A 72089-nucleotide genomic window follows, 5' to 3' on the forward strand; every position below is an offset into this window, starting at 1 on the left:
AGTTTTTGCACAACGCCGGTAAAACACTCCGGTAAAAATAACGTTCGGTTAAATTATACGGTAATATAGTAACGTTATAGTTGCAAATTTAGTTTTTGTATTACCGGATAAATAATATTCCGTTAAAATATTTTATCACATTGTAAATTGTAACCATTGACATATAAACAGGTTTATGACTTAACCTTTTTGATATCAACATTTTAGATTCGAAAAAGCGGGATACCAAAAACCGGTGACTGATAAAGAAAACAGCTGTAATCACCAGCGTAAACTTTGACCAAAATCACAGACTAGATACACAGACATCAGCTATATAGTAGTTATAGTACCATGATATAAACAACATAGTATGATCGAAAAAGTCCAGATTTGGTCCAAGTCCACGTCAATACGTCACTTGCTTACCCGTATTATCATACTGTCATTAAATTATTATTACTATACACTACTCTACGTCACGTGCTTACCGAAGTATCTGACCGTCAAAAAGTTACGATCATACCTTTTTTTTATATCATGTATAGTACTATCTAGCGAACTCCCACCGTGAATTGAAGCATCAAGGTCAGGGGTAATTCATATGACAAATAAGATTAATTACGATTTATTTTGTATTGTGTTTTATTATTTCTAAACCTGTAGTTATAAAAACAAAAAATATATTCAGTAAGTCATTTTACATTTCTTATTTTATCATTAAAAACGATGTTGTTCCTAATACATTTTGTATACCTAATTAATGAAATGTTTTGTCCCCCGAGAAAATGGCGGCCATCGACAGCTGAGCTTCACTTGATAACAATGTAAATTATATATTGTTCTATGATTATATAGGAGTACCTTATCTAGTTAGTATATAGATATCTGTGAATAGATATAACCGATTGATGAGATATAACCGATCATAACCAGCAATACGATGCCTGTCAAAATAATTAAAATAACCGATTACGAAAATCAAATAACCGTACCGATATTTGGTGCGCATGCGTGAAGGCTTGTTTTGATGTATGTTCAACATCGAACCGAACCCGTACCAAACATTTTGTTTAATATCGATCTGAATTCGAACCTAGTTCCTGAATTCAAAATAAAATAAAATCAAGATTCAATTTTTTTAGTTTTATGTCAAATTAAAATATAAAATATAAAACATATTTTGTTGGAAATGATGTTATAACCCATGTTTCATTTTTTTTCTGGAGATTAATTATTGAACCTCGAACTTTTGGTTGGAGTTCGGATTGGTTCTGTTTTTTAAAAACTTGGTTTGGCGGTCGAACTCAAACCGAACACCCAAAGTTATGTTTAATCTTTCGAATTTAGTTCGATCCACTGGCCACTTCAACAATACACCTTTTACAATCATTAATTAATTACATTATATAAGTTACATTAATAAGTTACATTATAATTACAGAGATAACTAAGTAGCTGCTATTCCTGCTAACTACGACGTACGTAATTGCGTTGGATTTTTGACTATTTTATCGTTTTAAGTGAAGTATTATTATTTTGATTTAAAAATGCGTGTTGCACAATACATGATATTACGTAAAATAGAACATATTATTATCTACATACTGTATTTAAATTTGTCACATTTATACTTTATTTTGATAGTTAAAGATATTGTAAACTGTAAAGTGTAAATGAATAATACCCAATTACTATTTTAGTAATATTAACGGTTTTACGCAATAATTATACTAATAGGTAGATATAAGCAAATTGACGATTGTTGACTGTAGGCAATGATGTAACTACCTATATATCCCGTTCGATTATTAAAAATAATAAATTACTATATAATATTATTTTTAACCGTCTATTTAAGCCGTCTACCCTTAGTAATAATTATTACGTACCATCGGGAAAACATATTACGAATAACACGATAATTAATGTTGAAATACGAGATTGCTTCTATTTGTTATTAACATTTTTGCACAGCATTTAATGATGTGAGACGATTATGTGTGGATGTATTACATGTGGACAGGTACGATTTGTTTTTGTTCTCAGATATAATTGAAAACTTGTAAAAAATATTCCGAACACCGTAGATACATTATCATAACCTAATAATTATCAATTAGTATTTAAAAATTAGAATTTAACCCAAAAGTTGACATGATAATTTCTAACACAAAAAAAATATTTTTAAAAGCACCTTCTCGTGTTAATACTTTTAAAGAAATGTGCCCAAATTTAAGTTTACCACCACAGCCCGTTATTACTCGTTGGTGTACGTGGCTTAATGCAGCTTTTTATTATGGTAAGAACTTTGATAAGGTCAAAGAAGTTATCAATAAATTTAATGAAAACGATGCAATATCTATTCAAAAAGTTCAAGATTTATTTAAAGACAATTCAATAAAAAATGAACTTGCAGTAATATTAGCCAATTTTCAATGCATCACAGAAACAATCTTACAAATAGAAAAATCTGGCACCAACCTACGAGAAACCATCTCGTTGGTTAAAAATGTTGAAATTAGGTTAAGTGAAGGAGGAATATGCATAGAATTTGCTAAGCTTAAACTAATGCAAGTATTATCGAAGAATCCAGGGTATTCTCAAATTATAAAAATTTGTGGAATATTAAGCGGAGAAATAAGCAATGACAATGAAGATTGAAGGCATTGAAGAGTTGACACCTGAAGACATTTCTTGTTTTAAGTATGCACCTATCGTGTCTTGCGACGTAGAAAGAAGTTTTTCAAAATACAAATCTATGCTACGTGACAATCGTAGAAATTTCGAATTTGAAAATATAAAATCACATTTCGTAACTTCATGTTGGTACTCGTTCCAAAATTAATATTACATTTTTTATTATTATTTTATTAATTTTGCATTTATTTAGTTAAGCAATAGATATAAATGTATAGTTTGTACACATTTGTGAGCAGAATGCCAGAATTATATTGATATTAAAATTGTATTTTTTTCTCATACCTAATATATTTTGTAATTGTTTTAAGATGTTCATTTTTGTTTTTAATACACAATAAAAAATTTTTTTTTGCATATTTTTTTGCATATTTTAGAATTTTTGAGTGCATAAATATGTGCATATTTAGCAATAATTTTTGCATAAAAATCTGGGCCCTAATCATATACCATAATACCTTATATTTAAGTAGCTAACTATGGTTGAAAATTTAAATACATTTTACTAAAATATTTTACACGATTGGAACAAATTTACTTTAGAATAACTATTTTATGGAACACAGAGCATTGATCCATTTTTATCTGTGATTATATTATCTTATTATATTATCACTTCGAATCCCTCCTTTTTTTGTTCGCCTCGTGCGCTTTTTGATCGGAAATTCCTACTCGGAATTACCCTAAAGCACCGTCTTATTTAAAGTATTATTATGCTCTAAAGAAACATATTCTAAGCACGTGCTGAAATACACATACTTAATTTTAAATTGTTGGCAAGATAAGTGATAACTGAAGAATCATATTGCACCAATACAAAATTGAAAATGCCCGTGTATTTTTTTCTTGGTTCTTTCACATTGCTTGATGATAGATGTTTATTATAACTTTTTACAATTATTTTTAATTTCTTTTCATCTGTTCTGTCTTTTTTCTCACCATTGGATTTGAAATGTCGGGCCAGATTAACTTTCGTAAATTCACCGAGTAAGTGCAATATTATAAGACTGTAATAGTTTAACTACTAACGTGGATGAAAAAATCAAGGAAAAATAACAAAATCTTTCGTTTTTTCTAGTTCCAATAATCTACACAGATATGTAAATAATCGAAATTAAGATATTTTTTTCTTAATGTGTATAATGTATCTAGCCAATTATTGATAGTTATCGTGTATCAATGTTAATCGTTGCTCATTAGTCATTACTCATTAGTCACTTTGTTAATATTTCTCATACGTTATAAGTTATAATTTAGATAAAAATGAGTAGATACCTACCTATATAAAATATAATTATTTGTAACAATAAACGATAAGACATTCGACATACGTCGGCCAACAATTTATTTTGTAGATAATATCAAAATAGAATTATAAAATATGTAGGTACCTACTTGTAATCATATATTATAATTAAAAATTAAAGAAGTATGCATATGAAAAAAAAAAACATCAATGATTAATTAAGAACTTTTATTTTATTCAGAACTAAAAAATATTTTCCAAAAGAACAAATTTTTTTTTTTAATGAGCGGAACAAGACGTATTTCTTTTTAAAAGGAACTTGCTAAACACCAGATATATTAACAACCAACAACGTATATATATAGATAGGGTTGTCATTGGTTACAGCAGCTCTTGAAGTAGAGGCTCTGATCCGGTTAGTTTTCTGGTGTATGTTTTGCTATTCAGATGTTTCACCAGATCTCCTGAATCCTGTCTGACAGTTGCAGCGCATATCTTGTTGATCTTCAAATTTGATTGTTTAGGTATCATTTCAAATAATTTCTAGTATTTAAAGTTTGTTGACAGATGAGGCATCTAAAGATGGTTTGGTTGTGTGTAACATTCATTTTATAATGATTGAATGAAAAGAACTATAATGATACATTTTTTTATTGTCTGGAGCCAATGGCAACCCGGCATTAGTACCAAAGATTTATTTATTTTTTTTCAAAATATATTTGTAACCAATGGCAACTATAAAAAATGAATAATAATATGTAGTATATCTGCTAATTATAATAGTAATACCTATAATATGAAACCAATTTCAACCCTATAAATAATTAAATACAAATATTTGATTTGCGTGAGCTACCCTACAGCTACCTATAAGTGTTGAAAATATACTCTATAAACACCCTCCAAGACACTAGGAAACTATTTATATAACTTGTATTGAAATCGGTAAAGTAGTAATTAAGCCATTAGCTAACAGACAAATATTCGTTTTTTATATAGATATACGAGATATTATTAATTTTAAATATTAAAATAATTAAATACCTAACATTATTCAAACTGTAATTGAGCAGATTCAATTTAAAACTATATTATAATACTTGTATAATTATTATAGTCTGCTATATAATGATAATGATGGATCAAAAAATAATGCGAGTTCAACACCAATATATGGACCTTTTGAAAAACTACACATCAGTGATTGGGGTCAATCCAATATACATCATGAGATCGTGCAGGTAGTTAATACATTTATCTTTTTTCCTAAGCTAAATTATAGCCTTACTTTATTTTTATTTCTAATATATATTTAATGTAAATAATTTTCAATTGTTTATGTTTTTAATCAAGTTAAAAGGTTATTTATTTTAAATACTATAATGTGGCTTATTTTTTTTGTAAATAATTTTTTTTTTGATTAGTTAAACATACATCTATAGTCATCTTATATCTACTTCATTTTGAATACTTATTAGGTATATTGTGTATAGCAGCATCTATAATATCAAATACTTTGCATATTAACTAATATACCAATATTTAATTTGTTTATTTTAAGGCTTTTGATAAAATGAATATAAAACAAATGAAACCAATACAACAGAATTCATTTTTATATTTAATGAATCATTATAATACGGCAATGATTGGCTTTTCAAAAGGAAAATCTATTTCTTACTTAGCAAGTATTTGTTCTTCAATTATGAGCAATAGTAATGATAAAATGGTATGTTATAACAAATTATGAGTTGATTTATGTTAAGAAAAGATAATATGTTAAACTACTTGTACTTTTTTATTATTATTAAACATAGTTTTTTTTCTAAACTTAGTACTAAACTAATTTTAAAAATCTTACCTGTTTACAGAAAAGTTTTGTCATTGGACCCAAAGCTATTATACTAAGTAGTTCTTTAGCATCATGCTCTACATTAGAATATTTATCAAATAAACTCTTCTCTTCAACAATAAAAAAGAACAATATTGCTGTAGCTTATGAATCTAGTCCAGTGCAACACACAATAGTAAGTGAAACACTTGAGAGAATGCCATACTCCTGCTAAACGCTAAAGTAGTATTATACAGGCAATTTTAATAAAATGTTGACAAAATACCATTGTCATTACCATGGTTGGTTGTTTTTTGATTAAAAAATTATATAAAAAAACAGTTTTGAGCAAAAATAACTAATTAACGATAAAACTAAATCTATAAACAGTATAGATGATGTTTTTTTTTTTGTGAGATAATGTTTTATTTTATTGACATCATTAATTCAAAAATGTTGCTTAAGTTTTTAAAGGCTAAAAATATTGAATTTTAGACCATAATAAGTTGTAGAAAATGTCAACTACACTGCAATTATTTTCTTCTGTATCAAATATAAATTAGATTTTTAAACTACGATTGTAACTTGAGTGATTTGTTTTTGCGCAAAAATGCTTTTTATCTAGTTTTTACAAACAATTTATAAGTGTGGTGTGCTATTATGACGTTTAAAATTATTAAAAAAAATTAATTACTTACCAAATTTCAGAGTTGTTAATTTTATCTATTTTTGTTTTTATATTTGTAGGCAGCTTTGTGTAATGGATGTGATATTTTAATTGCTACTCCAACAAGTCTCCAAAATGTACTTACCCAATCAAAAATATTTAATTATTCGAATCTAAGATATTTTGTTTTTGATAATGTAGATCTACTACTGGATAACTATAAAAATCAAGTAATTACATTGTAATCTGTATACAATTTTGAATAAAAAAAATTTAATTAAAAAAAAATTTCAGATGTCTAATTTTCTTCAAATTTTAACAAAACTTAAAGAAAAAGAAGGATGCAATATACAATTTATATCGGCATCAGTCAAATGGAATAAAGATGTAGATACATTTTTAAACCGGTTGTTTATAAAATGGCAGTATATTTTTGGATCTCCCCTAGAAGCTGCTCGTTATATGAAAATAAATTTTTATGTTGTACAAGTCAAGGATGATAAACTAGAAAAAATATTACGTAAAAAAAAAAATTCTTATTAATATTACAATGTGTTAATTATTATTTTATTCTAAAATTTCAGAATTTTTAAAAAATAACATTAAGAACTGTCAGAGTGTTTTGATTACATCTAATGCTGATGAACTAGGCATAATTTCTAGTTATATTCAGCAACATGATTCTAGTATAGAGGTATTGGTTCCAAGTCAAATGAGAATTTCTGATGGTAAATTGATTAATATTAATTAAAGGTTAATTGTAATAGGTTGGGTACTTCAAATTATTTTTACTTTTACATAATATGGGGTTTTATTTATGTTTAGTTTATACATTGCAACAATGGAATGAGCCATTAGAAAAAAAACAACGTGTATTAATTTGTAGTGACAATATGATGATTGATTTTTATGTTGTGGATGCCGATTGTTTAATACATTATGATATTCCTGCCAATAAACAACAATTTTCAATAAGATTCAGTGTCTTACAAAATTCTAGCAATGTTATGATAGTGAGTCCCTTAAATTAATTTTTTTTTAATTTTAATTTTAAAAAAATCATTATTTTTGTATTTCATAAATTAAATATATATTGGGAATCTTAATGGTTTATAGACTCAAAAGCTTATATAGATGGACATTAATCAATCCAATCTTAAATTGATATGTACCATTCACTTGAAATTCTTTACCAAAACTACATTTTTATTTTTTTGTTTATAGAATAAAGAGCGTAGTACTTATATATTTTTAAGTGACAATACTAAAGACATGTTGCAGTTGCCAAAAGTAGTTGAAATCATGAAAAGTTTTGGTAATGGTGAAGTGGATCCAATTTTGCTGAAACATGCCAAGGTTTTAAAAATATAAAATGCATCTGAATTATACTTAATACAATAGTATTGATGTAAACAATAAAGAGTACATCACATAAAAGTGTGTTATCGAATGTGGGACATAGAAATAACTAGCTATCAAATATTTGTCATAAATGATTGGAAAATAGATTATTTTTTTTAACTTAAACATTTTAAAAATATTAATAAAAATACATTTTTAAAGTCATCTAATAGAATTTTCTGTAATTTTTATAACACATGTTAACTTTAAAGTAATTGATGACAGGTATTTGTAAATTTGTTTTCAGTATGTTCCAATTGTAAGAAACGGACAAATCTTGCTTTGATGTGCTTTTGATATGAATAGTCCATCAAAATTAATTAAATTTTAAATATTTTTTAGAATATAAATGACTCTCTAGAAAAAGAAAAGAGAAATTGTTTATTCTGCAGCGAAATACAACAATTTGGTTATTGTTCTACACCCATGGCATGCCAGAGTCGTCACATTTTATTCAAGCAACTTGATGAACCTGGTGTTAATATTCCTAGGTTCGTATTTTTCTAAATACGCTAGTAATAATTAATTTATACTCCCTGCAAAATAAGAACGCACCCGGGCGGCAGACCAAAACAGGTTCGCTGCGCGCAGGTCGGGCTCATGACTATATGTTTATAACTTTGACAAGGTTGCGGGTGGGAAACCGGTCACCGCTTGTGCAACTAGGTACATTCTTATTTTGCACGGAGTATACATTTATCATTTATTAATATTAGTTAAATTAAATAATGTACTATAACAATGGTATTTAATACCATATGATTACATTTTTATTTTAGATCTGGATTAGCTATTGTAAAAATTTTAAATGTCTATGATGCATCTCACATGTCTGCAAAACTTTTGAAACTGAATTGTACAAATATTCTTAATGATGATCAACATTGGTCAAATGTAGTGGACTATACTGATACCATTAATCATAAGCTCAGTTCATACTTTTCAAAAAGGGATTCTGAGTACATTTTAATGAGCTTATATGACGTAAACAAAATAAAACGTTAATATATTTTTAAATATTTTTAGAGTTCTTCATGAAAAACCTAAACCTGGAGATATGGTTGCTGTACAAGTGGAATCTAATTCTAGAAAAATAATTGACACTGGATATTTCAGAGCTCTTGTTATTAATGTAGTTGACAAAAATACAACAAACCCTAAAGTGATGGTTAAATTAATTGATGAAGGATATATTGAAACAATATCGGTATAATATATAACATTTATTAATAATTAATCATTCCTGATGTTAAAATTGTTGATATGCGTTTAGAAATGGAAAGTGTTTGTGTTACCTGATATGTTAAAAAGTGTACATACTACTACTGTGGATATGTTTGTGGCATCCATAAAACCAATTGGATTTGATAAAATATGGCCTATCCAAGCTAACCATCGCATTATAAAACATTTAAAAGATGTTAATGTTTGCAATAATACAATTATTGTAAAGGTATGATATTTAGTATTTATTTATCATGCGATTTTATGTGTTCAAATTTTATGTTTTCCAGGTTAAAATGGCACTAGGAACTACTATATGGATAAAAAAAATGTATGAAAAATATTGGGATTCAGATTTAAAGAAATATGGCTTTGAGGAAATTTTACCTGAGATTTTGTTGAATACTGGCTATGCAGACATGAATTTTGAACACATTGACAATTTAACTGAACTCAGTATTTCAGCTGGTATTGCCAAGCCATTACAATTAAAAAAGAGTTTTGAGGATAGTAGTAAGTTATTAATGATATTGTTCGTAATTTTTTTTAACCAATTTCTGTTATTTTTTAGAAGAACTAAGCATAGAAGAATATATGTCACTTTATAAACTGCCTCAACCCCAATGGGCTCATCTGGATCAAAGTATCCATTTAGTTTCTGTAGAGTATCTTATTAGTCCTAAACTGTTTTTTGTCGAAAATACCAAGTACTATGATAGGTAAATTATTATTATTTATTTATATACATAAACCTATAGAAATATTATATTTCTAAATTGTGGGTGTTTGATAAAAGCTTGATTGTTATAAAATGATTTGGTTTTTTTTTATAAAATTTATTGTTATAAAAAACTTTACTTATCTATAAATATTAATATGCAATATTTAAATATAATATATGTTTTAGACTTAACAATCTTCAACTATTGATTGATAAATATATTGAAGAAAAACAATTAATAAAATTAAAACATGTTATTAATGGAGCAATTTGTTTAGCTAAACATCCATTTACTAATAAGTAAGAATTTTTTAATGGCTTATATATTATATTGTTATTTAAACAATTTCATGGTATAGGTATAACCGCGTTAAAATTATTGAAAAATCTGGCAGTGGAGATGTTGAAGTTTTGTTTGTGGACAAAGCTGAATTTTTTTATATTAAATTACACTTATTACTTACAATACATCCAGACCTAATCACTTACTTACCATTCCAAGTAAATATAAATATTTTGGTTAAATACCGGGTGATTTCATTTAACTTAAATAACTTATTATTCAAAAAGTATTCATGTTTTTAAAAATATTTTTTTACGTGGCTTCAAGTTGTTACAAAACAATATTTTATTTTAAAATTATATTTTTATATATATTTTTCTGTATAATTTATTTTTACTTTTTACTTTTTTGAATTACAACATACAGCTTTCGTATTTCATCTTTGCAAGCAGAATATTTTTTGAGTATTTCGTTACATAAAAATCTAATTAAGGAATAAGGGGATTGCATATCACATATTTTTCATACGTTTTAGACCAATAATCGGTGGTAAATTACACATACTTCTGAATGTCTGATTTTAATTTTTAATATATGTATGAATTCTTTGGCAAAATAACTGGGCTTTCTAGGAAGTCGATTTTCAATTTTAAAGAACCATAACATTTGGATATTTTTTTAAAAAATTTCATGAAATAATTGCATTACATTTGTATTTATTTTGGGCTTTTTGGATTTTATATCAAAGCATAGTCTAGGAGCTTACAAATTCAACCCTTTTTTTCGAAATTACAATCAAACTTCAGGAAGTGTGTTTAATTTACTACCACTTTTGGTAGTATTATAAGTGTTGCATAGAAGAATATATTTTGTTGTTCTCGATTTATTGACATGTGCGTGTGCGTCCGAGAGTGGCACACGACTGATTCTGGATGTATCTACTCACACAAATGATCATTTACTTTGCACTCAACCATACTGCGTTACGAGTATAAGACATCAAATTGCCTATACACGACCCCTTATTAAATCACCGTCTTCAATCCTCTTAAGGATGAGTAGTTTATGAGGTATAACTCATAAGTATTTGTAGTTTAGGTGAACGGAGTAGTGTCAACCAACATTTTGGGGGGTAAAAATTTACCATTCTATTCCTCTTATCTAAACTTTCAATACTTATAACTCATAAACTATTTGTCCTAAATTCAATTTGTATGTATCTTAATACTTAGAAAAATATTCTGCTTTGGAATATGAAATAAAAACTATGTTGTCATTCAAAAAAGTGAAAAACAAAACATTTTGAGGATAATAAATATTAAAAATTATTTATATATATTTAAAATTTTGTTTTTTAACTACTAGAAACCATGTAAAAAGTTATTTCAAAAACATTTATACTTATTGAAATAATGTATGTTCAATGATAAAGGAATCACCTGGAGTATACATAATAATTGCATATTTATATTTGTTATTATTTTATTTAATTGTTAGGCGATTGAATGCGGTTTAAGCGGCGTTAAAGATACATTACCTACAGGCAATGAGCTGAATGAACTAATTGACTATTTATTTGATATGACTCAAAATCCATTATATTTAAAAGTTAGTAAACAATATTTCTAAACATTTATTTTCAAAACTAATTCTTTACATTTCAGGTTATTAACACTATTTCATCAACAACGTTTACTGGTGGTAGTCACTATGAAGTGGTTTTATATGATGCAGAAATTACTGTTAATTTAGAGTTTCAGACAAAATTCAGTCAATACTGTGATGATCTTCAAATGTCTAAATTGTTAAATTTAATAAATACTGAATATAATGAAGATATTTGCGAAGAAGATGATGTCAATATTCCATATGTTTTTGATGAAAAAAATTTTGAAATTGAAGATATGAATTCTGTTGAATTTCAAATAGAACAAAATTTTGTTTCTGAATTTGTAACTGCTGTTTTAGGAAAAGTAATCAATAATTTATAGAATTTAAAATAATTAATTTTTCTTACAAGTGTGTAGCGTAAAAAATGTATGCTTGAATTTCTGATAGTTTGTTAGTTTTAATATTAGAGTGAATTGACCTTTTATCATCCTATTTACAACATTGTGGTTTGTTGTATGTGTATTCCTTTCATATATTTTAAATTTTGAAATGAGGTAAACATTTTAAAACATTAATATTTTACAAAATATACAACTTGTTTTAAAAGTTCAACCCTAAATATCAACAAAAAAAAACTTCAATAAACCCATGTAAAATGTAGTTACTTATAGATTTGATACTAAATTCATTCTTATATTGAGTCTAAAAAACTAAACTTAGACTGCTAAGTATAACTTTGCCGTATTCACTTGTAAGACAGAGACAACAAATGTGGGTGAGACGTCCTCTTAAAATAAGATAACATATAATAATTAAAACATGCAAAAATATTCTATGTACACTTTTTTGGTATAATTACCAATTTGAAAGTTTTTCAATGCTGAAATTGTTATAACTTTACCTAATTGTACCTTTGTAAACATAATTTACAAATCGGGAAAAACATTAAATAAATTATATTAATAGTTAGTCATTTCACTGTCAATATTTAAAATTAATGAGCACACACTTTTGGATTAGGATTTTGCTAATAATTTGAAATGCACGGACCAAAATATTGAGGATGTTAAAAAAGAAGAGTCTTTATCAATCACAGATTTAAAACCAATAACCGAAAGTGGACCCCTTAAAGATTGCATTACCGTCGAACCAATTAAAACTCAAGAAATAATATCTATTAATAATGCAGCGATGCTTAAAGATATGTCTGTGCAAAATAAATACAAACAACAACTTAGGGAAAAACGACGAAACATTTGCTTAACGTGCAATACTAATTTACAGTCAATTATTCCTATATGTACTTGGCATCAAGATAGAAATAATATTTATTTAAAACTCAATATCCTTGAAATAGATGATTTCAGTGTTGACAGTACATTAGAGAGTATTAAGTTTAAGTAAGATTATTTTGTTATGTGTAGTAAAATTATACATTTTTATATTATACTAAATGTTTTATTTGCAGATCTCAATTTAAACATTTTTCATACGAGTTTTACGTTAGACTGTACGGTTTTATCGTTGATAAAAGTATAACACATAGACATAATTATGAAGGATTCCATATCAAAGCCGAAAAATTGTACAAAACAGGTATATATTTTATAATCTATAGATTAGTAGTGAGTTGAACTCGGCCCCTATTTTTCAAAACAATTTGTAGTATATATTTTTTTATCTATGTTATTATATAGTTTCCATAACTTGCACATCATTATAATATACATATTTTAGTAATAATTCTTTTTTTTTATTCAAATTACATATTATTGTTTGGTAATTACTAATTACCAATCTAATTTTATTTTACTAACTTAAGAAAATATACTCATGAAATATAAATTCAAAAACAAATGACACTATTAACATTTAACAAATACTTTATTTTATGTATAACATGTCATTTAAAATTTAATTGATATGTTTGATTCCTCATAAGCTGTCATCTTATTGTAAGGCAAGTGGATGAACTTAATTATGCTTTTTATTGTGAGCAAGCTATTATATAATAGCTGAATGAGGATCAAAGTTAGAAATATATCACATATTTATATTTAATATTAAGTACATTTTTTAATAGTCTCGGCGTTAATAACGACAACCTCCCGCTAGTTTTCAAAATATTATTGTACTAATCTTTCACTGAATGCAGTTTAGGAGCAATGATACGTGCATAAAAGTTAAACACAAAAAAAAAATTAAATTAACAGCTTTAAAATTGATAATATAGGTATCATGCAGTAAAATATAGAGCATAACTTTTTATAAATTTAAGTGTAAAATCACACCACAGAAATAATTAAAGGTTTTGAACCTTCATAATAACCGGCATGTTCACTATTTAATTCACAATTAAAGGTAGAAAAGTAAAGATCAATTTGGTAAAATCTAATTAAAAATTCAAGCATTTTTAATTGTTATGTATAATGTATGTATGTGCTGGGTATACCAGAGATTCCCAAAGGTGTTCCGCGGGACAATCTCAAGGGTTCCACAAACCCTAATAAGAGCTTCTTAACATGACACAATAAACTCTAAACGCTACTGTAGTGGGCACGGTGTCTGACCGTCTCAAAACGTAAACTTGGTCGCCACCCGGGACTGATCTCATTTTAAGAGTGCACCGCTTTCACGCATGTAGACTAAGCCACCGAACAGTGCCTGACACCCCATGTGATTGCTATGCATTCTGTGATTGGCAGACAGTCATCGGTTGTTGGGCGCCTGTGCTAACGCTCTCACCGATGTCTGGAAAAACATGTTTTGGTCAGCCGAATGGTTCACTCTTAGATGAAACAGAGTATAGAACTCTATATTATATGAGTATCAAACCATGCTGTAAAAACAAATTTTATGACAAGCCAAACCTTGACAAAATTACTTTATATAGAGTTGAATTAAACTACTTGGTATTGTATTCAACTTAATTGAACATATCCACCCAAATTTTTAGAATTATTAATAGGCTTTAAAATAATCTCTTTACTAAATATTCAGTATTATGTATTTATTGTTATTATAATTATTTTTATAAATAACTATTTTGACGGTTTGAATAATACCGTTAGAACTTTAATTTGACTCATTTGTTAACTACTCGAGTTTGACAAAATAATTGAGTATATATCATTGCTCATGATTAACTCAAGTCTAAAACTGCATTGTTGACATTTTTACAGATTACAAATGGCCACAGTTATTTTCATGTAGTAAGCATCATACATATGTGAAATATGATACAGACCACATTGAAATCAAAGACTTTTCTATCTGGGAAAAAGGTATTATAATTATTAATTATTTGTATTATTATAAATTTGATAATTACATTAGAACAATTATACAACTTATAGGGTGATTCACTATGCATGCTCATCACTATTTCCCTAATACCTAATGCATAATATTATGTTCACATTCTCAATTTTAGAATTTTAAGTACCTGTAAATTACCTTATTATTTTTATATACTTAAATCGTCGTTGTCACAAAAAAACCTCCAATGTGCCAAATTTGCGATTTTGAGATATTGGTATCCATGGATTTGGAACAAATAGGCGGTCATTTTGATAAAAACTCCAATGTGCTATCTCCATCGTAGAAATTAATGAAATACCTCATATGTGATTAAAAATTTGGTCAAAATTACATTGGAAATTTCGGCATGCAGAGTAGATGTAGTTTCGTGTAAGAAATATGCACATGGGAGATTTTTCCATGTTTATAAATGACATTAGAGTTATTTAGTTTTATTATGCCAAGTATTTTATACAATTTTAATTTTTTAATAAATATTAATTTCTTTGATAATACAACTAAGTTTTTTTATAAAATCGTTCAAAATACATATTTGTCTGGCACCAACTATTATTCAAAGAACCTCTTATGTACTGTTTGGCAAAAAAGATTAATTAACATAATCTCCTATGTTATGAAATATTGACAATTTTTTCAGTTTAAAATTATATATTTTTTTACATTTTTTAATGTATTTTCATTAATTATTGATGATTTGGGATTTTTTAAAACGTTTTTTGTCCATCTGATAAATTAGGTTTAAGCACATTGGAGTTTTTTTGTGTCAACGACGATATTTTGTTCAACATTTAAATAGTTTCCTGTGGTATTTCCAACTTTTTTTTTACAAATATGTTTTTGGGCTGGATAGGATTTTTTCTGAACAATTTCTCGTTATAGTTGCAACCAAACAACAACAACGATGAAATAATGTTTCAACCTTAAGATTTTGTGTTACAGTACCTAGATTGCCTCTGGCAGCTGATGATTAATAATATAAATACATTACCATAGAAACCTCATCATTAATAAGATCATTAATATTAAAGATATATATCGTCATTGTCATGCACTTATATATTTTGTAAAAATTGTCTCGAGTATAATAACTAATAAGTACTAGATTAAAATAATATTACATCTATTTTATAGTTTTATAAAACCATTTTTAAGGACTACTATCCTTAGTATAATATTACACATTTTCATAACTTAGATAATACTCATAAGAATTTTGATATATACATCAACATTTTCAAAAACATAATCTGCATCATAATTTATAATAAAAAGGATGGTTCATATTTAAAAAAAAAGTTTGTACCACCACAGGGCACTCCTTAGTGGCTTAAAATATCTAAATATTCAAAAATAATATGGTTCTTAAGTATACAATAAATTTTCAAAAATCGGAATTTAGACAAATGTATTATTAATAGAAAAAATGGACTAAATCACCTTTGATAGTTTTTATCAATTTTGTTAAATTTTTTCCTTACAGCCATGAACAGGTTTAAATTGTCAGCCAAAGGTACTCCTCTGAACTCAATAAATAATGAATGTTCCAGTAGTGACAGCGGAAATGAAAAACACTTTGATTTTGATGATTCTATTGATGATTACTAATACATAATTGTATATGTATTTATATATTAAGTTTTAATATTTTATTCTTTCTTATTTGAAAATTGACCAATTTTCAAGTTATTTATTTTAATAATGTACCTCGCAGGTAACCAGTACAATATCTACCTTATTATTTAAATTTCTTTTTTAAATAAATTCATTAAATATTATTTATCATTTTTTGTTTTTGTATATTTATAAGTTATAGCTATAAAACAATAGCCTTGTTTCCCAAAAATAGTTTGTTTTCTGAGTTGCAATAATTACTAAGATAAGCTATTTGTTACTTAAGGGAAAAAATTGCAAGTGACCCTTTCATATGGGTGTGAACCCCCTTAATCCATAAATGTAATTCTATTTAGTTGATTCCTTAAAAAATAATTTATATAATTGTCCACCTCTACATTCTTTACCTAACCATGCCAAAACGTTCCAATTCATAAATTGATAGATTAAAATATTTTATTATCATACTGTATAAAATTACATAATATATGAACAATTAACATTAACATTGGTTATAAAAAGTAGGTATGTGGTAATCAGAACTAAAACTGATTATTTAACTTAGATGAACATAGTGTCGCTATCTGAAATAGAATTCTTAATTGAAGCCATTTTAAGTGTATCGGTTAGTGTAACTGATGATTCAGTATCAATGGATCCAACAGAATCTATATTAGCCACAAAATTTTGATTATCCAGATTTCCTTCCAAAATATTTCTAAGTGCAAATAAGCTCCATTCTCGCATCACTGAAACAAAATTTGAATGATTCACTAATAGTAATGAATAACTTGTATTTGCTAATAGTAATGTATTATTGGTTTTATAAATTATTGTAATACAAAATTGACTGTATATTACTTATATTTTAACCTATACAATTTGTTTTGTTGTTCAATTTATCATAGACCAAAAAAAGTATAAAATAAAACCACCGTCAATTTCCTAACATTGAGCTTAAGGGTGCCAGTGCCGGTCATTTATTAAGGAGTAAAAATTAGGCAATTAATTCACAATATGTTCACGGAACGTGCATGTGTGAGAGTATGTAAATCGATATTAGTGTGAGTGAGCTATAATTACATAATTTTTATTTTACTTTAAATAGTAGTAGAAAAATAGGTTTGAAAAAGAACAAATATTGTACATTATTCAAATGTATATTCCAGCTTCTATAACTATAATTTTCAAAAATAGGCTTTGATCCAACCTACAAAATGTTCTCTACTTTTAAATAAAAAAAGAAATTCGACTATTCTACAGGACGTGAAAGTTTTTCCTGTAAGACATGTTTTTATACCAAAAAACGCACCGTCTCCGACCCTTTTCATAATATAATATGAGACTTACATGGATTTTTAGCATCAAATGAACAACACTCTAACAGTATGGGAATAATATTGTCAGTACGCATCTGTAAAAGTAAGTATTAAAATTATGTACCTTTGTATTTACATGTTAAGGTTATTGTGACTCAAGCTACAAAATGATGTACTTACTAGGTTTTGATGTTCTTGGTGGTTATAACACATATTTGCTATCAATCTTATAAGATCTGATTTGAACCAAAATCAATTATGTGTTTGTATTTCTGAATCAAACAGAGCAGATAGATCCTTCACACGACTAAATTCATTTTCTGAACCATCATTATCCTTGGCAAGCTTATGTATGAATACCAACAAATCTAAAATACGATGTTTATTATTTATCAATCATACAATCTATGTTTCATCACAATGAAACTAATCTTATACCCATAATTTTTTTTAGTAGAGTAGTGTGTTTTTTGATTTCAGAATTGAATTTTTCTATATTTGAAGCCTTAGCGAGAACATTCACTACATGACTTGTTATTTTTTCTACATCACAATTGATAAAAAAATTGTTTTTTATTACAACAATGACTTCTAAAGACACTTCCTCATGATAATGGTCAAGCCAAATGGAGATAATGTTCATTAATTGATTTTTAGAAGTATCAGGAAGATTTTTATGGACTAATAAAAAATCTTTTGAATTTGAGAAGATTGAATCTAAAAATATTTTACTAAAAAAAAAAATGTTTTAATTTATTAACTATTATAATCAATCTATCTATATTATACAAATATAATAATTTTAGAATAATGTTATCACTAATTATCAAAATACTATTATAATATAATTATAAACTTATGTCTGGGTCAATAGGAAATAAGTCTCATTTTGAAAAATTGAAAATCATTAGATGTTTTTCGTACAATGAAATTAATGGTATTATCTCACCTATATTCTATTTCATTTTGAGTCCAATGAGTCATAATTTGTTGAACTATATTAACATCTTTTAAGATATTCTCTCTGAAGTTGACATCACACAAACACAGGTTATACAGTAGCATCATTGAATTGTTCAACAGTTTGGAATCCCCAGAAGATACAATAAAATGTCTAAAAAACAATAATTATGTATTCAATGTGAATGATATATGAATAAATAATGTATTGCCTGATGTGTTTGAGGAATTTTGAAGAGATGAGAGTGCATATCACATATATTGACTATGCGGTTGTAAATAGAACAATATACCTTAACATGCCGCAGAAACCTCCAAATATCTGGCGTTGAGCGCTCTCGTGGCCCACAGAGAAGTTGGCCAAAAACTGTAGCAATACACTGCGGCTCAACGGCTCATTGGCAAAAAAAGTGTCACAGTACCATAAACAGGTTTCAATCAGTTCTGAATCCAATAGTTGGCATTTGCCGGCATCATCAAGCCGGGGTGAGTTGTTCCGAAGCCAACGGAAAGCGTCTGTTGCGTTTTTCATGCCATCAGCGTCCGACCGTCCAGACAGTTTTCTAGTTTTTAGGTCCATTATGCAGCACTCAAACTCTTGTACATTGTTATTCTGTTGGCCTGCAGTTGACGTCATATTTTTTGCCTTTGAAGTCACAAACGGAAAGAATTATAAATTATAATTAGGTACCTACTTTTGAAGTGAAGTTATTAAGCCACACCATCATTTGTTTTCCCTGTCTATCTCGAGCAAATATAGGAACGTAAATATTCTGTATTTCCACGATTACGGCTCTCTGGTTCAGTTTAGGGCAAATTCACGTATTATATATTTTATAAAGGAGAATATTTTCTGTGCTTTGGCCTGATAGTTTTTTTATATTTTCATTATTGAATAAGTTATTAATGGTTCAAAAAAATCAAAATTAAGTTAAATTAAAACACGCTTATATTTATAAATAATGAAAATATTAAAAAACAATACGGCCAAAGCACAGAAAATATTCTTCTTTATAAAATATATAATAGGTGCATTTTCCCTAAACTGAACCAGAAAGCCGTAATCGTGGATACACAGAATATCTATGTTCCTATATTATGCGACAGAAAACAAATGTTGGTGTAGCAGCCCCTTAAACCCGGAAAGTAATGACGATTAAGAGGATTGCAAATGGTCAGTTAGTTCAATCAAAATGTACCAATATTTTGTCAATCATACCGATGTACATCATAAAGTAATTTTCTGAAAACTGATTTGAATTCGTTAATATGTCTACTTGTGATTGATCAGACCATTTTTTTTAAATTTTGTTCCTAAACTCCTATACATTTTGTTTGATAATTTAAAATTTTCTGAAATTTTAAATTAAAACTAAATACCCATCTTAAAATGTGGCCTGATTGATCTCAAGTAGTTATATTAACAAATTTAAATTAGTTTTCAGAAGTCGAATCACGTTATCTGGTCCATTGGTAGAATTGACAAAAAGTACATACAATGTACAAATTAACATAAATTGTTTAATGTTCATGCGCAAATTGTACAGACTACAGCCACACACACTATTGATCACTTACAAAGCACACATTTATAATTCCCGCATGCATGCAATTTGAAAATTGTGTACTTTCAACTTAAATACTCAATACTTTGAACTCCTTAAAAACCGTTCATTTTCAATCCCCTTAATATAACATTGTTCGACAATAACACGACGCCGGATGGACACCAAAACCTAAGATACCTAATATAATATTAAATTTATTACTTAAATCACAATACTGATTATTGACTGCTGAGTGGAAAATACAAAACAATTTTATACTCTATTCACATATTATATAATATAGATATCTGTGACTCTATTCAAATTTAAATGATTGCAAGCGTGCAATGTGCATGCGCATTTACCTGCCGTAAGATCAAATCAATTTAAAATTTAAATATATTAGAGTGGTTGCCTTGTTGTTTTGAGTAACGAGAGAGTAAAATATAATAAACATTAAATTACTTTGATTCCGTGTGAGTATGCAACGGTAAGTCGGTTGTCACTTGTGTCAGTTGTCAGCAATACAATTTTGAAATTTTTTAATGTTTATTTGTGTTAGGTATTCACGTATTCCAGATTTTTTTATGGACAACGATAATTAAAAATAGTAAAAAATAATTAATAAATATATTTTATTATTTTCTGTACAACACTTTGTCAATGATAACTATATTAAAAAAAACGATTTACGAATCGTAAATTACGATGATATAATCAACACAGAATATTCCGCGTTATCAAACTACCATGCTACCAGCATCCAACACGTCTGAACTAGTCGCGACAAGTTAGGACTTAGGTTAGCTGGTTTTTACCACGAATTAAGATCGTACCCCAGTATCAAAGAATAATATGGATAAAATAAAATACATTATTAATACGCCTATTAATATTAAACGATAAATATTGTACGATATATTAATATTAAATATTTTGTATTGTTATTCGTGTCTAACACCTAAGATAATATTATAATGTATTATCACAGAATAAGACAATGTATAGTGTATAATATAGTGTAATATGGTATTATAGTGTCTGCTACTCATAGATAAATAGACAATACATTTATAAAATATGTTAGCTGTGGTTGTGCCGATGCCCTAGCTTGAATATTATTTATTTTAAATACGCTCTCGTCCTATTGTCTATATAAATAGCGTTTCCTATACTCCCATCACAGGATTGAGGATATTGACATATTATTGTTCTGTGCACCTCCGTCCTTATTTTTATGCAAATTGTATTCATTTTTTTAATGATATTATTGTTTGTGATTGTACTGATTATCAATGTTTCGGTATTCGTTACTCATTATTTACTCGGACGCTCACTGCTCAGTCATTCGCTCGATGGTGTCTCACCTTCACTGTTCACTAATCACTGGCCAATGATTATCACACATAAATATTACCACACGTCGTTTAAATTTTACCATAGTTTAATAACTTTTATATTCAATAACTAATTAGTAATTAATATTTACTTGTTTACGTACTGGATGACACGAATGTCGAATAGTCAGATTTGAGAGAAGTCTCAAGTGGACACACGAACTTACTTGCCCGAGCAAGAGTAACCGCCGTTCGTTTTGTCCTAAAAATGTCACGACGCATCTTGGTTACACCAGAAACCCCAATAGATATCGTGGATCCTTATTATTGCCACTCGTTCCCATCCTACTCTAATGAATTGGGCACTGACAAAGATTACCTGCACGTTCGCTTCACCGAAACTATTAATATAATCGAAATGGATGGGATCGTCGACACAGATTTTTTAATCAATAGGGTAAGGTTTCGATTCCTGTGAAACAGATTTCAGTTGGTAGGTACCTATATCCGTTTAATAACGTTTCATGTTTTGCTCCATTTAGACTTACGCCAGCCCCTTTGATCAGCAATTTACGCTGCTAATGGAGGCTAGCCTGAATGGCCAAATCAAAATTGTGAAGGCATTGTTTGACAGATTTAATGTTGCAGTGGACAACATAGGAGATGTAGTACATTTTGGTTCACTCGTCAAAGGGGCTACAGCACTTTGGTGTGCGGCTGGTCAGTATATTATTTTATCCATAAACATTTATATTCTTTCATAAAATAGATAAAACGATAATTATTAAAATGGTAATCAAAACCTCAATTTCTTCCTTACCAGTTTTAACATACTATGTAAATTTTGTTCCTTACTCTTAGCGCTTAGAACTTTTTATCATATTCACTGTACTTTTAATTATTGTATGTACAATATTTGTTTTTATTAAAAATTATTCATGTAAAGTTTTTGATGAGTCTAAGAGCCGTTCTTACAATGTCTGGTATAGTGTATGTTAACGCTAAACGACTGATAACAAATTATATTACCGGCAGAATTCGGCCAGTTAAGTATCGGTAAACTTTAACCGGACATTGTAAGAACGGCCCAAAGTAGAATAGTTAATAAAATAGGTTATATGATCCTCGATCATCTAACTTATTACTAAGGCCAACAATTATATGCCCTAAAAATCTATAAAATATGTATGCAGTTATACCCTAAAAATTACCAAAATTTGCTATAAAAAAAAAAAAATTTTATTGTTAAAAATGATAAAATGATTTATTTTTTTTATGTATTGTACAATTTATACTATAATACAATTATTGCCAATGAATAATAATTTACAGAAATGTGGTATTAAAAAATATTAAAAAATAAAAATTAAAGTAATAATAAATAATAAGTTAAACAAAAACATGAGAGATGTAACTTTGATACGACTAGTGTTAGAAGTTTTCACTTTTCCCTCTTTTCATAAATGAGTGAAATAAATTAATATTTTGTAATTCCTGAGTTTTTAATATCTTAAATATGCTCCAAAAATATACTAAATGTTAAAATATGCCCTAAAAATGCAAAAATACCTTAATATGCAAAAATAAAATTTTGTATACAGCATCGTTAGGTTATAAAACAAATTTTGGTATAAACTAGCTATTTTTTTGACCAACCAATAAAAATATGCAAATGCATACAAGTGTTGGCCCAATTTATTACTTATTCTTATTTATTATGACCTACCTAATTGATAATTTTAAATTTCTAGGAACTGGGTCCATGGAAGTAGTCAAAATTCTTGTTGAGAATGGTGCAAATGTTAACTTTCTTACTGAAACTAAGTCATCTCCATTACGAGCAGCTTGTTATTTAGGACATCTAAATATTGTTGAATATTTGGTTGAACATGGAGCAAATGTTAATTTAACCAATATATATAATAGTACATGTCTTATGATTGCTTCTCATAATAGTAAGTACCTACATATAATTTTATTGTTACATTTCAGCACTCAAATATATGAAATATATTTTAATATTTAATTTAAATTATGTGTTTTCTAAAAAACCAATTTTTAGAAAACTCAGAGAGCAAAATAAAATCTCCTTGTGTCTAATAATTATAACTATAACATTATAATTTATTTAATTGGCCTGTGTGAGATCTATAGTCGATTTTGCAATGTTTGTGTGGAACTAAAAGATTAATTTTAATTTTATATTACAGTTGCTTATAAATTATTTTACTCTACTTATCAATATGAACCATTATTTATTTATTTAATTGGTAAAATATTATTTTTATCCTAGATCACAAAGAAGTTGTTGAATATTTGTTGAGAAAGGGAGCTGATATTAATATACAAACTAATTGTGGATCTACTGCCATGCACTTTGCTGCACAAGCCAATAATTTGGAAATTGCTAAACTACTCATAGAATTTAATGCTCAACAACTAAAAAATCGGCAATGTGTGTATATATTTTGAATTAAAGATTTAAATTAATTGTCATTTTTTTTCTAGCTTTGACTCCAATTTTGGTGGCAGCCGAAAGAACACATCATGATTTTGTATATTGTCTCATTGATGAGATGAACCAATTAAATTTAACCCGGGAAGAGATGATAGAGGCTGAAGAGTTACTAGGTGCTTCGTTTTTGAATGACAAAGATCATTATGACTTACGTCGGGGATATAATATTTTGATTCGAGCGATGAAAAGGCGGTATGAAATTTAGTTTGTATATCATAATATAATTTTATGATTCTAACAATGTTCTATGTATGGCTTAAGAGGACGTAACACTGGCATTTATTGTTTCCATCTTACAAGTACGTAACATAGCAAATTTACGCTCAGCAGATCACGTTTAGCTTTGTACGTTTCAAAATTAGAGTGAATCGACCTATTATGAAACTTGATAGTAATAACATTGTCTGTGTTTGATCTTGGGGTTTTTATGATAATTCAGTTTTTAAGTGAGTTATAAGTATTTTTAATTTACGCTGTATTATATCCGCGAAACTTGCTAACAAAATTAACTATCATAAAAACACACACTTTCAAACAGATAAGGTTCTTTCCACCAAGTTTCATAATAGGTCGATTTGTTAAATTTTTAGCTAACGATGTAAAACTTAATCTGCTGGGCGTAAATATGGTATGTACGCACTTGTAAGACAGAGACAACAAATGCCTGTGCTACGTCATCTTAATAGTTCAGCGGAGATTTATCTAACTAGTAACTACTCTTGATGGTGTGATTTTAAGTAATACCCGGTTATTAAGACAAACGCAAAAAGTTTTACATCAAAAAGTATGAGTCAAATCTCAAAAACAAAAAATATTTGATAACTGTTTAGTTTTATTTTTGATTGTAGTACTCATTTAATAAAATCTAAAAAAAATACAAATTGTTTATAGTTACATTGGTTAAGGTAACATAAACACTAATCTTAATTTTTGTAAAATATGTATAATTGGTAAAATTTTCCTAGTTTTTGAATATTATTTAAAAAAAAAATTATAATGTATATTATTGTAAACAATAAACAAAATAATTAAAATTGTATATAATTTTAGGTACGAGAAGCATCCAATTATAAATAAAAAAGTTAACAAAACCGTCGAATGTTACAATAACAAAGTAGAATGTCAAACCGTACAAGAATTATTAGATATAAAAGACAATGCTGAAGCTATACATTTTGAATCACTGATGATTAGGTATGTTTAATTTATCGACAACAATTTGGTATTTATTATTCACATACGATATTTTTTTTATCTTCAAAACGAGCCATAGAAGAAACAAGTGCTGAGGTATATCAACAAGTTGACAGTAGAATTTGGCAACACCAATATAAGGCATACGAAGATTAGAAATAACTGTGTGATTGACATTGCTATTGTGGTTATGGCCAACATCCCATGCAGGATTGTGACCATTGAGATCGACCCCTGAACTGAATTTGTTATCATCTAAGAACTGTATAATTGTAAGATATTATCTAGAAGTTTGAGTGTGAGTTTAATGAAAGAGGAATGTTTTGGACCAAAGTTTGAGCCGTTTAATATTCATTTTTGATGAGTGTCTTGCTGCCATTCAAGTTGATTGAGTGTCATTGTTTTTATAAGGGGATCAATAGAAATGTTTTTATTAAATAGTAAATATATTTAGCTACAGACTATATTAAAGAAAACAGCAGTATAACAAACAAATGTAAATAAATAAATGATTATATATTTTTTGCTTATGTTTATGTTTATTATTGTAGAGAACGGATTTTAGGAGAAAACAATCCAGATTTATTACAATCAATCATATACCGTGGTGCTGTATATGCAGATGCACACAATTTTACACCATGTATACTTCTCTGGAATCATGCCTTAAAAATAGCTAATCACAATAAACATAGTGTCCAAAAAGATCTTTTACGATTCACACAGGTAACATTTTATATTTATTTATTCAGCATAAATTACAATTAAATAATTACAATAAATTTATTATACTAATAATAGTTGATACGAATACCAACTGAGCTATAAGATTGAATCTGGTATACAGAGTTCATCGATATTACAATTCGTTTTATAGTAAAATACTTATACAAATAAAAATAAAAATACGGTTTAATTATTTAAACATAGCATAGTAAATAGATACTTAAGAAACAAAATCAACATCAGTAGTGTTACATATAAGATATTAATGATATTATGTTTATACATATTGACTTTTTATAATTTTACTAATGTAACACACATTATCATCAAGATCACTAATTATTTTATTTATTTAATTTTTTATTAACTATATCATTGGTATTATTGGATTGACATTCAGATCAACTTTTTATTAGAATCTTTACTTTGTTATTTAAATTGTTGAGTATAGTTTTCCTCATGTAGATTATATATTTGTTTTATTAAATAGTATAGTAGGATGTTATTCTATATTGTAAGTAGTGAGTAATAGGTAGTTATACTCTATTCAGAATAAGAAAGGTACTGGGCGATCAACTTGTGCACATTGGCGTGTCTTCGTTCTGAAAGCTGAACCAGGTGGATGACTTGGCGGGAGAAGAATCTGACACAGTTATAACGAGTGTTATACTTTTTATATATAATATAATAATAATACAATCATCCATTTTGAATATACACTCCTTTAATATAACATTTATTAAGAAATACATTTTCAAAACTAAAATAATATTTCTTTGACCTTCTGTTTCCATTAGTAATTTAGTGATAACGTTAAATATTTTTACACGTGACCATGTTTAACATATATAATATTTTCTCAGGTGTTTTGTCAAATGATTAAAAATAATATTAAAATCAAATTATCAGATTTAAAGAATATTTTGCAATCTGCATGTGATGAATTAATTATTATTAAAAAAAAATTATCTGAAGTCGAATGTTCATCTGAAAAGGAATTATCAAAGGTATGATATTAATAAATTACAAATATTAACTACATTTACATTTGTAGTTTATGTATTATCCAGGCTGTCTAGGTAGATCGAGAATTTACCGGACTACCGTACACCGTAGAATTTACTAATACAATAGGTAATATAAAATATTAAGGTTGATTATTACTGTGTATTTTACATTACGTATTTACGTCATTCAACATAAACTTATCTAAAAAAAAAAAACAATTCCAATCAATAACAATTTTATTACATAATATTTAAAATTTAAATATACAGTACAGAAATGGCAAACAAAAATTATGCATACTCTGTATTAGAACTTAGAAGTACTTTTGTCAACATCAATGAATAAAATCTATTATATTATGCCATTAGACATTTGTGTGTAAGATAATTCATGATAAATTATTATAATATCCTATAATCTAAACTACTCATATTGTTATCGAGACCTTATATATTATTAAATGTTACCTTATTTCGAATTGGGTAAACATGTGCATCTTAATATTTTCTATTATTTTATTAGTAAAATTAATATATAAAAAATAGTAATAGTCCAAATATTATGTATGAATGTTTATACCTAAAATGGTAGTCCGGTAAGTTATTGATCAATGCAGGTAGTCCGGATAATACGGGAGTACACATTTATATTTCTAATTAAAAATAATGGCGAATACTTATAGCCACTATATTGAATTACGTATCCTTAAATAATAGACAAAAAAAATTGAAATTAATATATAAAATTATCTTTTTCTACAGAATGAATACTATTCAAACATGAAGTCGACACTTGGTTTGATTATTATAACAAGTATCGCATTATTACAAAATAGTAATAATGAAGATCCCTTAGTAGGCGATTTGATGAAAGTTATAGTGGAAATAAATAAACTTGAACTTAAAACAAATAAAGGCCAAACATTACTTCATTTGTGTCTTAATTATGATACAAATGTTGACAATATCTTCACAACAGGAATTTGCTGGTAATATTATTTTATATAAGTAAATACTAAATAAAATAACTGAAAAAAATCAATTTGAATTTACCTATTCATTTACACTTACTCCTGCAATCCAGATTTTACTTAAATTCTGTAATCAAAAGACCTATATTTTGTATGTGCATTAATATTTTCTATGTTGAGTCTTACACTAGAAAAGCAACTAATATTTTGTATTTTGTATTGCAGCTTTCCAAACTTTCTTGCAATGAAATTATTAGTTCATTGTGGAGCAAACGTAGATGCAGTTGACAATGATAAAAATACACCCCTCCATTACATTGGTAAATTCATAACAGATTTGTAAGTGTTTGTATCATTATTTTATTAACATTTATTTTAAGATTAATAATTGTGTTATTTATTTTACAATATTTATATTTTCAGTCCTCACATACCACACGACAGTGATTACTTAGACACAAGAAAAATGGTCATGGAGTTGTTGAATGCTGGTGCTCATACAGATTTTGTAAACAAATTAGGGGTTTGTCCTCATACAGGATATCTGTCGAGTAATTATTTTATTCTATTTAACTTTATTTTATTCTGAATATTTACTTTTTGTTTTAGAATTATTTCATTTAACAAACAGTATGCCAAGGAGTTTGAAATGTTTATCTGCCAGTGTGCTTAAGTACCGGTGTCCAAAAAAATACTACCGCGATCAATTGCCAAAAATATTAGTACAATTTACTAATTTACATTAAGTGATTGATAGTTAGTAAAATATCCAGACAATAAAAATAGTACCTTCTTTATGACATAAAAGTAAATAATAAAGTCGTCATTTTATGCAGGTGAGCTGTAGGCAGATCAATGAATGCTTACAGTAGTATATTGAAGAGACTTCAACATAATTCATTTTTATTATGATTTATCTATCCTACATGTATATATTTTTATTTTTTATAAACTTTTTATTTCTTAATATTTTTATGAATACAAATATGTACAATGTTGATTTCTTATGAATATTAAAAACTGCATAACATAATTTACTGATTTCTATAAGAAAAAAAAACATGTGTAATGTATAGGTATAGTTATATTTTAACCTTGTAACTATATATACATAGTATGTTCAATTAATAGAAAGCTTGGAAAAACATTGTCAACCTAAATTCGTTAAATAGTCTAAATTTATATTCTTTAATCGTTTGCATATTTTTATAAAGGGAGATGGTCCTAACATCTCCATTTACCTAATATTGCCAACAACAAGAATACAATTTCATTCATATTTATCTACCTTATGGTTTTATTTATTTGAAGTGAATTCTTATAATATGGAAAAATTATTGATTAGTGTCTAGTGATTATTTAAATATCTTAATGTATAATTTAAAATTTATGCAATAAATTCATTGCATTTGTTAATATGCCTATATGGGTTGATATATATAATTCTATGATCATAATATATTTTAGAATTAATACAATTAAAACTAAGAAGAAAAAAGCTATCCAGTTGGTATCGCTCTGTTGTACAGAAGGTTACAAATAGGTCATTGTAATGGATGGCGTTAAATTTTAATTCAATGATAATATCATTGTATACGAAAAAACGATTCTGAGCGAAGACGGTCAGTCAGCTTATAATACTACTAAGTATATTTGATGATATCATTGTGAATAAAGTAATTTATATATAATCTATTTACGTGGAACCTTGTTTTAAATTGTCAATACTTATGCTTGTCTAACGAAAAAAAAAATAATCAAATTATAGACTTGCACTCTACGATGCATAAAAGTTTTTCCTTGAGCAAAAAATCACGCTTTTTATTTTTGTTGGCGGTGACATTGACATGCATGGAGGTTATAATATGAATATGAGATGTAACCAAAAATTGTTATGTTTTGACTCTTGTTATGTAAGGACCATAGTATAAATTTTAAAATTTCAGTGTCTAGTTGTGCAGGGAAAACGCGTGATATGTGCGCCCGCCACTTTTGGGGATTTCCACTTTACCGCCCGCTGGATGGAAAAAGGTCGCTTTCCAACGCTTCGACCGCTATCAAAAACCAAACTTTCAGTGCAGGCGTGACAAAAAAAATACTCTGTATTTACGCTCAATTTTTTTTAATTTTCACTAACAACTTATGATAAGTCTTGTACTTATATTAGATTTTTAAGTTTTTTGACCAACAATAACATTTTTATAGCAATTTTTTTTTTTAAAAACTAATAAAAATCGAAATTTTCTTCTGCCTATAAATAGCATAAAAAGAGACAAAATATTTTGAAAATGGTATTGTGATAGAAAATGGTAATATAAACATTCAGTGAAAATTTAATTTAACTGTGGTAGGTAGATATGGTTATTATATAGGTAAGTACCATTAATCTTTGCTTTGCTTCTAAATAAAACTGTATAGACACGTACAAAAATATATTTAGAATAATTTGTGATAAGTGCAATGAATTAGGCTTAATATTTATGTCAAATTTATTTGTAGCAGATTTTGAACAATCAGTTCATAAATCATAATTAATATGCTGTCTATGAAACGTTTCCTTTACATAATATGTAAACAAATTGGTTGTAGATTCCATTTATTGCAATCATGGTATTGCAAAATACAAAATTCGGGACTTTTTATTGATTAAAAATCTAAAACAGAAATTTTTCACATACCTAAAAGTCTTAAAAAATATAGCGCCGCATTGATGTTTAGAAAATAATAATTTTTTAATGTGATTTTGTCATGAAGGGAAGCGTGCAAACATTTATCCAGCCCCCGAGGTTTTGTAAATTTGCGCTTAAACCACCTGTGATCAGTATCACTCCAAAAGTATATTTGTATAATATTTCTTTAATCTCTACCACGGCCTTTTGTTGTAAAAGTTTTATCTTTTTATTATTTGTTTTATCTATGTATATAATTTATTATTTCAATGTACTCGATGTATAGGATGACTGCAGCGTCGCGTAAGTTTCCACACCACCAGCTATATGCTTGTTAAACGACATTATATCACATCGTTCATGTTGTTTAAAAGCATGCTTTTAAAATGTTTTTATAAAGTTTTTAAAAAATTTAAAAACTTTTAAAACAATATAAGGTATTAAAGGTATTACATGTTGCGCGTTTTTTTTTATTGTGGTGTCCCCGGTAGGCCTACATCCACATCGCAAGCGAGGACACGCGAACGCCGGTTGACTACAATAATAATAATAATATTGTACCTAATTTACGTAGATCGGTACAGCGAAAACTGCACTCCTCTCTCGTATACAATTTTTCGTTATTTCTACATCAATAAAACATATTTTAATATAAATATAAATATCGAATTTTCGTGATTTTTCCGTATTTTGTCAAGAGTTGAACTTTAAATGCTTATAAATAAAAACTGTGACTAAGGATTTTTAATATTATTCAATTGTCATTGTAACAATATAGTAGGAGCCTTGTATTTAATTTTCAAGCTTTTTTACCCAACAAATAAAATATTATTGATATTTGTGGAAAAAAAAAAACTAAAAAAAGGTGGATAAGTGGATGTCGCTCTGCTGTACAGTAGGTTACAAGTGGGTCACTGTAATGGATGGTGTTAAATTTGAATTCAATGATATAATATCATTGTATAAGAAAAACGATTCTGAGCGAAAACGGTCAGACAGCCTATGATATTACCAAGTATATTTGATGATATTATTGTGAATAAAGTAATTTATATATAACCTATTTACGTGGAGCCTTGTTTTAAATTTTCAATCCTTAGCCATAAAAGTTAAACATTTTATACATTTTTTACTACAAAATAATTAATAAATTATAAATTTGATAAATGTTGTCAAAATTTGAACTTTAAATGCTTATAAAAAAAAAATTTTGCCTATGTATTTTTAATATTTTTCAACTGCTATTAGAACGATATACTAAATTTTCACGCTTTTTTACCCAACAAATAAAAATGTATTGATATTTATAGAAAAAAAAAACTAAAAAAATTGAAAACTGACAATGTCCGTAAACAGCTCAAAACGAGTCAAAACATTTTTAACATTTTATGGTGTATAGAAAATGCTAATATAAACATTCAGTGAAATTTTCAAGTATCTACAGTCATTCGTTTTTTAATTACAATAAAATAAGAAAATTGTTACATGAGAAATCGAGTAAATATCAAATGTTGTAAAAATATAAATTTCAGACGCTCATAAAAATTTAATTTAAGTTTCTTCTAGACATTTTTTTTTTGATAAAGGTAGACAAACTTATGAGTAATCTTACATTACATTTTCAAATCTTAGATTTAAAAAGAAAAATTTTTATGAATTCTCATCAAAATAATTTGCTATTTTTAGTGACTTTTCCGTATTTTGTCAAAATTTGAACTTTAAATGCTTATAATTAAAAACTGTGACTAAGGATTTTTAATTTTTTTCATCTGCCTTTGAAACAATAACCTAGGAGCCTTCTATTAAATTTTCAAGCTTTTTTACTCAACAGATAAAATTTTATTGATATTTATAGAAAAAAAAACTAAAAAAATTGAAAACTTACAATGGCCGTAAACAGCTCAAAAAGAGTCAAAATATTTTCAAAATTTTATGGTGTATAGAAAATGCTAATATAAACATTCAGTCAAAATTTCATGTCACTACGGTCATTTGTTTTAGAGTTACACCAAAAACCAAAATCGATTTTCTCAAAAACAGATTTTGCGTAAAAATTACGAACGTCTCTCCAGCACCACCCATTCAAAAATTTTACAATTTTTTTTTACAGGAAATTAGCATGTAATTAGCATGAATTTGCATGACTATCGCCAAAATTTGCATGACAAAATATACAACTCTATGACAAAAAATGATGTGCGGTGCTGGAGAGACGTCTCACCAGCACCGCCCAACGTAAAAATTAAAAATAATAACAAACTCGATCTACCAAAATGTAGCACGTGATTAGCACGAATTTGCACGATATACCCCGAAATTCGCACGTGTCTGGTCCGCGAACAAACCACGTTCGACTATTTCGCGCGTCTCGCCAGCACCGCCCAAAATGGAAATTTTGCAAAAATCAAAAAAATGTTTATGCCAATATTTAGCACGTGATTAGCACGAATTTGCACGATATACCCCGAAATTCGCACGTGTCTGGTCCGCGAACAAACCACGTTCGACTATTTCGCGCGTCTCGCCAGCACCGCCCAAAATGGAAATTTTGCGAAAATCAAAAAAATGTTTATGCCAATATTTATTAAATTTTCATTTTCCATTATTTTTCAGTTTTATTTCTAGAAATGTTAATAAAATTTTATTTGTTGGTTAAAAAAGCTTGAAAATATAAAATAGAAGGCTCCTAGTATATTGTTTCAAAGGTAGATGAAAAATATTAAAAATATTTAGTCACAGTTTTTTTTTATAAGCATTTAAAGTTCAGAAATCACGAAAGTTAGCAAATTATTTTGAGTGAGGATTCGTAAAAATTTTTCTTTTTAAATCTAAGATTTTAAAATGTAATACAAGATTCCTTATAAGATTATCTACCTTTATCAAAAATAAAATGTGTACGAGAAAGTCAAATTAAAGTTTTATGAGCGTTTGAAATTCAAATTTTTACAACATTTAATATTTACTCGATTTCTCATGTAGCGATTTCCTTATTTTGTTGTAATTCAAAATCGAATAACTGTAGATACATGAAAATTTCACTGAATGTTTATTATATTAGCATTTCCTACACACCATACAATTTTAAAAATATTTTGACTGTTGTGCCAAAAAGTGTAAAAATTGTATACAAGGCTCCTGATATATTGTTACAATAGCAGTTGTAAAATATGAAAAATACATTGGCACAGTTTTTTTTATAAGCATTTAAAGATCAAATCTTGACAAAATTTATCAAAATATCGAAAATTATCAATCATTGTAATTAATAAATTATAAAATGTTCAGTTTTTATAGCTAAGGATTCAAAATTTAAAACAAGATTCCATGTAAGTAGTTTATTCTGTTACCAAAAAATCAAAATAATACACAAGCACAGTTTATTTTTATAGTAATTTTAAGTACAAATTTGGACGAAATTACATATTAAAAAACCTAGAATAACTATTTTAGTTATTTTGTTGTGATTGTATAATATTATTCGTGGTTACTTGAAACTTCTAAAGTGTACTATTATATATCTATGATAGTATCACGGTTTGTTGTTGATGTATAACGCGTTATAAGTACCTAATGGATATTGTGATGTGATTAATTTGGAATTTAGTTTAGGTACCTATTATATGTCAATTTTTTTTTTAATACCATAAATATGTATAATATGTCTTAAACCTAGACTGACATACCGTCTCCGCTCAGAATCGTTTTTCTTATACAATGATATATCATTAAATTAAAATTTAATACCATGCATTATACAGTGACCCACTTGTAACCTTCAGTACAGCAGAGCACCTTTTTATTAATATTTTCACTGTAGATTGAATAATTGTTAAGTTGATAGAGCTAATTATTTAACAGTGGTAGACTTAATATAATGCTCATGTTGGATCCCTTGTTTTTAATTTGGTTAGCTCGTAGGTAGTAAAATATTTGAATGTTTTGATTAAAATAGGATATATTATATCTAAAATAGTTTAACTTGAATCATCTCTAAGGTTTAATACGATCATGTTATTGTTTGGGTGTGATTGTAATATGATTTGTACCGTGGTATGACGGGTGAGCTGGGGAATTCCAAACAGAAGTTCATCGATATCCCATCGTATTATTGTTATTGCTCATTGCCTATTGGCCAATAAAAATAAACTGCGCTACTAATATTGCTACTGTATTATCATTAACCATTTTTAGTATCCAGGATTTTTTTAATTCATTATTCCGATTTCACCGTTGTTGAAATAAACGTTGTTTCCACGCCGTTATGAGTTTGGTTATTTAGTTTGCACCTAATAGTTAGTTTATGTATAATTTTTCTCTATTAATTCATTACTACCTGAATAATGGCGGGTCGAAAAACAGTTATCCCGTCTCATCAAATTGTGGAAGCAGTTCTTAAGTTTAAAGACCGTATAATAACTGAAGTCAATGGTGAAAAAAGTAAGTAGACCTACATTTTTATAAAAACTTACAGTAATAATCAATTTAATACTAAATTAAATTAATTGACGTAGTAAATTATAACTTTATTGTGTGTATTCACTAATATGTAGGGCTCGGTAGTTATATTATAGATGTTAAAAAATTAAAAATATGCTTGAAAAAATGTGAAATATGAAAAACAAATTTAAGTATTTAATATAGAAATTTAAAATTATTCAAAATTCCAAAAATACCACTTTTTGTAATTAATTTTCACTAAAAGAAATAAAAGATTGATAAATAATTAGGTATATAATATTCATATATTTGAATTTTTAAATTTTTTTGTGCTGAACAAATAGTTTTCATCGTCGTGGCGCGAGCTAACCTTAAGTAAAAAAAAATAAAGCGGCGGCACGACAGTGTATATTATTATCTCGAAGCAGGAGTTGCCCATTTCAACATTGTACATTTTGGTGTTTTTTTTAACCGGACCTAACTAATTATCTACTAAATCAATATATTTCTAATAAATTGGAAAAATTAGAAAAATCGTGCAGATGATCTTTTTGAATAAATCATCAAAATAGTACTGTTAGAAATTACGTTATTAAAGGAAATGTGCAAACTTTTTAATGAGAAATTATAATGAAATCTGGAATCACGGCGGCCGCATCTCGCATTGTCGTGCCGACTGATTCCCCCACTCAATTTCATGTACGCGACGCATTTCATTATTGCTCTTTCACGACTTCACGTATATTTTAACTTAGATTCTCGCCACTACCTATACGTAGCTATGGATTATTTGTTTCAATTCGTTATAGACTATATCGCTTCATTGAATTACATTATAGCTTAAATTTTTTATATTTTATTTAATGTAGTTTGTTAAATTGTAATTAATACTATAGTATTACACTATTACCTAGTGTGTTATACTGTTGATAATTATTCCTATGTTCGTACCTATATTATGTTCGTACGATAATATATTGGTATTATTTAATTATAAATATGCCAAACAAAGTGTACAAAGAAAGAATAAAAAATAAAGAAAAGTACTTATTGAATAAAAAAAAGAATCTTAGTGATAAAATAAATTTCCCAAAAATACTGTTGTCTTGACAATTTTCTAAATTAATGGTTATATCACAACTCAGTGCAAAAAACGGAAGAGTAAAAAAAACAGATCTTTAAGTACTGTAACGATGTGATATCATAAATAAATTCTAAGTAAATTGAATAAAAAATATACTTATTTTGTTTCAATAATTTATTTACTCGGTGAGAAACTATATGACGTAAACTTTATACGACACAGCACACGAAATAAAATAAACAAAATGCATTAGAAAATCAATGTAATTTAAAATATTATATTATAATAGACATTTCTGCTCAAAATAATTTCTCGCCAAGTAAATAAATTATTAAAACAAAATAAGTGTACTTTTTATTAAATTTACTTAGCATTGATTTATGATAGCCGATAGGTATCACATCCTTAAAGTGCTTAAAGATCTATTTTTTTTTACTTATCCGTTTTTTACACTGAGTTCGACGTAATGTATAATTTTATTGTATTCTCTTAACATTTTTTATTCAAATTACCTTTTTCCATATAGTTCGTTCTATAACCAAAAAATACAAATAATATTACCTATATAAACACAGTTATTGTTTACACAAATTTTAAGTTAAATTTGGACGAAATTAGGTAAGTACATGAAAACCTAGAACACCGATTTTAGTTATTTTGTTGTAATTTAAAAATATTATTCGTTGGTAAATGGTAACTATATACTTGAAACTTTTAAAGTATATTATTATATTTCATACTGACATCAAATACAATTTTTTCAGAAAATTAATTTTAACCTACTCGTAAAATAAATTTCTGTTTGACCAATATTAATATACCATCCAATATGGTTAGTGTGATAAAATATTATGTTTCAAATTTTCAACCCTAATATTATTTTAATTTTGTATTTTGTAAATTGAGTTTTTTCCAAAGAATAATCAAATAAAATACATTATTATTAATATGAAATAAAAACAACAAGAATATTGTGATTATAATTATTGTATACAGAATTATCATTTATGCTAATTTATTCTTAAATAATAATAATACAAAATATATATTGTATATTATACTTCGTACCGTGAGTAGGCTATTATTATTGGAGGGTTGTGCAAAAATAAGGATTTAAACAAAATCTATAATTTGACGTAACATTTTACAAATTCTATTTTTACAAATATTCTTTTCGGAAATTATTGTAGCTACTGACACTGTTTGGAGTGATATAAGCATTTATTTAAATAGTCTTATGAGTAAAAGTGCTATTCACACTTTTGTGTATAAGGGACGCCATGAGATAAAAGAAAAGCTCGGATTTTGTTCTAGTCCCAAGATTGATCCACCAGAAGCCATCTTTAATTCTTCCACAGAATATGGTCGGTATTACTTTTTACACGTATTATTCAAATATATTACTTATATAAGTACACTTTTATTTGATTATTTCATAATGATAAGGTATTATTACACAATACATATCATCTAAATAAAGTTTTTTTTATTTAACTATATGCACTTACATCATTAAATTATACTCATATTTTTTTTTCGTTAACTCGTTAAGTTAAGAATTAACTTTGAAAAAAAAGTAACTTAACTTAGTTTAAATTTAAAATTTGCTAATTTACAAAAATAAAAAATTCCAGATACAAAATATAGATTATTAGATAGTTTTTCTTTACGCTCAAGAAAATTACTGGGGAAATTTAAAATGATACATCAAAGCAAAAACCCATTCAAAAATTTGCATTATTCTTCGGACAAAAATTAACTTAATATAGATACTTTTTTTCAAGATTAACGTGTTACCTGTTAATCTTGAAAAAAAGTAACTTATTAAGTTAAAAGTTAATTTGAAAAAAAAATTAACGCGTTAATTAACTTAATTAAAATTCACTTAACGTTTTAACTTAATTTTAACTTTTAACTCGTTAATGCCCAGCCTTGCAGTAATACCTACATATTCAAAATAATTGGGGGAAAAGTAAGGGTACAACAAACATTTTTACAAGAAAAAAAATGTTCAAACCATCAATCAAATATTTCATATTTTCAGGTTATTCTGAACCACCTATTATACCATCGGGGTTATATAAATCATTGTTTTAAAACGATCTGTCAGCCTAAACATATTTTACTATAGGTATATTGGTACCTATATGGTATTTCTGTAAGTAATTTATTTTTCTATCAGTAGTACCAGGTTGAACTAACTCTTGACAAAAACTAATTTTCTATATTATAAATTATAATATTATTTTATACGATCTTGCTAGATGTTATTATTACCTAGTCAATAGTAAATACAATACAAACATACGGTTTTAATAGATTTGTGGTAGCGAATAGCATAAAATAAATCTAAATATTTTGAAAATATTGTGACGTGCAATAAAGGTGCTTTTAAGTATTCGACTTATATTACTTGTATAATACAAGTATTCATGTTAATATTAATTATGTTGAAATTTACATATGTAATGTCTTTGGAATTAAATTGGCCGTGTATTATATTTTAAATTTTGAACAATATTATATTATTTTGTTGTCATGGAAATATTCGTTTGGATGTTTATTCATACGACCGATTACATATTTTGAATCAGTTTATATTTCGTAACGAACCGCTTAACGAATTATTTTATTTTCTATAACATAAATATAATTTAATAATCAACTTTTGAATGTATTACTTATATCTTATTGTTTAATAATTTTTCTATAACCTTGCGTGAGGTAAAAAAAAAACGCTGAGGAGTCAACCTTATAAAAATCAAAAAAAGTTTTGCAAAACAACGTCACTACGTCAGGACGAGTGCAGAATAACCCGGCTGTTGGAAATTCGCAGAATTACGAGTTCCGCACCCATAGCGGATATCCGTCGAAAGACAACACTCACATGATGGCAGACGACGGAGCATATACGGCAGACGACCCTACGCTGACCGTGGGGCCGAAAATTGTCTGTATCACTGAGCTCTGTGACCAACAACCGTCGGCGACGACATCCACATTGCAGGTGGAGGCCGATCAGAGGACGTTAGATTTAGCACCACTACTTTCCCTGTGTCCAAATGACGAACTGTTGGAAGCTCCTGTTGGAATCTTGCAGGAGTGCGATTATCCATCGACAGACAACGTATATATGGTGGACGACAATAAATACACGACGAAAGATGACGCGGTAGACGACCCTACACTGACCGTGAGGCCAAAAATTGTATGTGCTATCAGTGAGCTCCGTGATCAACAACCGACGACGACGACATTGACTTCGAGCAAAAGTGATGGCGACGGGTTGGAGCCAGCGACAACTACGATCCAAGTAAAGTCAGCGGTGACTGAACAGCTTGATTCTTACGTGGCACCGGTTAGAATCCAGCTGTTAGATGCACTGGCTGATGTTAACGATTTTGTTCCGGACGAGGCAACCGAAAGCACGACCATAGTTCCTATAGTCGTGGACAAAAGTGATGGCGAAGGGTTGGAGCCAGCGATGACTACGACCCAAGTAAAGTCAGCGGTGACTGAACAGCTTGATTCTTACGTGGCACCGGTTAGAATCCAGCTGTTAGATGCACTGGCTGATGTTAACGATTTTGTTCCGGACGAGGCAACCAAAAGCACGACCATAGTTCCTATAGTCGTGGCCAAAAGTGATGGCGACGGGTTGGAGCCAGCGATGACTACGATCCAAGTAAAGTCAGCGGTGACTGAACAGCTTGATTCTTACGTGGCACCGGTTAGAATCCAGCTGTTAGATGCACTGGCTGATGTTAACGATTTTGTTCCGGACGAGGCAACCGAAAGCACGACCATAGTTCCTATAGCCGTGGCCAAAAGTGATGGCGATGGGTTGGAGCCAGCGACGACTGCGGTCCAAGCAAAGTCAGCAGCAGCAGAAAAACCCCGGCAAGGTCGTCGTAGATCGTTCTTATCGGCAGTGGGGAGGCGGCTCCTCAAGTTCGGGAGGACGTTATGCTGCTGTTGCTGTTGCAAATAGTGTGGTAGGTACACCGATACCGCCATATGGTGCGCTCGATTGCATCTGTGAGATGACAACGAGTTGAGAAGACAAGAGGGATGCAAAAAGAGATGTTGACTGGTGTCATCAATCAAAAATTAAAGTTTATAATTTATTAAAATTCATTTTGTTTAATTTTCGTTTTGTTTAAAAACTTTAATATTATAATGATTGTTAATTTGCTCATATTATCAAATAAACAATGAAGCATAACATATGTAAATATTAATTATACATGTAAATTTTTACTTCGAATACCGTCAAATTTTTTTCTGATTGTTATAAAAAATAAAAATGTGAGAAATAAAAAAAAATGTACATAATCATAAGTAATAACAATAAAACAAATAATATAATTTAATGTGTACATTCGTCTTGAACACTAATTACTTTATATTTTTATGATTATTATATTTATAAGTCGTATTTTATTGTTGAATAAGGCCTAACACGGGAGATACCGGACAAATAGAACCATGACAGAGGTATAGCTAAATTGCCTATCCATAACGCCGTGTAATCATAACAATAATATTGAAATACACGAAGAAAAAAAACTAACGGCATTACAGAAGAAGATAAAAGTACAACAATATTTTTAGACAATTTGATTTACAAAAATTTTTTTATCGTGGAAGCCCATGCAGTAAATAATATAACTAATTTTTTAAAAAAAAAACGTCAAATTTACAAGTATACGAAAATGTAGATAATAATATTAAATATTCATATACCAATAATTATTAAGTTTACATAGGTACCCAAGATAAACAACTGTATAATTCATTCAATGTTTAAGGTTTACATTTTAACATTTTTTCTGCGGAATAATAAAATATTTTTTTAAATAAAATGTTTTAACTTGTTTTTATCTACCTATATAATTTTGTCGTAACCAATTTCCACAATTTTATCTAACTTTAAAATTAAATTTCATATTTTAGTTACTACCTCAATTATAATACTTTTTCAGTTTTCTATAATTTATAATCTACTGTTAGATGCCCAAAAAAATGCAAAATAAACTTTCTTATTCTTATTCAAATGTACATAAAACAAATTTGTGACAAGACGAGCATTGCACAGTAAGCTTTGAAAAACAATGCTAAGTGCATCGAAATCCCAGCCCTAGTTATAAGTATAGACAAGCGGAGTAGTGGACAAACATTTTGTGGGGTAACCCCGCGTACCACTTCACTCCACCATCTAAACTTTTTTATTTATTAAATTTTCATTTTCCATTATTTTTTAGTTTTATTTCTAGAAATGTTAATAAAATTTTATTTGTTGGTTAAAAAAGCTTGAAAATATAAAATAGAAGGCTCCTAGTATATTGTTTCAAAGGTAGATGAAAAATATTAAAAATATTTAGTCACAGTTTTTTTTTATAAGCATTTAAAGTTCAGAAATCACGAAAGTTAGCAAATTATTTTGAGTGAGGATTCGTAAAAATTTTTCTTTTTAAATCTAAGATTTTAAAATGTAATACAAGATTCCTTATAAGATTATCTACCTTTATCAAAAAAAAAATGTGTACGAGAAAGTCAAATTAAAGTTTTATGAGCGTTTGAAATTCAAATTTTTACAACATTTAATATTTACTCGATTTCTCATGTAGCGATTTCCTTATTTTGTTGTAATTCAAAATCGAATAACTGTAGATACATGAAAATTTCACTGAATGTTTATTATATTAGCATTTCCTACACACCATACAATTTTAAAAATATTTTGACTGTTGTGCCAAAAAGTGTAAAAATTGTATACAAGGCTCCTGATATATTGTTACAATAGCAGTTGTAAAATATGAAAAATACATTGGCACAGTTTTTTTTATAAGCATTTAAAGATCAAATCTTGACAAAATTTATCAAAATATCGAAAATTATCAATCATTGTAATTAATAAATTATAAAATGTTCAGTTTTTATAGCTAAGGATTCAAAATTTAAAACAAGATTCCATGTAAGTAGTTTATTCTGTTACCAAAAAATCAAAATAATACACAAGCACAGTTTATTTTTATAGTAATTTTAAGTACAAATTTGGACGAAATTACATATTAAAAAACCTAGAATAACTATTTTAGTTATTTTGTTGTGATTGTATAATATTATTCGTGGTTACTTGAAACTTCTAAAGTGTACTATTATATATCTATGATAGTATCACGGTTTGTTGTTGATGTATAACGCGTTATAAGTACCTAATGGATATTGTGATGTGATTAATTTGGAATTTAGTTTAGGTACCTATTATATGTCAATTTTTTTTTTAATACCATAAATATGTATAATATGTCTTAAACCTAGACTGACATACCGTCTCCGCTCAGAATCGTTTTTCTTATACAATGATATATCATTAAATTAAAATTTAATACCATGCATTATACAGTGACCCACTTGTAACCTTCAGTACAGCAGAGCACCTTTTTATTAATATTTTCACTGTAGATTGAATAATTGTTAAGTTGATAGAGCTAATTATTTAACAGTGGTAGACTTAATATAATGCTCATGTTGGATCCCTTGTTTTTAATTTGGTTAGCTCGTAGGTAGTAAAATCTAAGATTTTTATTTTGGTAATAATACAAAACTGTGTACAAAGTTAAATTTGAGTTGCACCAAGTTTATATTTTTAAATTAAAGGTTTTCGAAACGTAATTTCTGGTTAAGAAAATTTTGAAATAAAGTTCCCCATTTTATATTTTAATTAATTTAACTTTAGTTTTACTCAGACGCATCCACGTTGAATCAAAATTAACATATAATTTTGCTTTATTATCCCAATTTAATAAGTTTTCGGACTCTTCTCAGGCAGCTGAAGCTGGTTGAATCATAAAATACCTCCATTGGTATAGGCACCTATTGTATAAGTACAGGTATGAAGTATTTTATTCCCCACTCATTACACTTCTGCAGTATTATTTTTAAGTATTTATTAGAACTTTACACAGAGTTTTTCAAACGTTTAATAGAAATTTCGTAAACAATCTTATTAAATTTTATTTTTTAAAATTGGTTACACTTGGAGGTTGGAATTTTTTTTAATAGATAACAATATATTGTCAAGTTATTTTAATGTAGTACCTATAAAATTTGAATTCAGTTAATCAAAATATTTTATTTGTACATTTTATGGTATACAAATGCTTTGATAATTTATTTTATTATACTGTATAAATGAGAAGCTCACACAATACAACTGTATTTTGATTGACTGCTTTTGACTTTTTGGTAGTGTCATCAAATAATTCCCAATTGTTAGGCCCTCTTTTACAGTACGCTACATAGTGACCAACAGATGTGCGCAATCTACTTAGCCCTTTCCGATAGTCACATACACCTCGCAATTCATATGCTGTGTTATAATGTGTTAGAACTTGTGGGATATCCTTTAGAGGTATTTGTAGCTGTGGAGCAGCTTCTGTTGATTGATCTTTATAGTTAGTAATATCTCCTGCAATTAAAAAATATGATAACATAAATAAATGTATATAGTGTTTATAGGTTATATTTTAGTTAATGTATTTACTGTAAGTACCTTCCCATTTTAAAATTTCTATAATTAAATGTTTTGTAGATGCTTCGGTCCTTATAGTTTTATCACCATTACATGGGTTTGTTTGATATTGGTTTATATTTCCACAAGTCAAATAGTCTATCGATAATCTTTCTAATAAAAAATTTTGTAAACCATCTAGATTATTTTCTGTGTGGAATGTGATGTATGTCACTGGTTTTTGTTTTTCCGTTGAGTAGTCACATTTAGGGTTTGAACATAATATATAATCAAATGCCGTAGGTATATCTTGAAATAGCTTTTGTATGACAAATGCTGTTGTTGCATTGCAAGAAACTAATGTAATGTCATAGTCAATTTTGGTTACTTCTGGTTCGAGATAAGTTAATAATATCTGAGCTCTTTCTTTGTAAGTTGTAGGGTTGATTCCTTTTTTAACAATTGACGAAACAAAAGAAAGAAATTTATTTGGGTTTTCCAGGCAATTTATTTCTTCGGAATATCGCTTACTTGTACAATAAGACACCATGAATATTGAAGCCAGTGCATCAAAAGCACAAGTATTACTAAGCGCAACTTTACCATAACCTTTTAAATTCCTACTTTTTAGATCAGTTACTTTTGAACCATTTTTTAAATTAGGTAACGATGTAATGCTGCGTGAATTATTTAAGTCTATATGACGCAAATGTGTGTTAGAGTTTAAGTAAGAATTTGTTATATGTTGCTTTTTAGATTTTCTATCCCACCCTTCTTTAGCAGTATTCTCATCACAGTTAACTGTTATTGATTTGTTTATTGTGATTTCATTTTCAGTGTCCATTATAATATCATTAATATTGTTTTCATCAATAGCAATAAAGTCATCTTCATTAGTTTGATCAATCAGTATAACTTCTTTAAAGTTGTCACTTTGAATGGTATGTGTGTAATTTGAAGAACGCAAAAGAGAATTTCCTCGTAGAGATATTATGTGTCTTTCTAAAAACAAATCAATATTTGTAGGAAGGTCTATGTCTTTGAAAGTTACTACTTTTAGTTTTTTAAAGCTTGATTCCACTCCTGCAGAACTGGCTGTCATTTTTCCATATTTAAAAATAGGTATCATTAAACCTGACCACAAAGGTAAAAACTGCATGCATTTAATTATTAATGGCACTAATGTGGGCAAATACATAGCATTAATGCCATTACCCTCTTGAATATATTCTTTGCTCTTTTCAAATATTTCCTCAGCCCAACTCTGAAATGGATTTTTTTCATTATCAAGATCAAAATTTTGTGATTCATCCACTTCCTCAATTGAATCATGAATGTCTTCCTCAGAGTCAATAATTGATAACACTTGATTATACCATTCTTCGTAATTTATAAAACCCGTGGATGTTATATCAATTAATTGTTTTTTATGATACTCACATGGAGTGTCTCTACCTCTCACTGCATCAACTCCATCAGTTTCATTTGTTAACACGACAAATAGGGATAAAACAATTGAATATATTTCCGATATAGATTGGTTTTTAATTATAACTCCTATGCTGCGTAGAATTACTTCTCTAACTCTACCTTGAGTATTCTTCAATGGAATCCATTTACTCGCTAATCTTATAAAGTGAGCAACATCTGTTCGTATGAAACAATTAGGCAACCAAATTGGATCCGGCGATACCTTACCTAATGCTAACTTAGCACAAACTCTGATATACTGTTTTAGTGAAGAATACTGGGTAAAACATTTCACACATGCGGACAACAAGGCCATGGATTGGTCGCAAACAGTTTCTCTAGGTGATGGCACATTAAAATTTAACCAGTTTGCTAGCCAGTTATAGATAGCAAGAGTTGCATGCCGCTCACTTATCATGTTTGAAACCGTAAAGCTGTGTAGTTTTGATTCATCGTACACCAAAGCTTCGTATAGATAAATTGTTTTAGTTTTATTCATTCCAAATTTTTTAAAATTCTTAATTAATGATCCAGTTGCATCAATTATGATCTTAGGATAAGAAGTACTTTGACAGTAACTTCTGTAGAGATGGATCTGTTCGCAACTATGGTAATGAATATAAAATGGTTCACAACTTAAATCATGTAGAATGTCTTTATACTCATTTTCATTTTTCATGGTTGCCAATGATGTAAATACGTCTTCATGCCTTCTATTTGATGCCAAGTTTCGCCATTTTATTTGACGTAATGCACCCCCCGATGGTATAATAGGTGGTTCAGAATAACCTGAAAATATGAAATATTTGATTGATGGTTTGAACATTTTTTTTCTTGTAAAAATGTTTGTTGTACCCTTACTTTTCCCCCAATTATTTTGAATATGTAGGTATTACTGCAAGGCTGGGCATTAACGAGTTAAAAGTTAAAATTAAGTTAAAACGTTAAGTGAATTTTAATTAAGTTAATTAACGCGTTAATTTTTTTTTCAAATTAACTTTCAACTTAATAAGTTACTTTTTTTCAAGATTAACAGGTAACACGTTAATCTTGAAAAAAAGTATCTATATTAAGTTAATTTTTGTCCGAAGAATAATGCAAATTTTTGAATGGGTTTTTGCTTTGATGTATCATTTTAAATTTCCCCAGTAATTTTCTTGAGCGTAAAGAAAAACTATCTAATAATCTATATTTTGTATCTGGAATTTTTTATTTTTGTAAATTAGCAAATTTTAAATTTAAACTAAGTTAAGTTACTTTTTTTTCAAAGTTAATTCTTAACTTAACGAGTTAACGAAAAAAAAATATGAGTAACTTTTAACTTAACTCAACATTATTGTTTTAAAATAACTTAACTTAACAAGTTAAAAAAAATCGTTAACTTGCCCATCCTTGGGTATTAGGATGCATTTCTGTTCTTTTTAAAGAACAAACATTCACTTTCCTAACAGAACAAGTCCTAAGTCGATGACTCAAGCATAACAGCTCTAAAAATTGTTCACAGACGTAAAAAAAACATCATTGTAAAATGAATCGCTTCACTACTAATCTAAAATAACGATTTTCATTTTTTTTACTAACCTAACGTTACAAAATATTGAGGTGAATAAAATTGTAGTTTTTCAAATTTAACGCTCCCCCTCCAACACCCTCCTCCTGAAAAGGATTTTTTTTTATACTTATTATTACGGACTAAAATCACCTGTTTTCATCAGTCGTACAGCTTCTGTTTCACGATGTGTGGCGCTAGACATATTTTTTTGAACAATGGCTGTTATTACTTTTTCCTTTGCTGTTCCCAACAAACGGCGGTTTTTATTTGGCTCGTGCAACATGTCAAAATTCCCCGTATACGTGCATTGCATTAATACCCTGTAAAAAATAAAATTAAAATGTACAACTTTGTATGAAATAACAAAATTTAGGAAAAAAATTTGCTTAAAATTTAATAAAAATATTACTTTTCATTATCTAATGGTTTTTCAGAAATAATCCCTTTAAAGCATGAGCTGCATACACTACATCGTCCAAATACGGTCACAAAGTTTGTTCCATGTGGATGAACATTTGCTTTGCGGAATGATAAGCAGCATGGAAGTTGTGTATGCACCCAAAAATGTTCAGCCAAAATAGGTGTCCATTGATTTTTGGTTAATGCATAGTACGTTTTAAAACTTTGTGATGGTCGTTTTTTATCATGCAGTCTGTATTGCACATCATCAGGTTTTATTTTTTTCCATTCTTCTGAAGAAAAAGTTACCACAAATTTTCTTCTAGGAAAATCCAGATTACTGCTGGAATTTTCATCCGAACTACCTGTATAAAAAAAAGTTAACAGTTATTAATATATGTCAATTGTAACGCAGATAATTTAATGATGTAAGTGCATATAGTTAAATAAAAAAAACTTTATTTAGATGATATGTATTGTGTAATAATACCTTATCATTATGAAATAATCAAATAAAAGTGTACTTATATAAGTAATATATTTGAATAATACGTGTAAAAAGTAATACCGACCATATTCTGTGGAAGAATTAAAGATGGCTTCTGGTGGATCAATCTTGGGACTAGAACAAAATCCGAGCTTTTCTTTTATCTCATGGTGTCCCTTATACACAAAAGTGTGAATAGCACTTTTACTCATAAGACTATTTAAATAAATGCTTATATCACTCCAAACAGTGTCAGTAGCTACAATAATTTCCGAAAAGAATATTTGTAAAAATAGAATTTGTAAAATGTTACGTCAAATTATAGATTTTGTTTAAATCCTTATTTTTGCACAACCCTCCAATAATAATAGCCTACTCACGGTACGAAGTATAATATACAATATATATTTTGTATTATTATTATTTAAGAATAAATTAGCATAAATGATAATTCTGTATACAATAATTATAATCACAATATTCTTGTTGTTTTTATTTCATATTAATAATAATGTATTTTATTTGATTATTCTTTGGAAAAAACTCAATTTACAAAATACAAAATTAAAATAATATTAGGGTTGAAAATTTGAAACATAATATTTTATCACACTAACCATATTGGATGGTATATTAATATTGGTCAAACAGAAATTTATTTTACGAGTAGGTTAAAATTAATTTTCTGAAAAAATTGTATTTGATGTCAGTATGAAATATAATAATATACTTTAAAAGTTTCAAGTATATAGTTACCATTTACCAACGAATAATATTTTTAAATTACAACAAAATAACTAAAATCGGTGTTCTAGGTTTTCATGTACTTACCTAATTTCGTCCAAATTTAACTTAAAATTTGTGTAAACAATAACTGTGTTTATATAGGTAATATTATTTGTATTTTTTGGTTATAGAACGAACTATATGGAAAAAGGTAATTTGAATAAAAAATGTTAAGAGAATACAATAAAATTATACATTACGTCGAACTCAGTGTAAAAAACGGATAAGTAAAAAAAAATAGATCTTTAAGCACTTTAAGGATGTGATACCTATCGGCTATCATAAATCAATGCTAAGTACATTTAATAAAAAGTACACTTATTTTGTTTTAATAATTTATTTACTTGGCGAGAAATTATTTTGAGCAGAAATGTCCATTATAATATAATATTTTAAATTACATTGATTTTCTAATGCATTTTGTTTATTTTATTCACGTTATTTCGTGTGCTGTGTCGTATAAAGTTTACGTCATATAGTTTCTCACCGAGTAAATAAATTATTGAAACAAAATAAGTATATTTTTTATTCAATTTACTTAGAATTTATTTATGATATCACATCGTTACAGTACTTAAAGATCTGTTTTTTTTACTCTTCCGTTTTTTGCACTGAGTTGTGATATAACCATTAATTTAGAAAATTGTCAAGACAACAGTATTTTTGGGAAATTTATTTTATCACTAAGATTCTTTTTTTTATTCAATAAGTACTTTTCTTTATTTTTTATTCTTTCTTTGTACACTTTGTTTGGCATATTTATAATTAAATAATACCAATATATTATCGTACGAACATAATATAGGTACGAACATAGGAATAATTATCAACAGTATAACACACTAGGTAATAGTGTAATACTATAGTATTAATTACAATTTAACAAACTACATTAAATAAAATATAAAAAATTTAAGCTATAATGTAATTCAATGAAGCGATATAGTTTATAACGAATTGAAACAAATAATCCATAGCTACGTATAGGTAGTGGCGAGAATCTAAGTTAAAATATACGTGAAGTCGTGAAAGAGCAATAATGAAATGCGTCGCGTACATGAAATTGAGTGGGGGAATCAGTCGGCACGACAATGCGAGATGCGGCCGCCGTGATTCCAGATTTCATTATAATTTCTCATTAAAAAGTTTGCACATTTCCTTTAATAACGTAATTTCTAACAGTACTATTTTGATGATTTATTCAAAAAGATCATCTGCACGATTTTTCTAATTTTTCCAATTTATTAGAAATATATTGATTTAGTAGATAATTAGTTAGGTCCGGTTAAAAAAAACACCAAAATGTACAATGTTGAAATGGGCAACTCCTGCTTCGAGATAATAATATACACTGTCGTGCCGCCGCTTTATTTTTTTTTACTTAAGGTTAGCTCGCGCCACGACGATGAAAACTATTTGTTCAGCACAAAAAAATTAAAAAATTCAAATATTTGAATATTATATACCTAATTATTTATCAATCTTTTATTTCTTTTAGTGAAAATTAATTACAAAAAGTGGTATTTTTGGAATTTTGAATAATTTTAAATTTCTATATTAAATACTTAAATTTGTTTTTCATATTTCACATTTTTTCAAGCATATTTTTAATTTTTTAACATCTATATAACTACCGAGCCCTACATATTAGTGAATACACACAATAAAGTTATAATTTACTACGTCAATTAATTTAATTTAGTATTAAATTGATTATTACTGTAAGTTTTTATAAAAATTTAGGTCTACTTACTTTTTTCACCATTGACTTCAGTTATTATACGGTCTTTAAACTTAAGAACTGCTTCCACAATTTGATGAGACGGGATAACTGTTTTTCGACCCGCCATTATTCAGGTAGTAATGAATTAATAGAGAAAAATTATACATAAACTAACTATTAGGTGCAAACTAAATAACCAAACTCATAACGGCGTGGAAACAACGTTTATTTCAACAACGGTGAAATCGGAATAATGAATTAAAAAAATCCTGGATACTAAAAATGGTTAATGATAATACAGTAGCAATATTAGTAGCGCAGTTTATTTTTATTGGCCAATAGGCAATGAGCAATAACAATAATACGATGGGATATCGATGAACATCTGTTTGGAATTCCCCAGCTCACCCTTCATACCACGGTACAAATCATATTACAATCACACCCAAACAATAACATGATCGTATTAAACCTTAGAGATGATTCAAGTTAAACTATTTTAGATATAATATATCCTATTTTAATCAAAACATTCAAATATTTTACTACCTACGAGCTAACCAAATTAAAAACAAGGGATCCAACATGAGCATTATATTAAGTCTACCACTGTTAAATAATTAGCTCTATCAACTTAACAATTATTCAATCTACAGTGAAAATATTAATAAAAAGGTGCTCTGCTGTACTGAAGGTTACAAGTGGGTCACTGTATAATGCATGGTATTAAATTTTAATTTAATGATATATCATTGTATAAGAAAAACGATTCTGAGCGGAGACGGTATGTCAGTCTAGGTTTAAGACATATTATACATATTTGTGGTATTAAAAAAAAAATTGACATATAATAGGTACCTATACTAAATTCCAAATTAATCACATCACAATATCCATTAGGTACTTATAACGCGTTATACATCAACAACAAACCGTGATACTATCATAGATATATAATAGTACACTTTAGAAGTTTCAAGTAACCACGAATAATATTATACAATCACAACAAAATAACTAAAATAGTTATTCTAGGTTTTTTAATATGTAATTTCGTCCAAATTTGTACTTAAAATTACTATAAAAATAAACTGTGCTTGTGTATTATTTTGATTTTTTGGTAACAGAATAAACTACTTACATGGAATCTTGTTTTACATTTTGAATCCTTAGCTATAAAAACTGAACATTTTATAATTTATTAATTACAATGATTGATAATTTTCGATATTTTGATAAATTTTGTCAAGATTTGATCTTTAAATGCTTATAAAAAAAACTGTGCCAATGTATTTTTCATATTTTACAACTGCTATTGTAACAATATATCAGGAGCCTTGTATACAATTTTTACACTTTTTGGCACAACAGTCAAAATATTTTTAAAATTGTATGGTGTGTAGGAAATGCTAATATAATAAACATTCAGTGAAATTTTCATGTATCTACAGTTATTCGATTTTGAATTACAACAAAATAAGGAAATCGCTACATGAGAAATCGAGTAAATATTAAATGTTGTAAAAATTTGAATTTCAAACGCTCATAAAACTTTAATTTGACTTTCTCGTACACATTTTATTTTTGATAAAGGTAGATAATCTTATAAGGAATCTTGTATTACATTTTAAAATCTTAGATTTAAAAAGAAAAATTTTTACGAATCCTCACTCAAAATAATTTGCTAACTTTCGTGATTTCTGAACTTTAAATGCTTATAAAAAAAAACTGTGACTAAATATTTTTAATATTTTTCATCTACCTTTGAAACAATATACTAGGAGCCTTCTATTTTATATTTTCAAGCTTTTTTAACCAACAAATAAAATTTTATTAACATTTCTAGAAATAAAACTGAAAAATAATGGAAAATGAAAATTTAATAAATATTGGCATAAACATTTTTTTGATTTTCGCAAAATTTCCATTTTGGGCGGTGCTGGCGAGACGCGCGAAATAGTCGAACGTGGTTTGTTCGCGGACCAGACACGTGCGAATTTCGGGGTATATCGTGCAAATTCGTGCTAATCACGTGCTAAATATTGGCATAAACATTTTTTTGATTTTTGCAAAATTTCCATTTTGGGCGGTGCTGGCGAGACGCGCGAAATAGTCGAACGTGGTTTGTTCGCGGACCAGACACGTGCGAATTTCGGGGTATATCGTGCAAATTCGTGCTAATCACGTGCTACATTTTGGTAGATCGAGTTTGTTATTATTTTTAATTTTTACGTTGGGCGGTGCTGGTGAGACGTCTCTCCAGCACCGCACATCATTTTTTGTCATAGAGTTGTATATTTTGTCATGCAAATTTTGGCGATAGTCATGCAAATTCATGCTAATTACATGCTAATTTCCTGTAAAAAAAAATTGTAAAATTTTTGAATGGGTGGTGCTGGAGAGACGTTCGTAATTTTTACGCAAAATCTGTTTTTGAGAAAATCGATTTTGGTTTTTGGTGTAACTCTAAAACAAATGACCGTAGTGACATGAAATTTTGACTGAATGTTTATATTAGCATTTTCTATACACCATAAAATTTTGAAAATATTTTGACTCTTTTTGAGCTGTTTACGGCCATTGTAAGTTTTCAATTTTTTTAGTTTTTTTTTCTATAAATATCAATAAAATTTTATCTGTTGAGTAAAAAAGCTTGAAAATTTAATAGAAGGCTCCTAGGTTATTGTTTCAAAGGCAGATGAAAAAAATTAAAAATCCTTAGTCACAGTTTTTAATTATAAGCATTTAAAGTTCAAATTTTGACAAAATACGGAAAAATCACTAAAAATAGCAAATTATTTTGATGAGAATTCATAAAAATTTTTCTTTTTAAATCTAAGATTTGAAAATGTAATGTAAGATTACTCATAAGTTTGTCTACCTTTATCAAAAAAAAAATGTCTAGAAGAAACTTAAATTAAATTTTTATGAGCGTCTGAAATTTATATTTTTACAACATTTGATATTTACTCGATTTCTCATGTAACGATTTTTTTATTTTATTGTAATTAAAAAACGAATGACTGTAGATACTTGAAAATTTCACTGAATGTTTGTATTAGCATTTTCTATACACCATACAATTTTGAAAATATTTTGACTCTATTTGAGCTGTTTACGGACATTGTCAGTTTTCAATTTTTTTAGTTTTTTTTTCTATAAATATCAATAAATTTTTATTTGTTGGGTAAAAAAGCGTGAAAATTTAATATTAGACTCCTGATATATCGTTTTAATAGCAGTTGAAAAATATTAAAAATACATTTGCACAATTTTTTTTTATAAGCATTTAAAGTTCAAATTTTGACAACATTTATCAAATTTATAATTTATTAATTATTTTGTAGTAAAAAATGTATAAAATGTTTAACTTTTATGGCTAAGGATTGAAAATTTAAAACAAGGCTCCACGTAAATAGGTTATATATAAATTACATTATTCACAATAATATCATCAAATATACTTGGTAATATCATAGGCTGACTGACCGTTTTCGCTCAGAATCGTTTTTCTTATACAATGATATTATATCATTGAATTCAAATTTAACACCATCCATTACAGTGACCCACTTGTAACCTACTGTACAGCAGAGCGACATCCACTTATCCACCTTTTTTTAGTTTTTTTTTTCCACAAATATCAATATTGGCATAAACATTTTTTTGATTTTCGCAAAATTTCCATTTTGGGCGGTGCTGGCGAGACGCGCGAAATATTCGAACGTGGTTTGTTCGCGGACAATTTGTATATTTTGTCATGCAAATTTTGGCGATAGTCATGCAAATTCATGCTGATTACATGCTAATTTCCTGTAAAAAAAAATTGTAAAATTTTTGAATGGGTGGTGCTGGAGAGACGTTCGTGTAAAAATTCCCGTTTTTCCTTAATTTTTCTTTTGTTTTTCACGTCGCTTGTGAAAACTACTTTTTACTTTTGACCCCCCAAAGTACCAACTAGATTCACTTTCCTATCAGAAAAGTTACTATTGAAGAAAATCCAAGCACTTTTACTGTCCTAAAAGGTGATGACAGACACAAAAATAAAAAATAAATAAAAAAATTAATAAAAAAATAAAAAAAAAAATTAAAAAAATAACACACATCATTGTAAAATCAATACATTCATCGCTTCGCTCAGAATCTAAAAAATGAAAACTGAAAATGTCCGTAAACAACTCAAAATATTTGGAAAATGTTATGGTGTATAGAAAATGCTAATATAAACATTCAGTCAAAATTTCATGTACCTACGGTCATTTGTTTTAGAGTTGCACCAAAAACCAAAATCGATTTTCTCAAAAACAGATTTTGTGTAAAAATTCCCGTTTTCCCTTAATTTTTCTTTTGTTTTTCACGTCGCTTTTGAAAACTACTGGGAAATGTTTACTTTTGACCCCCCAAAGTACCAACTAGATTCACTTTCCTATCAGAAAAGTTACTGTTGAAGAAAATCCAAGCACTTTTACTGTCCTAAAAGGTGATGACAGACACAAAAAAAATAAAAAAAAACACACATCATTGTAAAATCAGTAAATTCATCGCTTCGCTCAGAATCTAAAACTAAGTTTTTATACGTAATAAAACAAATATATTTTGATATTTAAACATTAATAATTGTTACGATATAATATTATGTTTGTATCTAATAAATTGTTAACTTTTTACATTGTTTTAAAAACATTTTTGCGACAAGTATTTTTAATAATTATACCTATTTAATAAAGTATTTCAACTAACGTTACTTGTGTCGAATGACGAGCAAGCAAAGTAATTTCATTAGAATAACGAATAAAGTAATATGTATTACTATTTAATCTATAAGTAACCAGTAAAGTAACTTACCCAACACTGGATATAATAATATTATATATTATATTATTATGCAATGTAGGTACCTACACAACGTAACACAATATTGTATAATAACAAATTATATTATAGATTTATCTTCATTTCGAGTGCAAATAATATTATCATACCCATGCAAACCGCAAAACCATAAAAATGATCACATTATTAGGTCGATCGGTGTACTCGGTATAGACACGTCATGGAACAAAATAAAATAATATAAAAATGAGCATAAATTGTGTATCGTTCACTCGCACAATGCCGAGGTAGTGACTTGTACCCACTGAACTAAATACATGGAATGCGTAATGCGTATAATTCTCATATAATATTATGTAAAATAAGACCATACGCGAGCGCCGCCATATGGATTCCGATTTGATTTTTAACATTAATATTGTGATGACGATAACAATTTTCATATTAGATAACATATTAACATTTCATCATGTTTTCCCTTGACTTGGAATGCATAATATGGCGACTTCCTATGAGGCTCATAATATTTTGAATAACGCACGCGTTCCGTGTATTTAGTTCAGTGCTCGTACCTACACACGTTTGCGGAAACGCTCCGCCATTTATTTTACGCGCAGTCACACATTCATTGATTAAAATACGTCACACTCACATTAAATATAAAATTACAATTTTTTTTAATCGATGCTATTATAACAATCACTTACTACGCACACCTATTTACATAATTTGAAAATTGCCTAATTCGAACTCCTTAAAAACTGTCCGTCGGTAAAAACACCGACATTTGTTGTCCGCCGTCTTACAAGTGCGTTACATACTAACAAAGCAAATATTGTACGCTCAGCAGAACACGTATTAGTTAGCAATTAGAGTGAATTGACCTCTTATACAATTTAAAGGTAAGATATCATTACCGAGACGATCTCATTGGCTTTTTATTTTTTACATTACTACATTGTTTAAATCAAACCACCAAAGGTATAGAAGTACCTTGATTTTTGTCAGTCGCTAAAACCGTTTTGATGAAAAATGGATAGTGTTCGCAGGGGCCTTAATAAATACTGGAAAAATCCATAATGTTATATTTCTCGACGGTTGAAGGACTTGTTTCAACAACAATGATATAAGAACGCTTTTTTCAAAAGATAATATCACTCTAATCAAAACGTCTCATAGAGAATACGGGGCTAAGTCGATAACTAACAAGTAATAAGTAAAACAACTGACCGTCGAATATAATATTATTATATGATATAGATCATGAATAGATTGATAAGTTAACGCTATAAAATACATAGGTACGTATAAATGTCAACAAATAATATCGGATTTCCACAGTCAGTAAACAGAAAAAACGATTTAGTGATGATAATAAGTCGGGATGCCAACTTGTATTTACCAGTATCGTCGAGTATTATACTATACTATTAGGTAGGTACTATAAATAATATATTATAGACTCATCTGACATCTGAAATCCTCATATCCATACGTATAATATACTGTAAAACGGTCTACGTATATTTATAAATGCCTATAAGAGGATTTGCACTTTGCACTTATACCTACATAATAATATGAAGTGAGAGAACCGATGTCGGTAAACACGCGGCGCTATTTGTTTCGACTTGGCACGCCTGAAATCCTTAAAGGCGTTCGACCAACGGACGTCGTTGCAACATTGCGTGTAGCGAGAATAACAGACGCCACGACACATTTTTCAAATTCTCATGCACAGAACTGACAAGTCGTGTCGAGGATAAGACGGCGAAAGAACGCGATGTATTTCAGTTGAGCAATGAGGGGCCTGTGTCTTTGATAAGTGGCAATATTTTAGGCAACATGCGATATCGTTGTCGCCGCCCATCATAGATAAATAATGCATACCCGTGTAGCAGGGACGGGCAACTCTAAAGTGCTACCAGAGGGCCAATTTTGAATGTACGAAAATCTAGCGGGCCAGAGAACATGGAAAGCAAAAAAAAACCTATTTTTAACTATTTGACCCCTATATGTAAATAATATAATATTATTTACATTTAATAGTTCAATACTAGATAATAATTTATATCTACGTCTTACGTTGGACATGTTATTATGTATCATTTTTAATAGTTTCATAAATATATAATAAGATAAAATCTTAACATTCTATATTTTTATAAACTAAATATTGAAATGTGGCACAGGCCAGTGAAAAATGTTACGCCAATTATTGTCCATCTCTGCAGATATATAGTATATAATAATATTATCCATGCCGTCCATGGCATTTGTGTTGGTCGTCCATAATGATTATAAAAAATAACCTAAACCTAACCTAACCTAAACCTTTTTTTTATAGTGTGAGTGTGATTGTATGAGGTTACCTGGCGATCTACACACGCACTTCATGTGCACACAACGTGTCAACGGCACCGTAGACCAAAAATAAAATGCGCGATTTTTTGCTCGAAACACACATCGACGGTATTTTGTTAAAAGGGCATGTACCAAATTTTACTTTTTTTTATGAAACAAATAAAACTGATTAAATACTCAATTTTTAAGATGGAACACTCATTTATACATCTTATTAAACATGAGGAGGCTCCGTGGAACTAAAATTGCTTATTAAATTGCTTAAACCACATTTATATTTAATGTTATATTCATTTAAAAAAAAATGTATGTGGTATAGGCCCTTTTAACAATTTCATTTCTATAAACGCCCTTTTAATTTTATACAGTATTTATATATCTATACATTACACTATATTGTATCTATTATAACTTGTCGGTTTATTGTTAACTGATAATAAGAAATTGGAGGGAAATTTGTTATCAAATGTTACCAATACAAGTGATGTTCAGTGCGTGTAACCTAGTAAAACCACTTTGTTCAATCTGGTAATATACAAACACCAATAATCATATAATTATTGTTATAAACTGTGAAGGTTGTAAACAATTAGCATGTATTCGGTGTGGTATAAGCCCTTTCAACAGTTCTATGTAGATTATTTTAATTTTTAAAAGGGCGTCTGCATATTATCTTGTATCCGGTATTGCTATCTTATTTTTCAGTAGATGTATACGCCATTTTACCGGAATATGCTCGTGATTTTTCTGAAAATTTAGATAACAAAAATGTATTTTTCGATTTTGTGTGGTAAATGCCCTTTTAACGAAATACCGTCGACATGGTCCAACTCAAACCAAATAAAATCATTCGCCGCGTCTTACTCAACTCGTCATAGGCAATCGCCCGGAACGAGTATTATATAGGCACATCGCCGTTATACAATAGCAATGTCATGCAAAAAATCGAAACACGCTTTACGGGAAAAACTCTCACACGTCGTGTCCGACGGGTCCGATTCGTTTGATTTTTTTTGTTTTTCGTTAGAAAGAAGACAATTTTCTACAGGGCGCATTGGACTTTGACTTTTAATTCCGTTGTTTAAAACAAACACAATAAAAATAACAAAATCTTGTGAAAATCGGTTATATTCAAATTCGTATTATATATTATGGTTTAGAAATATAATTTTGAAAATCCACGACCTGCAACGCGCCCTATAAGAAGTGTTTCTCTTTCAAAAAAAAAAAAAAAAATTATTGATATCGGATCACTAAAAGAACGAGGCGTGAAAATTTTTCTGTAAGGCATGTTTTTGAGCAAAAAACGGGTCACGTGCGCAGGCCCCTTAACGAAATATACCGTCATCGCGTGCATCATATTGTTATCATTATAAAAACGTGTCGTGTCGCGTTTATTAATATAATAAGTATATGGCACAATATACATTATAATACAATATGTTATATTGTTGTATAGCAGGCACTGAGGTACAGACTGACCTACGATACGCGCGGTTATACGATTTTGCGGTGTTTTATTTCGTAATTATTATTAATTACTCTGCAGCGTACGGAATGTAATATAATCACTGCGAAGAAGAGTTAGGTATAATAATATTATTTGCACAGAAATCGATTTAGAACTTATATATGAAGCACGACCTTTATTTACGCTTGACTACCGAAAAGCTACTGCATACGGCCATGTATTCCTATAATGTGCGTATATTATATCACTATATGTATATATCGTTTTCAATCGTATCGCAGTGTGCGCGTGCGCGTAATTTTCGACTCCTCTCCCACACACACACTTTCGGAGCTGTGTAGGACCTATAGGTTGTATATATTATTTATTCTCAGTGTGTGTGTGTGTGTGTGTGTGTGTATTTGTATTTGTGTAAAGCAACTTGACAAGCTGTGATTTATTGTACAAACTCTCTAGAGAGCTCTCTCTTTCTCACTCCGTTCTTATATATTATACGCGTGTGCGTGGGTATTCGAAAACCTTTGTGGAGTAGTGAAAATGCGGGGGGAGGGGGAGGGGGAGGAAATAAATAAAAAATTACCGCTACGTTGTATATAGGTATTTTCGCACTAATGGCTATCCACTGCGGCGTGTACATACGAGCAAATATGATATTCTAATAACCGTCCAACCGCACGAGAGCAAACATTGATGTTTTCCGATAGTAAAACGCACACTATCAATGAGCTGCAATATAATAACTATTCGATACTAATTGGATCGTTTCATTAAATTACGGAACTTTATATATTATATAATATATTATGTATATAGTTCAATTACGTAATATTATATGTTGTGCACACATATTATATTTAATACAGTCGTGTGATTAACACCGTGCGTTATCGGTGTGTGCATTTTTTTTTAAAGAATATCTATACGTTTGCGATGATCCCGTTACACGCAGTATTTAAATAATATCTAAGACAAATAAAACTAATTATATTCATGATGGCACACGTCTTGTTTACATAATTATATTATAATATTATACCATGCATACGTGTATTATGATATTACAGTACAGAACTCATTGGTATGCATGGATATTAATTTATTGTAGTACCTATTATGTTAATTTAATTTAAAAATTTGTAAAATTTGTTTGTAAACATAATAGTATAATACCGACGGCTTAAAGTTTATCGTTATAGCATTAAGAGGATCCGATTCCGGCTGTGTTTCCCACCAAAATAAACTCATTCCATACCAACTCTACCAATTTTGCCAATAAGTGAACACTGAAAATTAGTGTACTGCGTATATAACTAAATTACTGTGTTATATATTTTATAGGTAAAAATCATTATGCGATTAATTAATTTACTAATATTGATCATATAGGAACGTAATACACACAGATTCTCCTTTTATCTTTTCTTGTACCAGCATTGCAGCATACTTTAAACCGCCATTATTGGGCCTATTTTCCTGCATTTAGTATAGATACCAATATTATTATATTATTATGATTAATAATATTATGACGCAAGTTTTTCAATGATAAAACTATGACAACACGGCGTCTTGAATAGGCAATTTAGCTACATCATTACGTAGGTATTTAATACAATAATATGCTACCTGACAATATTATTATGTTATATTTCGCGAGTGGACAATTTTAATGAAAATAAGTTGTAACTTATATGTTACGTCCGTAAAACGGAACCGAAGTATACCTAATCTAAAAAACCAACAAAGCTAGGAAATATTATACGACTATCGGGCTAGCTATAATGTTCTAAAGGTGTGGTACAATTTGTGTTAACATATTATGATAAAGTCGTGTTCAGTTGGTGTTTAATCCATTCTATCTATAATATTCCGGATTGAAAAAATATACTTAACACATTGTTTTATTGGGTGGGAGGGGGTCCGGAGTCCAGATGAAGTTAGATTAACTTACAGTACTTTATGTGTTATTAACGTGACTATCTTAGACTCACATATTTTTATAAATTAAAAAAAAAATTAATAAGGAATAATATTATTAAGTTAAAAGACTTGATAAGTTGAGTTACCTAAATTATTATACCCTAAACTGTAGTTGGTCTTCGTGTGACTAAAAGAGCGTCTATAGCCATACAATAGCCTATATATTATGTTAATTTTGTTATTGTATTATTAGATTATTTTGCGTACTATGTTAAACTACTTTTAACTTTTAATATTTTTTTAGTTATATTCTAAATCTGATAAGCAAACGATTGAAGTTTAGCAATAAAACTTTATGGAATAATATTTTATATCGTAAATTTATACATAATTTAAATTTTAAATCAAATAAAAGTTTAAAATAAACAAATTGGATTTACTCTTAATATTCAATTTTATTTCGGGACACTAAAGAGCCACAAGAGTATAATATTTCAATACCTATTTGCGTAGTGTATACCTATTATTATTTTTTTTTTAGGTCGAGGCTTTAACAACTGAGGTCATTAGCCTGTGGAACGGTGGAAGAGGGTACTGTAGATTTTGAACGTGTGTGTTTGTTTTGGCAGGATTTTTAAGTGGGTACCCATTATAGGTATCTACCATGCCCGGGTGGGGGATGGCGGCCTCTCTCTCCGGACACCATGACTGCCCGAAGAAATTCCGCCCGTGGCAGAGTTCGAACCGGTGACGGTGCGCGTCAAAACCGACGCCTTAGTCCGCTCGGCCACTCCGTCCCCCAGTGCATATTATTATTATAAATAAAAATCCATACTATAATATTTATATTAAGTTTTTGAAGATAACACTGAATGCAATAAATTATAATATAGTTATATACATCGTCAAATATGTATAAATATCAAGGCTGGGCAAGTTAATGATTTTTTTTAACTCAGTTAAGTTAAGTTAATAAGCACCAATAACAAAAAGTTAAAAGTTAAAAGTTATTTTAACTCTAGGTTAACTCAGTTAAGTTAAAAGTTAATACACACTTTTTGTTAACTTTTTATTAAGTTAAAAAAAAGTTAATTTGTTTATACAACGCTAGCGTACTTAATTTTTTTCCAACCCAAAACTAAATTATAGGATATACTATATAGTGTTAATACTTCATACAGTATTTCCATATAAGTTAGATTCGAATGATATAAATTTTTTAACTTTAAACAATTTACGATACATATTTTTTGACACGAAAACAAAATAGACTGAAATAGTGAAATATTATAAAATTAAAAACAAAATAAATTAACTTAACTTACTTCTTAAAATGAAAAATTAACTCGTTAATTTCACGTTAATTAAGAAAGAAATTTAGTAAGTTAACAGTTAAGTTAATGAAAAGCCAAAAGTAACTAGTTAATGCCCAGCCTTGATAAATATAATAATAATAATATGTAATAATGATTAAATGTCAAATAATAATAAGATTTATGGATTTTTTTAACGAATGGTTTTTTAATCGTAATTACTTTTAAATTCAGAGTGAAGGGAAAAATGTATTTTTTGTCGAACACTCGCCTACATAATATTATTATTTTAATCTAGTGGTGTAGAAGGCTTGACGATGTTGAACAACACAATTCTTTATTTCCGAACAGTAGATAGCGCACCGTGTACTTCAAAAACAAATAAATTTATCCCATTCTAAATGCTATAATATTATTATGTCCTAATTTTATTATACTAAAATATGTGTGATGTTTTTAGAAAAAAACGTTCTATATTACGTAATAGCAAGATATTCATATTAATAAAAAACATATTGTAAGATTCGCAGTTATGTATTTTTAAAACAATTTCTTTTTTTCTAATCAAGAATCGAGACTATAATAATTATTTCATATGTTGAAATCCATACTATGATAATTGGTTTGTGTCATAATTATAGATAAGATATAAAATAATAATAATAAAAATAATATTATATAGTCGAGATTTGTGCTCATAAATAAAACATGTGAAAAATATGGGTTTAGCAACAACTAACAACATTATAAGTTGTTAACATTATTTAATAGTCAGATCCCTGAAGTGACTAACCGTTTAAATATTTATTTTATGAGTTTATTTATTTCCTCTGAGCATTTATAGAAATGTGTATATTAAGGGGCTTCCACCCGGCGATTTTCTGTTTTTGTCTAACGCACGCGCAACATTGTATTTTAGACGTGTTTTTTGCCAAACATATCAATTTGTCTAATGAAGCGATAAGAATTCTGAAAACAGATTTGAATTCATCGTCAAGTCTACTTGAAATCGACTTCCTCACATTTTTGATATTATTCCCCAAATTCCAGAAAACGTCATATTAAAAAAGAGTATTTAAACATTTTTGTATTTCAATTTTCGGAGAAGCTAAAATCAAAAATAATCAAAATTGTGGGAAAGTCATTTTCAAGTAGACTTGACGACGAATTCAAATCTGTTTTCAGAATTCTTATTGCTTCATTAGATCAATTGATATGTTTGGCAAAGAATCCGTCTAAAATCCTATGTCGCGCGTGTGTTAGACAAAAACAGAATAACATGGTATGGAATCCCCTTAACTTACAAACATTTATTATATTTGTAAGAACCATTTATAGTTTACATTGAAATTTCATTTAAATACATATATTAGTATATTAACTGCTCTATAAATATGTTTACTAATTACATTATTGTGTATTTTGAATTGTTTAACTAAAAGCTGTTTTAAAAAAATATAACAATACAAGTTCATCAAACTGACTGTTGTGTACTTTGTGTGATAACAAAACCTTTATAATACTGTGCATATATTTCGTTAATAACTTATCGAACTATATTATCATCGTTGTTTTTAATTTTCAGTAATAAATAAATGAAATTTGATAGGTACATTGAATCTTCGATAATGTTCAAGAAAAATAAATCATTGTCCACATCTAAGTTGATCAACAGCCAACGGGCACCCATTTTTTAGCGGTGGTAATTACCTAAATATAAGTCTTACTTGTTATTTGCCAACGGCAATAATTATTGTATTACGTGTAAAAATGAAACCACAGTAGGTACCTATTGTGTTTATAAAATTATATTCATATCCACTAAAAACATTGAACAACAGTACACAACACACAGCCAGTCGTCAATAATTACCTACACTTAAAGCGTGTGTATTTTTGATATTTTTTGTTCACATTGTTATTCGTAAATTATAACACGTTGGCTCTAATTTGGTCAATAATTCAAAAATATATATTAGAACCTATACAATTTGCTATCAACAATAAAATTCTGGTTATAATATAATATCGTGTTGTACACTTGTACTGGAACGTTATGCAATGCAAATGACTGCAGTATAGCAGCGTATTGTGTAACTACCGGACACGTTTTGAATAAACTTTACATAAGAGGGTTGGGAAGTTGCCAAAGTCATAAGGGGATGATGTCACTGTGGCGGAAACGGTGGTTCGATCGAATGCATAGAGTAAACCGGAATGATTTTCGCAATGAAAAGAGAGATCCAAATCGTGCTCATATTTATTTCATTTTACACTAAAATAGCGACAACATTATCCAATACAGATAACAATACGTACCTTATGCTGTCACAATGATATTATTATGCCATCTACTTTTGAATTTTTGTATTTTTGCATTTTCGCACACATTATAGTTAATTATTTTGCTTATTATCAACGCGAGACTCCTTAATAGCTATAAATTATTTTATTTTAATACGCAATATTATTGTAGTGAAAATAGTTTAAACAAACATAACAAATATTTTAAGTGAAAATTTGCTATTCGTCTATACCTACATAACATTTTAATGGCGGAGAATAAAAAGTAAAAACACAATTTCTTTTAATTTTCATATTATTATAATATATAGGCATTTAATTACTAAATACTAATTATTAATCATCATTTTATGGCTTATTATAGTTGCTTCCCAATATCTGTATTTAATTATTGATAAACAAAACGGTTTGAAGGGGTTTAAACTTTAAGTTTCTTAAAAGTAATTATAGCTTTAAAAATATAAAATACAGAATGAAAACTAGTAAGGAAAAGCACATTAATTATTTCATTATTTCTATTATAGTTGTAAGATGTTCTCTTGCGAATACGAATAATTATAAGAGGCATGTCTTAGATTAAGTAAAACCAATATTTAAGTAGGTATATAACTTCAAACTTGTTATTATTTTTACTTTTGTGTGACCCTCAGTCATATTATTGTATATAATTTTAGTTTTATAGTTAATTATTTATTGTATAAATTATTTAATCATTAAAAAATATTATACCAGCACGATAAACTATATTTTAAATTTGTTCATTTTGTATATGATTTCCGACTATTCGTAATGAAGGAGCAATATGAATGGTTACGTTTAAGACTTTTAAAAAGTTAAGTATTTTATATTTAAGTAGTTTTAAATGGTAATTAACTAAATAAATAAAACCGTTTAACCATTTTAATATTTTATGCATAGTTTATCGTGTTTATGTTTATCGTACGTTTTTATTAATAAACATTATTTTCAGAATAATAAAGTAGAATATTATATTATTATACAACTTATACCTACATTAACAAGATGCGTAGTGTTTTGTTAATTACAGTATTTCAATTAAGAAACTTGCACATATTATCTGATTAAACTCTAGTCCCTATAGAGACATTGCCGTGCCTATTAACATACGACTATGAAAATTAGAGGACTTTTAAATAATATTATTATACGACCGCATTCTCACTTATAAAAGTATTATTTGTAATTAATTTAAAGAAACTTAAAAATAGTAAATTTGAATTCATTTATGTAAACTGCAGAACGAAGTGTAAATATTATATTAGGTACATTATATACAATTACAAAATATTATTATAATTTATGGAAGGCAGCAGGCTATAATATTTGTAAAGTGTTATATATTTTGTTATGTTTGTTTACTTATCAAAAAGTAAGACAAATAGCGTTCATCATTTATTTATATTATTTATATAAAAACAAACAAAGCTTTACTTGTCAAAAAAGGTGAGAAGGAGTTGAAGTTTTATTTATTTATCTTTAAATAATAATATTAATTTAGGTTATTTAATTCATAATAAAAATAAAGTTTTAAATATTATGTATATTAAAATTATTTATTAACATTTTATTAGTATAAAAAAAATATTGTGTTGCGTCATGGTGCGGTGATTGCATTCAGTCACGAATGTGCTCCGAGTGTACGCACCGGCCGGTGTCACTAGTTTTCGGATAGATAATCACCCTGGATTTTTAGTGGCAAATCCTTGTCACACACACACACATATGTGTTTAAATCAACAGTCCACAACCTCCTCCACAGTAGCAGACCTCAGTTGTCAAAGCCTTAGTTTCTAATAAAAAAAAAAAAAATGACTACAGCAAATATTTTCATAATATTTTAACTATTTAACTCCAAGAAAAATTCTTATTAGAAAAATAATATTATGTACAGTGTTTACACATTTAAATGAGGTATTTTAACTAGCATAATATATACCTATTAACTACATTATCTAAAAGATAATTATTTAGGTAAGTATGATTGACTCAAAAGTCAAATTAAACAAATTTTTTGATTTAAGATTAAATTAATTTAAATAAGTTTGTATTGTTTAATTATTAATTAAGAGATACTTTAGAAAGGTTAACATTAATTTAAGTAATTGACTTCTTATAATAATATAGGTAAAGATTATTCAATTATTTTGTTGATAGGAACATCGAGAAAATTAATTTCAAAACATTTTCATGATATTTATCCAAAATATTATAAATACCTAATTTGTTTGTCCACTTCAGGTCAATTTACCGTATCGATTTAGATTTAAATCAATTATACATTTATAAACATAGTTTGGTTGGTATAAAAGAGTTCTATATCAAAAATTACCAAATAACCAAATAGGTAGTTATTGGAATAAATAAAACGTGTTATTGTAAATAAGTGTATGCAATCATAGGTACAATAATTATCGTGCATCTTTGTTGTTGTTATTTATATAAATTGGCGTATTTCACAAGCGGAACGTCGATGGTACTAAATACCGAAATAGATAGTTATCCTATAGGTAGCTGATCAGGTTGGTACCTATAATGGTGCACTAAAAAAAAAAACACGCATTGTTAAAATTAAGTTACTCGTTTTTGTTATCATATTTTTTTTATTTTTTATTTGTTCAAAATATTAATATAGAGATAACTGTTAAATGAATGACGATTGATCGTTTGATACATCATACCTACCAGTCCAATCCTGCAATTTGGTGGAGAATAGTAGACTGCTGTAGTGCCTCGAGTTTAGACCAGCTGGATTTCGATATGTTGGCTGTCCACGCAGGCCTTGGACAAGTGATGATAGGTCTGATGTAAGTTTTAAAGATAAATAGTTTAGAATTGATTGATAAACGGCTACGTTCGTTTATTAATGGGAAAAGTGAGAACTTCGCATCTTTATATTTGGAGACGACATTCTTAACGTGGGAGGAAAAACGTCATATGTTGTGTGGTGTATCTTTTATAGTTTTATCGTATTCTCATTAGCCTTTGTAATCATGGTATCATTCACTTACCGGGAAATTTCTGGAGTTGGACCGAGCTCAAATTTTGGACACGACACGCCATACGACGGGTAACTCACGCTGAACCTGGTTTTAATTAAATCTTCAATACCGTGTTGAAACCATCATGCTTAAAACATAATAGCCGTGGTGTGTTCTGTGAGTTAAAGAACTGCGTGACAATCACGAGCAGTTTCAAAACGACCAAAACCCACCTGTGATAAAGATGCCCATTTAAGTCTTATACAATAGTATACCTATAATCCGCAGTTTATAATTTTTATTATACGTCAAGTATAGTTTGAAGGAAACTATGTATTGTATTAAGACGTGCTTAATTTAGCGCCATTACCGGAGATCAGGTAAAATATCGTGTGGTCTCAAATATTTGGTAGCAAACAGATCCCTACACCCCTATAAAACTAACTGTTACATAATGTATGTAACATAAACATATTTTATTATCTATATACAATGTAGTAATAAGTATAAGTTTCTCGCTATCATAATATTTACAATAGCGATGGACATAAAAAGAGAAATTAATCAAATACAATATTACAATATTTAAGTTAATTTTATTAATCCATTACACTTTTTGTTGAATGTGTTAGGTTAGAGTGAATATTTAATGAGGACAACTCCAGTCAACTTGAGATTAAAAATATTTAGGTACTTGCCACAAAACTTAAAATATCAAACTCACTATTCGAACACGTAAGATCCATTAGCCAGAAACAATACACTTCCCAGAGATTTGTATCTAAACCTATTTAATTTTAAACAATATAAACAACTAAAGCTAACATCGCTTTTTTGGTAGGAACTTGAGCTTGGCGCATAATACCCCCAAACAAAGCAAAGCAAGCAAGATTAAAAATACCAGAAAAATAATTGTATTACAAAATACAAGTGAGGAAAAAAATGGGATTGTCCCATTTTACGTCTTACCCAGGTTTCCCGCATATCATTGTATTGATAGAATGATATATTATATCATTGTACCAATTCACTCCATCAAACAGTAACATGTAACAACAAGTAATGACCGAAAATTAACAAACATTTGTAATTATAATATAATCTTTTTATTCATTTTTTTTATACTCGTACCGATGGACACGAAATTGAAAATATTTCATATACCTACGTGATATATAATATAATCGTGAATAATACAATTTAAAATAGCAATAAATAATTAATAAATAATATAGTTAAGTGTTTAAAATAATAGAAAATGTTTCATTTTTATTATTTGTCTGACTTGAAATAGGCATTGAACTAAATGTCTAGGCGGAATGGCGGATAGTGAAATTGCATAAAAATTAAATTCTTTGACAATTTGCCTAGGCATTTAGTAAAATGCTTGATTTGACTATGTGCCTACGACATATACAATAAGTAAAAATCACAAACGTACAATAATATTATAAAAACACAATTAAAATATAATATTATTTGATAATGTATATACTGGTCGGTAATAACGGTATGTTATCTTAAAAAATGAATATCACATGGTTTCCACATATAATAAATTAATAGGTATACAGTAAAAATTAAAAAGTATTATTTTTATAGGTAAGTACTGTACAATAATAAACAAATTATCCATACACAATATTATGTAATCTTTACTTGATTATTTTCTAATTTTTAGGGGGGCTTTAACTACAAATAAATTATTTTGAGGGGGGCTAAGCATCCATATTATAATTGTTTTTAATATTTGTGTACAATATACTTATATACACGCATATAAAACATTTAATATTTGATAATTCATCAGACCAAGCTCTGAATTCAACCTGACGGATAATTATTATTTATTACAATGTAGGATATCAATTTTATATTTTATATTAGATAAGTATTAGAGTGGTTTTACCTATAAAGGCAGCAGCATCATTATTCTATTTCATTATATAGTTTCACGACAGTGTCAATATTTCCGTCTACTGTTTGAAACTTATCAAAATATCTGAAATATATTAATTGAAATGTATATTTACTGATGTACCTCATATGTCTTATTATATAATATTGTATATCATTTCCAATTTTATAAAATATTACTGTGTTGTATAGACTATAAAATATTGTGTGTAATAAATATTTTTTTCCAAAAAGTCAGTAGGTATAAAAATATGAAGTATTTTGATGCAAATATTATTTCAAACAATATTTTTATGATTCAATCAAAATAAAGATACGCCGCGTGGAATATATAAAACTATAAAAGTGTAAAGAATAAATCATAAATAATCCCACAGTAAGTTAAAACTTATAAGACCGTGTTTTAACCCACGCTCTAAAAATATAAACTTGAAACGTGTAAAAAAATAAACGTGTGCCAACTCACTTTCGAGCTTCGATCAAGTCGGGTAAAAATGTACCGGAAGTCGAAAAGGTTAAAATCCGCCGACATATTTGATGTGAACATTTAAGCGCAAGGCTACGGAAAATCGTCTCGCTTTTAGTAGAGAAAATAACAACTTCTATAATTTTCCCGTGAGTCATAATATTATATCTCACAGCGATGCAACACAAAATGACACATAATATTATTAGTTATTAACAATTGGCTATTATCTTATTGCCATACATTATTGGATCGTATGAATGTACATTATTTTGAGTTTTATTAATTATTGTCCCTCGTTATAACATATATTTAAGGGATATATAGTAGGAATATAATATTGTGTCTATTATGGAATTCCGAGAAGTCCTGCATTCGTCAACGACCAGGTTGGTTATAATTATTATTGATATTATAGGTATAGTGTCGTGGACAATACGATTGATAGGTATATGAGACAGTGTCGAACATTTAAAAAAAATAAAAATAAAAAATCATGCCCCGCAGACTTAACCCCTATTTTGCAATACTCGCAGTCGTCCACGTTTGTTGTTACCGTGTATACCAAAAACTGGCAAATAGAAAAATCCATTTATTCTCTTTCTCCGTGCCCGCCACCACCGCACCTACCATACACCGGCGGCGAATTATCAAACTTTCCACTTATCTTCACCCCCCGGTCACTGGTTCGACAAACAATCGATATCCATTCAACCAGCCCGAACCCGCCTGTCCTGCCACTCGCCGCCCACGGTAGTCTTCCGCCACCACACCGGAAACATAATCCACGTGCTTCATTGCTCCTTTGATGGGCCCACCCTTCCGTCCGCAGTTCATCCGCCCGCAGCACTAACCCCTTCGACCCTCACCGAGTAACTAGACTCCACGGACACAATAATTTATATCATTTCGCTCGGGACGACCTCCACCCCTGTTGCAGTATGCACACATCGACCTGCCCGGAATAATGTCACGTACGGGTCGTAGGATATAAATAAGGATGAAAATTGTATGTTTTTTTTTTTGTATACTTCTTACTTCACCCGAACGTTTTTGTTTTTTTTTTTCCGGTTTATAATAGAGGGTTGACTATAAATATTCGGTAGCGTGTGTATACTGTTATATACGCTTCGCCGCCCTCCGTCATGATGATATAATGTGCATAGCGTGAGAAGTTTTAATAAATATAATTGAATCGGTAAACAATCGAACTTTCCGAAACAATATCGTCAAAACTTCAGTGATTTCGATTTAATTTTAAAGTATTATATCCATCCATTATGACGATATACAGACAAACAGACTACAAAATAGTCAGCAGGCTGAAGTGATTTCTTTTATACATCGTAATGTCGTATTATTGTATTATTTAAATTATTTTTTCATGTTTATAATCATATTCATAATAATAATAATAATAATAATATGTTGACTATATTATGATAGAGAATGCCTAAACGATCATGAAGTATTTTCTATACAACCTTAAACCATACGGTTCAAGTTGATAATTTAAATATAAATAAATGAAGTACGTATTTATATCTATAATATTAATTCAGAGTTTGTGTATTTTAAACTGTATTTATTGTTTTAAATTATTTTTTTCCGTCTTAAACGATGTGATAAATTGTTTGTGTTTAAACAGTATATTATTTAAAATAACTTAATTTTAATTTGCTATGTAATTTACTTATATGCTAATTATATGCTGTGTACTAGTATATGTTTCACTGTTTATTTATTACTTATTTTAAATCATAAAAGTATCTGAAATGTATTTTAAATATTTTCTGAATGGATGTTTTATGTGAACATTATAATATTATGTATATATTAACTCAACATTTTAAATCTGGTAATTTATTTAATAAAATTAAAATGAAGGGTGGCTATAGATATAATTATTTAATACTTTAATTTTTTTTGTTGAAGGATATCTATTATTATTGATAATTAATAATAAACCAAAAAAAAAACAATATTTACAAGGATTTCACACTCTTTTAAACATATGTTTTATTCGTTTTAAACAATGAACAAAATGTTTTAAATTCATGTTGTAAAAACAAGTTGTTTAAAACATTGTGTTTTAAACATAACAACCTTGCATATTATGTACCTATTCCAGCTATAGAACGGTCAAAATATGTGAAGATGTATTAATGCGCAGATTACAGTTTTTAGTGAAATCCGTGTTAAATT

The 72089-nt window shown here is 28.2% G+C and overlaps 4 protein-coding genes and 1 long non-coding RNA gene across 9 annotated transcripts; 3 read left to right on the top strand and 2 right to left on the bottom strand.

The window, feature by feature from the left end:
- The first annotated feature begins 3327 nt into the window (after nt 1-3327).
- On the top strand, nt 3328-16769 carry LOC132940452 (putative ATP-dependent RNA helicase TDRD12). 4 transcript variants are annotated; one of them, XM_061008071.1, is made up of 23 exons: nt 3328-3666; nt 5043-5166; nt 5487-5654; nt 5797-5952; nt 6504-6653; nt 6718-6943; nt 7008-7151; nt 7249-7436; nt 7648-7779; nt 8167-8315; nt 8604-8783; nt 8851-9031; nt 9098-9277; nt 9339-9561; nt 9620-9767; nt 9956-10069; nt 10129-10270; nt 11550-11660; nt 11717-12025; nt 12684-13063; nt 13132-13259; nt 14846-14947; nt 16465-16769. In XM_061008071.1, exons 1-23 carry the CDS (start codon nt 3632-3634, stop codon nt 16587-16589), a joined length of 3795 nt encoding a protein of 1264 aa, XP_060864054.1. In that variant the 5' UTR covers nt 3328-3631; the 3' UTR covers nt 16590-16769. The 4 variants fall into 4 exon arrangements, 2 of the variants coding, with proteins under 2 accessions (XP_060864054.1, XP_060864055.1); XM_061008072.1 differs by lacking the exon at nt 7648-7779; XR_009664090.1 differs by lacking the exons at nt 12684-13063; nt 13132-13259 and having other exon boundaries at nt 16465-16603.
- A 264-nt stretch (nt 16770-17033) lies between these two features.
- On the bottom strand, nt 17034-21193 carry LOC132940454 (ataxin-10). The gene is given in 7 exon segments (XM_061008075.1): nt 17034-17344; nt 17946-18009; nt 18095-18282; nt 18353-18645; nt 18864-19028; nt 19168-19520; nt 20887-21193. Coding segments are annotated over 6 exon segments (1242 nt in total). The 5' UTR covers nt 19512-19520; nt 20887-21193; the 3' UTR covers nt 17034-17156.
- Nucleotides 21194-21415: 222 nt separating this feature from the next.
- On the top strand, nt 21416-29457 carry LOC132940453 (protein fem-1 homolog B). Of its 2 annotated transcripts, XM_061008074.1 has the most exons (13): nt 21416-22215; nt 22301-22478; nt 23510-23713; nt 24052-24213; nt 24267-24468; nt 25327-25470; nt 26022-26196; nt 27060-27203; nt 27966-28192; nt 28400-28513; nt 28598-28725; nt 28784-28930; nt 29011-29457. In XM_061008074.1, exons 1-12 carry the CDS (start codon nt 22027-22029, stop codon nt 28918-28920), a joined length of 2004 nt encoding a protein of 667 aa, XP_060864057.1. In that variant the 5' UTR covers nt 21416-22026; the 3' UTR covers nt 28921-28930; nt 29011-29457. The 2 variants fall into 2 exon arrangements, with proteins under 2 accessions (XP_060864057.1, XP_060864056.1); XM_061008073.1 differs by having other exon boundaries at nt 28784-29457.
- A 9999-nt stretch (nt 29458-39456) lies between these two features.
- Nucleotides 39457-40430, top strand: LOC132942016 (uncharacterized). The gene has a single exon (XM_061010300.1). It carries the CDS (start codon nt 39498-39500, stop codon nt 40353-40355), a length of 858 nt encoding a protein of 285 aa, XP_060866283.1. The 5' UTR covers nt 39457-39497; the 3' UTR covers nt 40356-40430.
- Nucleotides 40431-47176: 6746 nt separating this feature from the next.
- LOC132940313 (uncharacterized) lies at nt 47177-47945 on the bottom strand. The gene is made up of 3 exons (XR_009664076.1): nt 47874-47945; nt 47312-47666; nt 47177-47222 (listed from the first exon to the last, which is right to left on the bottom strand). It is a non-coding gene; the product is annotated as an uncharacterized LOC132940313 (long non-coding RNA).
- Between the last annotated feature and the right edge of the window lie 24144 nt (nt 47946-72089).

The sequence above is a fragment of the Metopolophium dirhodum genome, chromosome 3 (assembly GCF_019925205.1).
Source record: "Metopolophium dirhodum isolate CAU chromosome 3, ASM1992520v1, whole genome shotgun sequence".
NCBI classification, from domain to species: Eukaryota; Metazoa; Arthropoda; class Insecta; order Hemiptera; family Aphididae; genus Metopolophium; species Metopolophium dirhodum.

Excerpts from the sequence above, each read along its gene's own strand:
- LOC132942016 (XM_061010300.1), top strand. The coding sequence starts at position 39,498 with ATGGTGGACGACAATAAATACACGACGAAAGATGACGCGGTAGACGAC.
- LOC132940453 (XM_061008073.1), top strand. The coding sequence starts at position 22,027 with ATGTCACGACGCATCTTGGTTACACCAGAAACCCCAATAGATATCGTG. Across the intron at positions 23,714-24,051 it reads TATGATTGCTTCTCATAATA|ATCACAAAGAAGTTGTTGAA; the intron begins GTAAGTACCTAC and ends TTTTTATCCTAG. Across the intron at positions 26,197-27,059 it reads ATCTTTTACGATTCACACAG|GTGTTTTGTCAAATGATTAA; the intron begins GTAACATTTTAT and ends ATATTTTCTCAG.
- LOC132940452 (XM_061008071.1), top strand. The coding sequence starts at position 3,632 with ATGTCGGGCCAGATTAACTTTCGTAAATTCACCGA. Across the intron at positions 10,070-10,128 it reads AAACATCCATTTACTAATAA|GTATAACCGCGTTAAAATTA; the intron begins GTAAGAATTTTT and ends TTCATGGTATAG. Across the intron at positions 12,026-12,683 it reads TAACTGCTGTTTTAGGAAAA|GATTTTGCTAATAATTTGAA; the intron begins GTAATCAATAAT and ends CTTTTGGATTAG.